The 72089-nt window shown below is 46.5% G+C and overlaps 1 protein-coding gene and 1 long non-coding RNA gene across 2 annotated transcripts; one reads left to right on the top strand and one right to left on the bottom strand.

Annotated features, from left to right (window-relative positions):
* The first annotated feature begins 16738 nt into the window (after positions 1-16738).
* Positions 16739-30483, top strand: LOC142767918 (uncharacterized). Its single transcript, XM_075870157.1, has 3 exons — positions 16739-17072; positions 25558-25793; positions 30412-30483. Exons 1-3 carry the CDS (start codon positions 16859-16861, stop codon positions 30481-30483), a joined length of 522 nt encoding a protein of 173 aa, XP_075726272.1. The 5' UTR covers positions 16739-16858.
* Positions 30484-53120: 22637 nt separating this feature from the next.
* On the bottom strand, positions 53121-54031 carry LOC119180180 (uncharacterized). Its single transcript, XR_012884766.1, has 5 exons — positions 53980-54031; positions 53618-53659; positions 53496-53555; positions 53353-53415; positions 53121-53202 (listed from the first exon to the last, which is right to left on the bottom strand). It is a non-coding gene; the product is annotated as an uncharacterized LOC119180180 (long non-coding RNA).
* Positions 54032-72089: the final 18058 nt, after the last annotated feature.

The following is a 72089-nucleotide window of genomic DNA, read 5'->3' as shown; positions in this document are numbered from 1 at the left end:
TTCCCGTTCTACCCCGATCGCTTCGGTCCGAAGTCCTCAGGGCACTTCATGACCATCCGACTGCTGGTCACCTTGGTTACCATAAAACCTACGATCGCATTCGAAGTCGGTTTTATTGGCCAGGCATTACCACTAGCGTAGCTCGGTACGTCGGGTCCTGCACTACCTGCCAATGTAGAAAACTACCAACATCTGCTCCCGCCGGTAAACTACAGCCTCTTCCGTGCCCAGCCACACCATTCGAAGTTATAGGCGTCGATCTTTATGGCCCCCTCCCAGTCAGTGCTGCTGGAAACCGGTGGATAGTAACAGCCATTGACCATTTGACGCGCTACGCCGAGACGGCATCCCTTACAACAGGTTCAGCTTCTGAGATTGCCGATTTCATTCTCCGAGCCATTATACTGCGTCATGGTGCTCCACGTGTGTTGCTCAGTGACCGTGGAAGGGCCTTTCTTTCACAACTAGTGAACGAACTTCTTCAGGCCTCCGGCACAACTCACAAGACTGCCTCTAGTTATCATCCCCAGACTAACGGCCTCACTGAGCGATTCCACCGCACTCTTGCTGACATGATCGCTGCCTATATTCAACCAGACCACAAAAACTGGGACGTTGTTCTACCATTCGTCACTTTCGCCTACAATACGGCCATTCAGCGAACAACCGGCTACTCGCCATTTTACCTAGTTTATGGACGCTCCCCTACTTCTTTCCTGGACGTCTCCTTCTTTACCTGCCAAGCGAATTCGTCTCCATCCTCTCCAGAGGAATACGTTTCACGACTCGCACAGTGCCGCCAACGAGCTCGTATAAACACTGAAGCCCGCCAGGAAGACAGAAAGCTAGTTTATGATGAATCGCATCGTGATGTATCCTTCCAACCTGGAGACGAAGTGTTGCTTTTGACGCCTGTTCGCACACCTGGTTTGTGCGACAAATTTCAGCCTCGGTTTATTGGGCCGTACACAGTTCTTGAAGAGACTTCACCAGTGAATTATCGCGTGACGCCACTTGTAGCCCCAGCAGATCGCCGTTATCGAACTACAGAGGTCGTCCATGTCTCCCGTATGAAGCCCTTCATGCGACGTTCTTTGTCCCCATGACTTGCCGCGGCCAGGCTGGCCGCTTTCACGTGGGGGGAATTGATGTGGGCATTTAGTATACGCATCCTCTTCACCGGTACATTATCATCATTATCATGTGTGGCTCATGCATCCCCATCGTTGTCGCGTAGCATCATCATCTTGGCTCATTCATCGTAGCTGTCGGCTGCCGGTTCCTCGGGCCTAATAAAAGGTAATCCAAACCAAGACTTCATAATATATATATATATATATACATATATATATATATATATATATATATATATATATATATATCCGCAGTGAAGAAGACGCACGTATGAAGGGATTTTATTGACGTTTGGGCCATGGGTCCGGCCTTCTTCAGAAACATGAGAATTCTGTTGAAGGCTGGACCCGCGGCCTTAACTTCAGTAAAACCACTTTGTACGTGCGTCTTCTTCATTGCGTATATTCTTATCCGGACCCAGCATCACTTTTTTGGTATATATATATATATATATATATATATATATATATATATATATATATATATATATATATATATATATATATATTACTTAGTTATGTTGGGTTTTGTGGCGCAAGAGCAACTAAGGCTATGCTGCGCCAGACTCATGGTGAGAATACTTACAGAAAACAGGGCTATGACAATGACTCTGAAATGTCTTAACGGCGATGACATATGAATGTGATGAGCGGTGAAGCGTGGCTCTATAAAGGCCTAAAAGGATTGACTCCGTAAACGCGTGAAGTATATATCTCTTCTAAGATTATGTGTGTGATGCTCGGGGTGGTCAATGAGTATGGTTGGTGCATGAGGTTATGTTAAACCGTAATGGCTTTTACATTGCACTAATACCATACCCGTGTCCTTATACCTAAGGGCAGGGAGGCAAGTGCCTCGTTGTAAATTCGAGCTGCAGCAGATGCCTCTCCGAAGAGGCTGTGCTTCGAGTCACATCAGTCAAGTTTTGCCATGTCTAGCGGTAGCATAGTTTATTGTAGTCATACCTTGTTCAGAAGTTGTGCTTCATTTAAAAAGCTGATCACATTAGCTATAGGTATTAGGGCGTCATCGCCCAAGAGTAGCATTGGATGAAAGGGAATATTTAACCTGTAAAACATACGGAAATGTTTTTCTCTTAATGTTTCCATATGTGGGCAAGCTATTAAAATGTGCATTACAGTTAGTTGCTCCTGACACTTATCGCATGTTGGGGCTTCTTCGCCTGCCAGTAGGTAATTATGTGTGATGTGCGTGTGACCTATTCGTAGTCTACATATAACTACTTCGATAAAACGCGCTTGATGAAGACAGGTCTTCCATTCACCAAGAACAGGTTTAATTAGGTGAAGTTTGTTGTGTTGTTGTAATTTCCATTCCTGCTGCCAGTGAAAGGTGGTGGCCCGGCGAACAGCTTGAATCCCATCTCTGGCAGGTATGTTGGTTTTTGACTCGCGCATTTCTTTTGCCATTGCAGCTAGTTGGTCTGCCCTTTCATTGCCTGGGATTCCCACATGACTCGGGACCCAACAGAGGCGTATGGTGTGGTCATCAGGTGTGTGGGATAGCATGTTTAAAATATCGCCTATGAATGGCTCATACTGAGATTTATAATTGAGACTTTTCAGCGCGCTTAACGAGTCTGTAAATATTACGGCTTTTTTATGTTTTGAGCTTATAATGTATCGTACTGCCATCCATAACGCATAGCACTCAGCGGTGTAGATGTATACAAACTGCGGTAGTCTAGTTATTTGCTCGTGTGTTGCTCCTACCACACTGCTTCCGACATAAGCAGATGTCTTCGAACCGTCAGTATAAAATTCTTCGTAAGTGTTGTACGTTTGTTGTAATGTAAGGAATTCTTGTAGTATATGTTCACGCGGGGTGTTTTGTTTTTTTATATGTGTGAGTGAAAAATCGAAGAATTTGGAGAAATCACTCCATGGGGCCAAACTGGGTGGCCTTCTGGCAATGGAGAGTGCTTCGTTAGGGATATTCAGGGCATGAAATTTTTCTTCAAATCTTAGTATTAGTGGCTTAATTGCGCTTGGTTTGTTGGCGTAGTGTTGTCGTAGGTCACAGCGTGTGACAATGCTGTGGCATATATGATCTGGTGAAGAACGAACTCTAAGGACATACGTGAGCATTAGTTTCGTTCTCCTATATTCCAAGGATGGTTCGTTACTTTCGGCGTATAAGCTCGAAATAGGTGAGGTTCAATAGGCACTTGTTGCGAGGCGTAACCCTTTGTTATGGACAGGGTCTAGGCGCTTAAGGTACGAGTCTCTTGCTGAACCGTACATTATACTACCGTAGTCTAATTTGCTGCGTACTAAAGAGCGGTAGATGAGCAGGAGGCACTTACGGTCGGAACCCCAGTGCTTTCGGGACAAGACTTTGAGGACATTGAGGGTGCTGTCGGATTTCACCTTGAGATTATTAATGTGTGAAAGAAAATTGAGCTTTTTATCAAATACGACCCCCAGAAACTTCTGTTCTTGTTTTATTGGCAATACTGTTTCATTTATTTTCAGTACGGGGTCTGGTTGTAAGCCTCGTTTTTGGGAGAACGCTACAGCAACCGTCTTTTCCTCAGAAAACCGGAAGCCATTTTTGTTAGCCCATCGTGTTAGCTTGTTTAGTGCTATTTGAATCTGTCGCTCGCACGTCCCCATGTTAGATGACCGGCACGCTATTTGGAGATCATCTACATATAGTGAGTGCATAGGAGTAGATGGTATGACCTGGTTCACAGAGTTCATTTTGACGACAAAGAGAGTTGTGCTTAAGACACAGCCCTGAGGCACACCGTTCTCTTGAGTAAAAGTTCCTGAAAGTGTGGTGCCCAAACAAACCTGAAAAGTTAGGTTCGATAGGAAGTCGGATAAGCAGTTGAGCATCCTTCCGCGAATTCCAAGATCTGCCAGGTCTCGTAAAATACCATACTTCCACGTTGTGTCATATGCCTTTTCAAGATCGAAAAATACTGCTAAGCAGTGCTGTTTGTACAGGAAAGCTTCTCGTACTGTATGGTCAAGGCGAACGAGGTGATCGGTGGTGGAACATCCTTTCTTGTAACCACATTGGTGAACATCTATCAAGTTATCGGTTTCTAGGATGTATGTTAGCCTAATATTAATAACGCTTTCGAAGGATTTCGCCATACAACTTGTAAGTGCTATGGGCCTGTAGCTTGTCGGTAATGTAGGGTTTTTTCCGGCTTTGAGAAATGGAATTATAATGGCTTTTTTCCACTCTGTTGGCATTCTGCCAGTGATCCAAATAGCGTTAAAGAAGTGCAGCAATGCCTTCACCGCTTTCTGGGACAAACGGGCGAGCATTTGGTAATGTATTTTGTCTGGGCCAGGTGCTGTTTTTTTACCTTGAGAAAGCACTCTGTTGATTTCCTGCAGGGTTAAGGGGGAGTTGTATGATCTGTCGTGATAACCTGTAATAGGAAGCTTTTGTTTTTCTGTAGATTGTTTGTGTTTTAGGAAAGCTGCCGAATAGTTTGCTGAGCTCGAAATAGCGCAAAAGTGCTGCGCTAGTAGGTCTGCCTGTTCGCCTAAAGTTGTCTGGATGCCAGGGGTTGAGAGAATGGGGATGGTATATGAACTGTAGTTGCCGTTAAACTTGTGCACCTGATCCCACATTCTTTTAGATGTGATGGAGCTGTTGATGGATGAAATGTACTTTTTCCACGAGTTTTTCAGCCTGCCTGCGAATAAATCTTGCCTTTGCTCTCGCCTTTTTAAATGCTAGGAGGTTCTCTCCTGTAGGATGTTTACGAAAAATGCCCCACTCCTTGTGTTGCATTTTTTTAGCTTGTGTGCACTCTTTTGTCCACCAGGGTTTAAGTTTTTTCTTTATAATGCCGGAGGATTGTGGTATAGTTTGTTCGGCTGCCGCAAGTATGCAGGCGGTGACTGTCTCGTTCATTTCCTCTATGCTTAGGCCATCAAGCATCTCTTTTTCTAGGGCAGCTTTTTCAGTGAACAGTGGCCAGTCTGCCAGATGTAATTTCCAACGCGGTGGTCGGGATTGAGTGGTGGGGACGGTTTGTGTTAATTTTATGAGAGCAGGCATATGGTCACTGCCGTAGACATTATCTATCACGCTCCACTTTAGTTCGCAAAAGAGCGAAGGTGAGCACAGCGCTAGATCTAAGCAGCTAGTGGCTCCTGTGCTTGGGGAGCAGTAGGTGACGCTACCAGTATTTAAAAGACATACGTCATTGTTCAGAATAAAATCTTCGAGGGTTTGTCCTCTGGTGTCAGTTGTACTGCTTCGCCAAAGCATTCCGTGCGCGTTAAAATCCCCTGCGATAACAAACGGTTCAGGCAGTTGGTCCAAAATATGCTCTATATCTTTAATTGAAAAATGCGTGTGTGGGGGGATATAAATGGAACATATGGTGATAGTTTTGTGAGGTAAAATGGTGACGGCTATGGCCTCGATGTGACTGTTGATGGTGATCTCTCTCACTGCAATTCCACTTTTGACGACAATAGCCACGCCACCGGACAACCGGCTAGCGTGGACGCGATCGCGACGTACTACGGTAAAACCTCTGAGGAAGTTGGTGTGTTTTTCTCCCAGATTGGTCTCCTGTAAGCACATAGCCATTGGGGAGAGACTACTTAGCAAATCTTTTATGTCACCTATGTTGTGAATGAGTCCTCTACAATTCCAATGGAGGAGAAAAGCCATTTTGGGCAGTGAACTTGAGCAGAAAAATGGAGTAAGAATTGATTTGTTGGCAATAAAACCTTGGTGACATGCGTGTGATACTAAAGTCAAAACAGAATGGTACCATAACCTTTCAGGTTATAGAAAACGAAACTTATTTTACAGGGCTTTTTGGAGGCCCTGTAATTTGTCTTTTATCTTTTTTTGGAGCGGTCGAGAGAAACTCGCCGCTCCTTCGGCGCTGCATGCGCCGTTTGACTGGCGGTTGTGTCCATAGCTTCATGAGAAGCGTTGGAGCGTCGCTCTGCCGAGCGATCCCTGGGCGTTGTGGGCTTCGGCTCAAGATACGAAGCCTTCAAACCCTCTACACCGGACGTCGACGGGGTTCCCGCAGTCTGCCCGTTGCCTTGGCTCGTGCCAATGCATGTCGACGCCCGTGGTGGGGCCTTGTTGAGTAAGGCCGGAGCAGCCTTGGCTGCTCCCGCAGTAGGGGCAAGCGGCGGTCGCTCCAGCACGCTGTGCGTAGCTTGGGCGGCCACCTGATGCTGTCGTGGTGCTGCCCCCTGTTGCACCACTTCAGCAAATGATTTTGTTGCATAGAAAGGGGAGACCCGATTCCTTGCTTCGCGGAAACTGATGTTGTGGGTGACTTTAATGGTAATAATTTCTTTTTCTTTTTTCCATGCTGTGCAGGATCTAGAATACGCCGCGTGTTCTCCATCGCAGTTCGCACAGTGGGGTTCGGCCTTGCAGTCATCATCTGCAGAGTGGCCTGTGATACCACACCGTGCACAGGTAAGCTGCCCACGGCAACTCTGAGAAGCATGTCCGAATCTTTGGCACTTGAAGCAGCGCCGCGGATTCGGAATGTAGGGTCTCACAGACAGTTTTAGATAGCCGGTAACTAATTCTTGCGGTAGTGTGGAGCACCCGAAGGTCACAATTATGTGCTTGGTTGGAATTTCTTTGTTTTCTCTTCTCACTACGATACGTTGTACGTGCACGACGTTTTCGTCCTTCCAGCCAGCCAGAAGCTCATCATTTGTTAGGTCTTTTAGGTCATCGTCTGACACCACGCCTTTGACAGTGTTCATCGTTCGGTGCGCAGAGACGGTTACGGGCTTGTCCCCAAATGCTACTAATTTTTCTAGTTTCTGAAACTCTGTCTTGTCTTTAACTTCCACTAGCAAGTCTCCGCTTGCCATCTTTGTAGCCTTATAGCCAGTTCCGATAGTCTCGGTGAGGCACCTGGACACGAGGAATGGGGAGATGTTGCGAGCTTTTTTGTCCGAGCTTTCGCAATGAATAACGTGGTACTTAGGAAAATGGTCTTGTTTTTCTGAAATTGGCATTACATTTGCTTCGGTGCGCCACTTTTTCAAGGGGCGATCAATGTATAAGGGGTTTCGTGATCCCATAGAAAAGTGCAGATCCTTCAGTAATGGCGCCTACCACCCACCACGGAGCCCAACAAGGGGACGTGGCAGAACATGTAAACATGTCTGCACAACGCCAGTAGTACGCCACTGCCATAACCTAATATATCTATCCAAGTTTGGATATTTACACCAGGTTAACCCTTGCCGCCAGGAAAAATTGGAAGTAAAATGAAGTGAGGAGAAGACAGGAAAGATGTAAAGTGAGAACAAAAGACGAAGATGTAGGGAGAGAGAGATAGGAAAAGGCGACTGCCGATTTCCCCTGGGTGGGACAGCCCAGGGGTGCCGTCTACGTGAAGCCGGGGCCAAAGGGGTGTGTTGCCTCTGCCGGGGGGCCTTAAAGGTCCAAGCACCCAGCGTCGGCTCAACCCCCAGGATCCCCTTTTCCCCGGACACGGCAAAGCCACGCACGGCTAGGCGTGGGAGGGAGTCAAAACTCCCCCGTTAGCTCGGGTCCATGGTGTCGCTACACACCAAACGCCTGCTTGCAGAGGCGCCCCTGCGGGGATATATATATTACTATATATATAGTACTATATATAGCACATTATATATACATACATATATATATATATATATATATATATATATATATAGATATATATAAATATATATTTATACACACACATATATATATATATATATATATATATATATATATATATATATATATATATATATATATATATATATATAGTGTACACATTCATTAAACACATCTACTATCTTTACATATATTCATCATCATGAGTGGTCGTCCTGTTCATCTGCTGTGGGGGTTTGGCTTGCCTGAGTTCTGTGCCTTGGGTGTGGTAGCTTCACCGTGTCTTCTGGGCTTAATAAAGGTTGCCTTCACCGTTACAGCACAAGTGGTGGAGTGTGCTCTACAATCTTCCGTCTTCTCTCAGCCCGATCTGCCTCCTGGAGCTCCGCGCAGGTCGTCGTTTGTGCCAGGTGTCCGGTAACATGCCTCAGGACGAGCCAATCGGCGCTTCTGCGTCTACCTCCATGGCCCCGGCTACCGTGGCCTATCCATCGTGGATTATCACCGCGCACCAGCGTGAGCCGTCCACGTTCGCCAGACTTCAAGGTGAAGATGTGGAGGATTGGTTGGACTAGTTCAATAGAGCGAGTTCCTCTAACAACTGGGATGATCCTAAAGTATAAAGTTGGGCATGTTGGTAAGACATAGTTGATCGACGTAGCGCGTTTAGACACATATAGGACAAGGGAAGGGACAGAAGGGAGCGCTTACTTCCAACAAAATCATTATTTCGAGGAGCGTACATATATATGCTCACGAAATTCGAAGACAACAGATAAACAGATGAAAAACGCTCTATTGCCATGCGCTAAAAAGTTATGCTCTCAAAAACGACAATTCTTTTTCACAAAGACCGAGAGAAGGAGTGCTGACGCAGTTCAGCCCTAATCTACAAATCTTTTCTGCTTCAATATTCTCCCTTGTCACTTTATTTCTGTTTTTTCCTATGATTATTGTACCATAAAAAAGTGGTTTGCAGCCACACGTGCTGCAATGTAGTGCCAAAAAACCATCTCGACCGTTTCTTACGTTGCACGCGTGTTCGCGGAGCCGGTCATTAACGCACCTGCCAGTTTGTCCTATGTAGTATTTGCTGCATGAAAGAGGTATCTGATAGATTACAAATTGCGCGCATGTGACATACAGTGCTAAGTGCTTTTTAGAGCATCCCAGGTTTTGCATGTGAAACAACTTTCATACACAAGTACGAGAGCTTTTTCAGGGCAGAACACACCACTTTTATATTGGCCCGCTTCCCAACCTTTTTCAAGTTGTGGGAGATTCCATGCAAATAAGGCACTACGGCAAGTTTCTGACGTCTTACTGGCTCATCATGAGGGAGAGCTTGCTGCGAGGACTGAAGCTTCTTGACCAGAATACCCGCAACGGAAACCTGTACGTGAGAGGGGTAGCCAGCGTCGAGAAGTCGTTCTACTTGTTCCCTGAAACTAGCTGCCATCAGATGTGGACAAGACCTCTGTAAGGCGTTACTAAAGCACATATTTACAATGCCTCGTTTTACGAGCTTAGTATGGGCGGAGTGGTACGGAAGCAAGGGTTTGTTACTCCTCGGCTTGTACATCCAACAAATGTGGTCTAGGTGAAAAATGAGAGCGATATCTAAAAATCTGAGAGTGTTATTAACAGGCAACTCATGGGTTAAAACAAGGGGACTAAACCGCTCCTTGATGAAGTTGAAGATATCTAGGGCACAAAAAGTGGGGTCACAGTCAAGAAGAATGAGGAAGTCGTCAACAAATCTAAAGATGCGCATGATTCGGTTGTCACTAGGGTCACCGGAAACGGTTCTGCCGAGCTTGGCTAAAAACAAATCACTTAAGATTGGAGCAATACATGACCCAATACAAATGCCCTCCTTTTGAAGGTGGGGCTTCCCGTTCCATTGAATAAAAGTAGATTTCAAATAAAAGGATAAAAGTTATAAAAAGCTACTAGACGATATACCAGCACTATTCTGAAATGTTATGCTACCAAGCTTGTCAATGCACTCTTCTACACAACTAAGAATCGATTTGTGAGGCAACGAATAATACAGATCTTTTACATCAATGGAAAAACCACACATGTGCTGATTCGAACGGGGTCGGACAAAATCAAGAACTTGATGGGAATTTTTCACAAGAAATGGGTCATCTACTGTTAATAGACCAAGCTTACTTTGTAAAAACAACGCAACATTTTTTTGCCACGTACCATTTTCTGAAACAATAAACGAAATGGTTTTTCAGGCTTATGTGTTTTTGCACTGAAGAACACCTCAAGACAATCTTTTTTGCTATTTGCTATGTCACTAACAAGTTTACTGAGGTCGAGCTTTTCACACATCTTTTTTGCCTGAGACTTGACTTTAGAAAGAACAACATTGTCGTAACTTTTGAACACAGCTGAAACAGTTTCACTTGTTTTAGAACTGAAAAGCTTGTAAGAAAGAACAGCAAACCCTCCTTCCTTGTCGGCTGGAAGTACGGCGAGGGCGTTGTTCCTAAGGTAGGCCTCCACTTTTCTCAGCGGCAATTTGTAAGAGTGTTGCTTCGAACGAAGGAGCACATCAACACCTGCTGACACACACTGGTCGTGTTCCGAGTCAGTTGCCTTTCCAGAAATTTGGCGGACAAAGGAGAGCCTTTCAGGTGCGGAAAGCTTTGGCTCTACCGCAAACTTCGGTCCTAGTGACTGGGTTTTCGACACTTTCGGGGGCAGCTGTAACGGCTCCAGCCTGTGAACGCTACTCTCGCCTTTATCATCTCGTCTTGGTGCCGATCTAGCCTGACTTCGCAGACGAGCCAGATCACAGACCCAAATGGCCTCTGTAGTTTGATGAATGGCGCGCTGAAGTTCATGAAGCTGTCTTCTTCGCTTGGCATCATCGCTGCTATTAAGAATTTGAAGCGAAAACCACTGCCATAGCAGTCGCACTTGCCTTCTGAATTCAGTCCTCAGAATCTTGCACACTCTTATGCCATGTCCGACGGAAGGGGTGAACCCACCAAAGAGTATCCGAACTTCTTCAGGGAAAATTTTCTTCCGCATACAGAACGTAAGTCTTCGTGCACGGCAAGTGGTGTGGGCTATCAACGCAGCCGTTGCAGACGGAGTAGGAGGAGAACACATAAAAGGGCCCGTTGTACTAGAAAAGTAATTGACTAAAGTATAAAGTTGGGCATGTTGGTAAGACATAGTTGATCGACGTAGCGCGTTTAGACACATATAGGACAAGGGAAGGGACAGAAGGGAGCGCTTACTTCCAACAAAATCTTTATTTCGAGGAGCGTACATATATATGCTCACGAAATTCGAAGAAAACAGATAAACACATGAAAAACCCTCTATTTCAATGCGCTAAAAACTTATGCTCTCAAAAACGACAATTCTTTTTCACAAAGACCGAGAGAAGGAGTGCTGACGCAGTTCAGCCCTAATCTACTAATCTTTTTTGCTTCAATAATCTGCCTTGTCACTTTATTTCTGTTTTCTCCTATGATTATCGTACCATGAAAAAGTGGTTTGCAGCCACACGTGCTGCAATGTAGTGCCAAAAACCTACCAAACGATCCTACCAAGCTTCGCCGTGTTTCTTTCCATATGACAGTTGTAGCGAAAATGTGGTTTTTCAATCATGAAACGGACATTTCAATCATGAAACGGACACGTTTCAAGCAACAGCTTCGCCACATTTTAGGCACCCCGGTAGTTCGTTCAGCTATCGCGAAGAAGACACTGGATGCTCGCAAGCAACAATGCGGTGAGTCCTACACATCGTAAATAGAGGATGTGCTTGCTCTCTGTCACCGTTTCAGCACGTCCATGTCTGAATCAGGGAGAGTTCGTGATTTATTGAAAGGAATCGGCACGGTCGCGTTTAATGCCTTGGTCATTGAAAACCTGACCACAGTCGCTGACGTTGTTGCCACGTGCCAATGCCTAGAGGAACTTGAGTCCCAATGGTTACCGCTGGACAGTGCTGAAAACACCACCACGACTGATGCCTCATTGCGTGCCATGATCCGGGCTTTTATACGGGAAGAGCTGCAATCTTTCGGCCTCTCCATGACACCGAGTTCACCCCCCCCCCTCCAACACTGTTTTGCGCGACGTTATCAAAGAGGAGTTGACGTCCATGACCAGGCCAGTGTATGTACACTCTCCAGTCCCTCGACTTCAGCTGACGTACGCACAAGTCGTCACTGGCTCACCACCCGTCGTACAACCGATGCCCGCACACTCGACGCCTGTCTCACTGGCTTCGTTAACTCCGAGTGTGCCTAGCCAGCCCATTCACCCACCATGGCGGCCGCCTCGTCCGATCTGTTATTACTGTGGCTATCGGGGCCACATTGCACGCGTCTGTCGGAAGCGTCAGAAGGACGAGCGTCGTGGATTCGACACCTATGGACGGGATGATGGGACAAGCTGGTACGCTTTCCAACGTCGTCCTTATGATCCACCGCTGCGTCGCTCACCGCTGCATCTGCGACATCTGAGCCAACCACTTCTTACCTCTCCACTAGACGCCACTCACCCTCAACCCTCTGCCACTCCACGTCTCCATTGCGACCTCTCTCGCAATTTACCAACCAACGCCCGGAAAACTAACCCACACAGCGTTTGAAGGAAAAGCTGCATCGAACGAAAAGACAGAAATTCCTCCCGTGCATCCATATATTACGATATCTGTTTTAATAGAAGGTGTGTACGTAGACGCTTTAATAGACACCGGTGCTTGTTTGTCTGTGATTGATCGTTCCTTGTGCTCACGTCTGCGAAAAGTCACCACCCCTTATGATGGACCTACTCTGCTCGCTGCTCAAGGGGACGCCATTAGACCTGCCGCTATGTGCACCGCTCGTGTTTTCATAGCTGGTCTTCTTAATTTTGTACAATTTTCTGTGCTGAGTTCGTATGCTCACCAGCTTATATCTGGCTGGGATTTTCTGTCTACGGCAAACGCTTCCATCTGCTGTCGAGAAAATGTTGTTCATATAATGGAAACTGACTATGCCCTGTATGCGGATGACAAGCCAGTTCGCTTGCTCGCTGCTGAAGATGCCGAGCTACCACCTGGTCATCAGCGAATAGTTACCATCACTTCTAATGTGATCGACTCTGGTGACGTGTTTATTCAATAATCTGCACGCTGTCTCGCAAGAGGTACAGCCCTTGTTCAGGTCTAGAGCGGTTCCACAATGACTCCAGACTTCTCTACGCTACAAACGAGACGTTTGAGAAAATTCTCACTCCTAAAGGCACCACAATGGCTTGCGTTACTGAATCCCAACCTGTCTCTGTTGTCCCGCTTATGCCAGCGTGTTCTGACCTTCCTTCTATTGGACGTTCATCAAGCGTTTCTGTTCTTGCTGCGACTATTAGTCCAGAACTGACCTCTTCACAAACAGATGAGTTGCTCGCCTTGCTACAAAAGCATAGGAGATTGTTTGATGCCTATTCCTCATCTCTGGGACAGACGTCCATTATTAAGCATCGTATTGCGACTGATGAAACTTCCATCGTACGCCGTCGACCATATCGCGTCTCTTCGTACGAGTGTGAGATCATTGAACAAAATGTAGCTGATATGCTGCAACGGAACATTATACGTCCCTGCGCGAGTCCTTCGTCATCCCCTGTTGTTTTAGTAAGGAAAAAAGGTGGCTCCATGCGATTTTGCGTGGACTACAGAGCACCTAATAAGATTACCCACAAGGATGTTTACCCCATGCCGCGCATAGACGATGCTTTGGATTCACTGCAAGGTGCCGAGTACTTCTCAAGCCTAGACCTGCGTTCAGGTTACTGGCAAATACCCATGCACGAGGATGACAAAGAAAACGCAGCGTTTTCAACACCAGATGGGCTGTACGAATTCAACGTCATGCCACTCGGTCTTTGCAATGCTCCAGCAACATTCGAGCTGATGATCGACACAGTTTTACGAGGCTTCAAATGGAAGACCTGCTTGTGCTATTTAGACGATATCGTTATTTTCTCGTCAACCTTCCCTCAGCACTTGCAACGACTGGACGAAGTTCTTACGTGCCTTGCGAACGCAGGCCTTCAGCTGAACACCAAAAAGTACCGTTTTGCGAGCAAGACGATTAAAGTGTTAGGCCACATCGTAAGCAAGGATGGTATTCGTCCCGATCCAGACAAGATTTTTGCTGTCCAGCACTTCCCGCGCCCTGAAAAACCAAAAATTTGCGCAGTTTCCTTGCTCTTGCTTCGTATTTTCGCCGATTCATTCGAGACTCCGCCTCAACAGCTTCACCATTGCACAAGTTGCTCGGATCAGGGGTCGCCTGTGTGTGGGTTCCTGAATGTGAAGCGGCGTTTGCCCAACTGAAGTGTGCTTTCACATCCGAACCAGTCCTCTGCAATTTCGACGAGACCGCGCCTACGCTCCTGCATACAGACGCTAGTGTTCGAGGCATTGGTGGAATTCTCCTAGAGCGAGACAAATCTTCACGTGAGAACGTCGTCGCACACGCCAGCCGTGCACTGAACCCTGCCGAAAAGAATCATATCATCACCGAACAGGAGTGCCCAGCGGTCGTATGGTCAATACAAAAATTTCGACGTTATCTCCACGGCCGCCACTTTACTGTGGTTACGGACCATCACGACTTGTGTTGGCTCTCGACAATCAAGAACTTGTCCGGCTGCCTTGGTCGCTGGATTCTTCGCTTACAAGAATACGACTTCACGATTACATACAAGTCACGAAACAAACATCAAGACGCCGACGCACTTTCGCGTTGCCTGATCTCTTCGGAGCCACTCAACAAACCGGTCACTGCCGCACTCGAGAAGCTTTCGGCCGTCTCTTCCCTACACGTTTCGTCATTAGCTACTGTGGACCCAACTATTGCAAGCGAGTGTGGTTTGTTCTTATCTCACCAACGTGCTGACCCTTACTGTCGCCGCATCATGGACCATCTTGACGGGACTTGCCAGCCCCCTAACGCCCGTCGTCGCCGAGAGCTGGCGCAACTTAAGCTCAACAACCACGTCCTGTACCGTCATATCTATCACACTGATGGTCAATGCTGGGTGCCCGTTTTACCTCGCTCTCTTCGAGCTCAAGTTCTCAAGACATATCACGACGACATGTCTGCTGGACACATGGGCTTCCAGAAAACGTATGACCGCATAAGATGTCAATACTACTGGCCGGGCTTGTCCACCTGTGTCGCGAAGTACGTTGCCTCATGCGCCCTTTGTCAGCGTCGCAAGCTACCTACATCAACTAGAAGTGGACAATTACAACCACTCCCGTGTCCCCTGCAACCATTCGAGGTAGTTGACGTTGACCTGTATGGTCCAATTCCTTTGACGGTCACGGGCAATCGATGGATAGTTACAGCTGTCGACTACTTGACCCGCTACCCCGAAACAGCTCCCGTGCCTTCTGCAGCAGCTTCGGAAGTGGCTGACTTCATCCTTCGAGCAATAATCCTTTGACACGGAGCTCCTCGTGTAATCCTGAGCGACCGTGGAAGAGTATTTCTTTCAGAACTCGTCGAAGAAAAGCTCAAGGCATCCGGCACTACACACGAAACAAGCTCCAGTTACCATCCTTAGACGAACGGCCTGACTGAGCGCTTTCATCCTACACTGTCAGATATGATAGCGATGTATATCGAACCCGACCACAAAAACTAGGACATCATTTTGCTATTTGTTACTTTTGCATATAATACCTCTGTACAGCGCTCAACCGGTTACTCGCCGTTCTACCTCGTCCACGGTCGCTTCCCCTCTTCTTTCCTCGATGTTTTGTGCGTCTCTGCGCCTGTCAAACCATGTTCATTTTCAAGTGAAGAATACGTGTCTCGTCTACTTCATTGCCGCCAGCTGGCTCGCGTCAACACTGAAGCCAAGCAACAGGATCGCAAGCTTGAATATGATGCCTTTCATTGTGCCGTGTCCTTCAACCTTGGCGACGAAGTCCTTCTTCTTACATCCATTCACACACCCGGCCTGTGCGAGAAGTTTCAATTACGTTTTATTGGCCCCTACACTGTCTTGGAGCGAACGTCTCCTGTGAATTATCGCGTGGCACCTGTTCTTCTTCCGACGGACCACCACTACAGGGCAGAAGAAATAGTCCACGTATACCGCATGAAGCCTTTCATACGGCGTTCGTCTTCGCTTTAAACTGCGGCAAAGAACTGCGGTCAAAATGACCGCTTTCACCTGGTGGGGAAGTTAGTGTAGGCATTCATTAAGCACATCTACTATCTTTACATATATTCATCATCATGAGTGGTCGCCCTCTTCATATGCTGTGGGGATTTGGCTTGCCTGAGTTCTGTGCCTTGGGTGTGGTCGCTTCACCGTGTCTTCTGGGCCTAATATGACTTCACTGTTACATCAATATATATATATATATATATATATATATAAGGGAAAGAAGTGTATACTTAAGGGCTCCTTTTTCCGTGTTTTGACACAGTATTTATGAGATCTAGCGGACAATAATGCCAAGGGAAGTATAGGGGAAGTTATTAGACCAAATTGTATTGTGATTGTGAAGAAAGAGAAGTGGGTGAAAAGATAACTTGCCGCGGGCAAGAACCGCACCTGTGACCTTCAGATAACACGTTTGATGCCCTACCACTGAGCTACCACAGCAAGTACCACTTTCTTTGGGATCTTTGTCCCTAGGATTCAGTGACGGGAAAGTTGCCGATGGTTTGCTAGAGCTTATTAAAGCTTCAAAGTGATTGAGATTGTAGAACATATTATTACTCCTAAATTTTAATTTTCTTGATTGATTTATTTATTCATTTATTTATTGTCTCTGAAGTTCTCTGCTTCATTTTCTATATTCGTTATCTCTAATGGTCGATTTCTCATATTTATTTTTTTCTCTTGATTTCTCTCATTTGTTGAAAGCACGTGAGCTAAGAAAGTTGCTGTCTTTCGTTAGAACTACCTGATTCTTGGCCAATTCCTCAGCGTGAGTGTGTGCCACAGATTCTAGGCTCTTCCTTCATTCGTTTCTTCGAAATTGTTCGCCAATCCCCCACAGTGGGTATGCTCCACAGTTAACAGGTGAACAAGGACAAGAACCATGGCCCGGCGCTTTGTGGCGGCGACATTTTCTCGCACATCGTTGTCTGAGGGAACCGACGACATCATGTCCTCGTGGCTGCGATACTTCGGTCGGCACACTACGACGGAGTCGTCGGCCAGCAGCCACTCCTGCAAGGTCAGCACGCTCACGTCGACGACGTCCTACGGCCTGCGTCACGGAACCCGCTGGCCGGCCGACATCCACAATCCCGGTGAGAAACACAGGCTTCTGATGACTTGTTACAGCAGCGTGGCAGTAGATTACGCGATAGCGTATGAGAGCGTTGCAATCACTTGCCAGGCATGCTTCGACTTCTCAGACATGCTTCGACGGAACATCATATGTCGTTCCTCTAGTCCATCGTCTTCGCCAGTTGTTTTGTTGCAAAAGCAAAGGTGGGGCAGTACGTTTTTGCATTGATTACCGGGCACTGAACAAAATAACGCGCAAAGATGTTTACCCTCTCCCACGAATCGACGACGCACTAGATTCGTTGCATGGCACAGAGTATTTTTCCAGCCTTGACCTGTGATCGGGCTACTGGAAAATACCAGTGTCCGAATCCGACAAAGAGAAGAGAGCTTTTACCACCCCAGATGGGCTATATGAATTTAACGTAATGCCTTTCGGACTTCGTAACGCGCCGGCTACATTCGATCGATAGCGCACTGCGTGGCCTGACGTAGAAAATCTGCTTATGCTACCTCGACGACATCATAGTGTTTTTGTCTACTTTTTCGCAACATCTGCAACGTCTCGAAGAAGTCTTAGGTTGCCTTGCAAAAGCTGGTTTACAGCTGAATAAAAAAATGCACCTTCGCAAGCAAGGCAATCAACGTTCTAGGTTACTTAGTCAGCAAAGACAGTATTCGACCGGATCCTGTAAATCTTGCCGCCGTCCTCGATTTTTCTCGTCCTTTGCGTTAAAATTTTCCCGTCTTTTCCCGTCTTTTCCCGTCCGTTGCGTTCCCGTCCGTTGCGTTCCCGTCCGTTGCGTTGTTTCCTCGCCTTGGGATCCTACTTTCGGCTCTCCATAGGCGATTTTGCAAGGCTTGCATCTCCACTCCATCAACTTCTCGCAAGTAAGACCGCATTAGTCTGGTACGAAGACTGTGAAAAGGCTTTCCTGGCGTTGAAGCAAGCCCTGACATCCAATACGGTATCATGTAACTTGAATCCAGGTGCACCCACCATTCTTCACACTGATGTTAGTGGTCATGGTCTCGGTGCCGTTCTACTGCAGCGTGACAACACCGCACATGAATGTGGCATCGCTTACGCCAGTCGTGCTTTGAATGCTGCCGAGAAAAATTACACAATAACCGAACAAGAGTGCCTCGCTCTTGTATGCATGGTACACAAATTTCGTTCATATCCTCCACGGCCGCAATGTCACAGTCGTCACCGACCACAACGCATTGTGCTGACTTTCGTCGCTAAAGAACTTATCGGGTCGCCTTGGCCGCTGGGCGGTTCGTTTACAAGAGCACAACTTCGATGTCGTGTACAGGTCTGGTAAAAAATACCAAGACGCTAATGCTCTCTCGCTGCCCTCCACTCAACCGTGATAGCCCACCGTCACCAATTTTCACCGCGGCATTACCAATCGCAGGTCTCAGTTGGCTAAGATCCGGCCGCCCATCTACCCGTGTGTCGCATCAACGCGTTGACCCTTACTGCCGCTCTATAATAGCACGATTAGAAGGCACATCCGCTCCTCCGAACGCCCGACTTCGTCGACAACTGAAACGAATCAAGCTTTACGATGGCAATTCGCATCGCTATATTTACCACGTTGAAGGAAACAAATGTGTTCCCGCTATAACGCGTTGTCTACAACATCAGGTTTTTGCGACATTCTACGATGATCCTGCTGCTGGGCATCTCGGCTATCGCAAAACATACGACAAAATACACAGTCGGTTCACCAGGCCTGGCCTCTCATCCGCCATTGCCAGATACGTTTCTTCGTGTGCCTTATGTCAACGGCGCAAACGACCACTACTGCTCCTTCTGGCTTTCTACAGTCTCTTGCTTGTCCCGCTTTGCCATTCGAAGTCGTCGAGATAGACTTGTACGGCCCCCTTACCGTGACTTCCAATGGGAATCGTTGGAATGTAACAGCTGTTGAGCACCTCACTCGTTATGCGAAAACAGCCTCACTGCACGCTGGTACAGCCACTGAAGTAGCCAATTTTTTCTGCGTAACATATTTTTACGCCATGGAGCTCCATGTGCTCTGCTCAATGACCATGGCAAGACTTTTCTTTCCTCTATTGTTGCTGAGGTTCTACGCGCCGCCAACACCATCCACAAGGCAACTTCTACTTATCATCCACAAACAAATGGCTTGACGGAACGCGTTCATCGTACCATCTCGGACATGATTGCCACGTACGTCAACCCTGACCACACGAACTGGAACGCCATTTTGCCATTCGTAACGTTCGCCCTCAATACGGCTACGCAACGCACCACCGGCTTTTCTCCTTATTTTCTTGTCCATGGCCGCTCTCCAAGTGTAACTCTGGACGTCTCCTTCCTTTCGGCGCCTGCTACCTCAACAGGCCTTTTATCCGCACAATTTTCGTCTCGCCTCCAGCACTGCCGTCAACTGGCCCGAATCAACACCGGCATCTCTCAGGAAGCTCGCAAATCTTGCCACGACTCAACTCACCGTGCTGTCACCTTTTCTCCAGGAGACGAAGTTCTCTCGACTCCTGTGCGTGTGCCCGGCTTATGTGAAAAATTCCTCAGTCGTTTTATAGGACCTTATATGGTCATTGAACAAACGTCCCCCGTTAAGTACCATAGCTCATGATTTAACGCTCCCTCCGACCACCGTTGCCATGGGACAGAAATTGCGCACGTTTTCGACTGAAGCTGCATACAAGACGCAATTCTTGTTATTGTCTCTCGCGCGGCCAGGAGGCCGCTATCAGCGTGACGGAGAATTAGTGTGAGATCAGTCACCGACTCTTTATCAATTGGACGTGTCATCATCATTTGTATAATTTCCTCATCTGTAGATACCATCCAGAGTGTGTGCCAGCTCGAGCTCGTCTCAAATAAAGCTCTTCCTCATAATACATATACAGAAACGGTGGATGACAGCGGTCGTCGACGTCGACGCCGACAACGGCGGTGAAATTCAACCTAGAGTGTCCATATAATTAGTATCCCCTTTTTTGTGGAGCTATTGAATCATAAAAAACCCAGATTAGACCACCAGAGAGCTGATAGAAGCGTTTCACATTAGGAAAAGTGGGAACAAATGTGCAAGCACACCCTCCATCACTTTAACAGAAAAATAGTTTTCATACCTCCTCAGCACACTGAGTATCTCATGTGAGGCACGTGTTTTATAGTTTCATTTTTGTTTTTGGATGTTTCCCCTTCCAATAATGTCTCAGAAGCGATATATATGTACCTACCTTTCTTTGGAATAAACTTTAGCTGGGAGTGGGTGCTATTGGTCTGTGTAATTTCCTCTTCTAGTTTTCGCGTTCTTGTAATGTAAAAAATTAACCAATACCAACTAGCCCAATTATCCATGCTATGCGAGTGCGGTTGGCGGCTTCGGCTTGGTTGCGCGACAAACCCTTCATTTATCGAATATGACCCGGTACTCATATATGCTGGTGGTGGTCAAGTCTGCCTCCAGGTCCTCATTGTGTAGCGCAGCTCGAACCTCCTTCTAGAAGTTGATACGGTGCAGTGTTGCACCACAATATTATCGATGACCTCTTGGAGCCTCTGTGCCGTGGTCTTCGAGTCGGCCAGTAGTGTGTCGAGCGTCGATATTACCTTGGTGATGATGGTCAGGTAAAAACCACGCTGTATTCGGAGTCGGTTCATTGTCGAAAGTCGAGGGCCAGACGACCGGGTGGGTTTCGGCACCAGAAAGAAGTGTTAGAAGCGAAGAGAAAGCCCGGACCCAAACGTCTGGGTACATCTAAGGTGTACAGAACAACTAAACGAGCCAGCGCCAGCGGCTGGTGCTCGTGCCCACCGGCCCTTCTTCTTTATTTGCAACATACATTTCGGAAGCAACCGGCACTTTCACCTCTGCGAAACCACCGATCCGACTCCAGCCAGCTTAGCTCCTTAACCAAGTGTCGGCGTCAACCCGACCCTCCAGAAATGCAAGCAAGACGAGCTCAACGCCCTGCTTTTTGCAATTCAACGACTGTTTTTTGTCGTCATTAAGAAGTGGGCAGATCCAGTCACCAAATATCCAATCATAACAGAGGGAAGTGCGATACCACTTTGTCAAAGCCCACACAAAGTTTTAGCACGAGAGCGCGAGGCTGTAAAAAAACCACTTAAAGAAATACTTAATATGTGACGACATAATTGAGTGATTCAAGAGTCCATGGGCCTCTCTTTTGGTGTTAAAGAAGGGTTAAGATGGAACACTGCGCTTCTGCGTCAACTATCGCTGCCTAAACAAGAATAAAAAGGAGGACGTGTAACCTTCCGCCTGGAAAGACGATGCTCTGGTTCGACTCGGCAACGCGAAATTATTTTCATCGACGGATCTGAACACTGGCTACAGTCAAATCAAAGTAGACGAGAGAAACGAAGAAAACACTGCATTCATAACACCATACGACCTCTTCCAATTCAAGGAAACGCCCCTTGGTCTTTGTTGGGCGCTTGCGTGTTATGGACACCGTGCTGGCTGGATTAAAGTGGCAGACTTGCCTCGTATGCTTGGATGACGTCGTCGTGTTTTCCTCGAGCTTCGAGGAGCATATCTGGTGCCCTGAAGTTGTACTCCAAACAATGAAGACCTCCAGACTCACCATGAAGCTAAAAGAGCACCGCTTCGCATGCGAGGAACTCTTGTTCTAGGCCACGTGACAAGAAAGTTCGCAGTACACCCCGACCCACAGAAGGCTACCGCCATCGCTGCATTCCAACCACCCGGCGACTAGAAAGCTGGGCGTCATTTTTTTCGGCCTGTGCGCCTAAAACAGGCGTTTTGTCAGACGTTTTGCCCGTATCACCGAGACACTTATGATCCTTGCAAGCACCGACGTCGAGTGGGAATTACCGCAGGAAGTAGCATTTCAACTAAAACGATGCCTACAAATGCCGCCGATATTTCCGCACTTCAACGAATACGCCGACACTGAAATCAGCGTAGGGCTTGAAGCCGACCTAGTGCAGAAGATAGATGGACTTGAAAGGATCATCTGTTATGCAAGCCGTTCACAATATATGGTGGAAGTCAACTTTTCTACAACAAAAAAGAAGTGTTTTTCCATCATCTGGGCGCCTCCAATCTCTACAACAGGCATTTCCAAGTTGTGGGTGATCACGACGCCTTGTGTTGGCTAGCTAACTTGAAAGGAGGCCGTTCAGGTCGCCTTGTTCGGTGGAGTCTGCGACTTTGGGAATTCAGCGTTACCACCGTTTACTAGTCTGAACCAAAACACTCAACGTCGACTGCCTGTTCTGCGCCCCGTAGAACCTCCACCACTGGACAATTATGACGGCGATTGCTTCTTGGGAACCTTACGCATCGATGATTTCACCTAACGACAGCGAGCCTATACCGAACTCAAGGGCGTTACTGAATACCTCGAGAGCAAAGCTGCCGCTGTTCCATGCTTACTGAAGGGAAGACTGGCGTCGTTTTTCTTGCGGAATGGCATCAGGGACAACAAAACTTCTCGCCGAACTACCTCATCGTAGTAGCTTCTGCGTTACGTCTAGAAGCTCTGGATGCTCTGCATGATGACCCGACAACTGGGCACCTTGGGTTTACTCGCGCGCTGACGAGGATACAAGAGAAGTATACTACTGACCCCACCTCACTGCCGAAGTAACCCACTATGGAAAAATCTGCCGAGACTGTCGGCCAAGGAAGACACCACGGCACCAATCAGGCCAGCTAGACTTCTCCAGTTCATCGAGCCACCTCGCCGGCCATTCCAACAAATTGGCATGAACCTACTGGGGCCGTTCCCGACGTCGGCTTCCGGAAATAAATGGACTGCCGTAGCTTCCGACCATTACACTCGCTACGCCGAGACAAGGACCCTGTCCAAAGAAAGTGCTGCCGAGGTAGCAAAGTGCATTGTCCAGCACATTGTCCTGCATCCTGGTACCCCAGAGGTCGTCAATTCCGGCAGAGGTACGGCCTTCACTGCGGATCTAACTCAGGCGATCCTGAGGTAGAGCTAGACGAGTCAGCACCGGACCACCAACTACCATCCAGAGACCAATATCCTCAACGAACCTCTGAAGAAGACCTCGGCGAGGTCTCGTTCAGACGCTCATGGCCGACATGGTCAACGGCGTACATGGCCAATATGCTGGCAATGTACGTAGCCGTCGAACGCAATACGTGGGACGCCATCCTTCCGATATGGCATTGGAATATAACACTGCAATGCAAGAGCCGACGCAGATGTGGCTATACAAGTTGGTGTACGAAAAGAATACGGCCACGACGCTTGACGCCATGCTGCCCCACGTCTCTGACGAAAGAAACGTCACCGTCCACCTTCAGCGCGCTGAAGAAGCTTGTCAACTTGCCCGCCTGCACGTCAAAAATTAGTAGATGACCAACAGCCACCGTTACAAACTTCGACTAAGATTTGTGGAATACCAGGCCGCGACCGTGTTTGGGTATGGACGCTAGTACGCCGATACTTCGGGCCGTCAAAGGTGCTCGGGCGTTTAGGCGCTCTTCACTACAAGGTTATTCTGGACAGAATTACCAACTCCCAAAGGCGCCATGCGTGGCCCGAGGTGGTGCATATCGTGCGCCTCATAGCGATATCATCCGCGTTAGACAGCCTGAGGACTCTACTTGTCGCTTTGTTATCAATATTTCTTGCTTGCGCTTATTGTTTGTTTTACTTTCTGGCCTAATTGTTATTTTTTGCGTGCATTTTCTCCCGTGTGCTGTTTTAGGCATCGGGAAAATGCTTTCGAAAGGAGTGCGTTTCCACGCGTGTAATTTTGATGTGCTTGATTTAAACCCGCAAATACTCTGAGCTATAATCGGCGCAGATTACGCCTCATGGTTCGAGAAGCAGTTCATTAGTAGTAGAACACTTCGTCAAGATTGTGCACGGGACGCGAACACTCAAGATTATTCCAGAGCTTGCGCGACCACCAGTGATAAGGCTGCAAAATTTCACGCGTGGTGTATAAAAGACGAAGTGTCTCAAGAATATTCAGTTTATTGACGACCAACGCACTGTGCGCAAATATCAGTGTACAGCGTGCATAGATTGCTGTAACCTGAATTTGAGTTTCACTGCTACAAGTTCGGCCAAATAAAATGTTTCACCATACAGTAATATAAACGTTTATGTAACTCTATGACTTCACCTTCAAGAAGCCTGCATACTTCTGTCTTTGTACTCGCCACGGCTAAGTTACAACATCATCCACCCTTTGACCACATGACATGAAAAACTTTTAAATTATAGCCAAGTAAGTTCATAAATGATGCTGAGCAGGCGCTGAATGTTTTTGACGATTGGTATTTACTGAACTGTTGCACAACAACGCTTCAAGAAAGAGTTTCAGCACGTGGCGCTTGAAGCCTGCCACGCATGAACAGCCAGGCAAATGGGCGCTGAAGAAATTTTGCTGCATTGAAGATGCTGCACTTATGTGGGGCTATTTACAGATTCGAGGAAAAGTAGTCCATCGTGAAGAGCAGGCCTCAGGACGTCTGCTGTTTCTTTTTGTCGTGTATACCGCTTTGTTTGCACCATGAGTGTGAAATCACTTTAGCCACACTCGCCGCAATGCATTGAGATACGATATGGCCTGTATTTATTACGAGACAGCGGAAATCGCCTGATTGAGGCAGTGCAAATCGCGAGACTTCTCCATAACTGCGTCAGCGTCCAGTCCATTAACTTTACGAAACAAGTTGTTTGTCCCGTACGCATGACCCCCCCAAGGAAATCATGTTGACATTTCATATTATTTTTTATAGAAAATCGTGCTTTGCAATCATTTTTTTGACTTGTCGTTTTTTAATTTCTGTCTCTTGGAAAGTACATTCTACTTGTAAGTCGTCATGTGATATTTTTCTAATGATAACACTGGTTGTCGGCCTAGTTGGTGCATTGGTTTCAGAAAAAAATTCCAGCCAACAAAATAACAAACACGGGAAACGAAGAAGGAGACCAGAAAGCGGCTAGACTACCAACTGTTTATTCACGTACCTATGGCTCAAGTATATGTACTCATGCGGTCACATGGTCAAGCGACAAGATCTTAACGAAAATTGCAAAATACAATAAACTGACGCACAATCACTGAATGCAATCTTCGTCATACAAATTTTTTTGCGATTTTGAGTGATTAGTACGGCGAAGATTGCATTGAGTGATTGTGCGTAACTTTATTGTATTTTGCAATTTTCGTTAAGAGCTTGTCGCTTGACCATGCGACCGCATGAGTACATATACTTGAGCCACGGGTACGTGAATAAACAGTTGGTTTTCTATAGCCGTTTTCCTGTCTCCTTCTTCGTTTTCTGTGTTGGTTATCTTATTGGCTGAAGTTTTTTTCTGAAAAGCATTTCTTTCTTCTCGCTGCCTTTTCTTGTGCTCTTATAATAGAGTAGTGAGGGAAAGGGAGAGGGGTGGGGGTGTTCTTTTTTGGTTGTTTGGACTCTTTGTGCTCCGCTTAAACAATCACAATCGGTCCCGTAGTGCGGCGGGCATCAACTGTCGCGTTCACGGATAGCAGCAGCGGGTCTTCTTCCCTCCTGACGACGTCCGTGAGCACCGACGGGAGCACGCAAGGTCCCAAAGAGGTGGCTTGGGGTGCCGCGCTCTGCTTGACGTTGACAGCCCTAGCGGCCACCCTCACCGTTGTGGCTTTCGCACTGGCCGCCACGCAGATGGTGGTCACGCGAGAAGGGCCGACTGAAGACATAGATCACCTGGTGCGCATATATAATCGGCCTCAATGAACTAACTGTATGTCTTTGTAGGAAAGAAGTTTAAACTTAAAGGCTGGTTTTCACTGTTAGAAACAATGTTTATGGGAACTAACAAACCAGAAGGCAAAAAAAGGATGCTGTTATTGGAAGTGATTGTAATCTGAATAGGAAGAAAGCAAAGTGGACGAAGAGATAACATGCTACCGGCAGGAAACAACGCGTCATTCGAAGGTCACAGGTTGGGTCCCAGCCGCGGCAAGTTATCTTTTCGTCCACGTTTCTTTGTTTACACTCTCGTTATGCAATTGCTTGTAATACCATCCCCTATAATTTTCATGGCATCCATGCGTGTTATTCTCATTATTAACGGCCCTTTTGGTATCCTTAAGTAACAACGAATTCGCCCTTATAAATAGATTGAGAAACCAAACAACGTGTAGTAGTATAGTTATGAATTATTCGGGTTAAAATGACGTAGATATTTTGTCTTTCGGACTCTTTTTCCGCGTGAAGCCGGCTAGAGTATCACTGCATGCTTGTGGGCTTATACACATTGGTTGGCACGAAGTGGGCGGCCCATGTTCGCTATTTCTTTCAATGAGTTGATGTAAGCGATGTGTCGTTAGCCATGTTTAAAAAGTAAGATTGGGCGTGCAGACAAGCACAGGAAAGAGTAGTCTAGACACCAAAAATGCCGAATAACTACTGACAAAGACGAACATTGGCGGGCAAGAAGGTAGGTAAAAAAAAAACATGGATAATTTCTATATATAGAAATCAGTGTAGCACGAAAGCGAAACATGTGTTTGCAGTAGTAGTTGAGTGTTTGCTGTGTATTGTTTCAGCAACGAAAACAAATTGCAAAGTCAAGTTAAAACGACAAGCAGCTCGAAACATGAAGCGCACGCCTCAAGGGAAAGCACGCTGACTTGTCGGCAGCCTGGCAATTGTGACAGTTTCGGACAGCACTTTCTACGGGTTTATCAAAACATGGCCACCAGTATCTGTCACGCAACTGTTGCTTCGTGCTATTGATCAGTGGGTGATTTCCCTGCGCTAATTGTTTTAACCTACTCCTGAATGCTTCTCGAACGCTAACGCGTTCCCCTCCGAAAATGATTGATATGTAGGGTTTAATGTCCCAAAACCACCATTCGGTTATGAGAGATGCCGTAGTGGAGGGTTCCGGAAATTTCGCTACAACATTTCCGCCTCCATCGGAAATGCAGCCGCCGACGCCGGGGTTTGCTCCCGCGACATGCGGATGAGCAGCCAAGTACCTTAGCCACTAGACCACCGTGGCGAGGCATGAAATTAGCATACAAAGGACGAGCGCGCACAAACGATTGTCACAGCTTGACACTCAAAGCACGCTGCCCAAATAGAAAGGAAGACGCACGTAATGAGCGCACACGTATACAAAGGGCAAGCGCGAACAGCTATCAAAATTCTTCCTGCGTCGTGTGTCAGCTGCCCGATCCTTTCGTAAATGCGGCCGCTGAAGCTTGAGAAGTGACCTTCGTTCTTTCGCGAATTGGGAGTCTGATAAGTGCGCGCGCAGGAGAGACCACGCTCTGTGGAGGCGGCGCCAGGCCTGTGACATGTCCATACAGACAATGGGGGCAGCAATTCTGAAGCGATGGAAGCGCCGTCGGGGTTCTGTAGGGAAATGTTCTTAGAAAAAAATGTATACAATGTGCATAAGTAACGAATATTACAATAAAATATGAAAATAATACATTTTGTTCAAATCTGCGTGTTATACACCTATTGATTTGATTAAGTTCTGTGAGTGAAGAGATCCTAGTGCAGAAGATTTTGTTGGCTCCAGCGATTACCATCTGTTCACCAGTCGCATCGTATACTAATCCACAAATAACCCAACATGGCTGCTTGCAATCGGCAGCTCACTGGTGGCTTATGGTGGGTAGGCCGTGCTTGTGGAGCGTTTTAAATGGTTTGTAATCGTTTTTAATACCTTCATTTTCTTGAAATGTGCTCGCTCCATGTAGTATGACGTTTGTAGATTGTCATAGTTGCGCGATCACAGAACGAGAACAGTTCACATTGCAGATACACTATAACCTTTATTGCGGCAGTATTTCCATGGTTCCGTCAGGTCCCGTTAATGCGCGCACAGTTTGCACACTCAGCAAATCACACAGACAGTGTTTGTGGACTGTACCTCAAATCACCTGTGTATGCCTGCACCTTGTTCATTTGAGTAGCACGTCAAGCAATATGCACGGGTTTCATACGAACACTGCACTGACTGTAATCGGAATGGAGGCTCTCCTGGTATTGAATTCCATGACTGCTGTTGGACCTATTTAGAAGCTTGCGCTACTAAGACATTCGCGATCGAGACACCAAATTCCGCGCTGGAGAATGGGTCATGTGACACCCGTCTGCATGCGCAAACGGTCATAGTATGCACATACGTTCTGACAAGGGTATATCAACAAAGATCTTCTAACAGATTGAATGCGTCGACTACATATACATTGTACGATATATAGTTAGTCATATTTGCATCATGAAGGCACAGATGGATTAGCGAAAGTGTTCCAAAAAGTTTTCACACAACGAGACGAGACCTGCGTCGATTGATAGTGCATGTATAACATAACAGCAATAAAGTGCGGGTCGCAGTCACATAGCAAAAGCAAAAAGTGGCCGTGTCATTATCGTATACTTGTTTTACATATATTTTACGTTTGAATGTACACTGTACAGACAATAAGCAACAAACATGGGCACACATGGGTAAGCTAGTTCAACACGCTTTTCAAAATTGTAAATGTAGAGCAGAGCACCATTTGGCACAATTTGCACCAGCCCGATGTAATACAATGTATGTAATAAGCTTTGCAAGGATTTAGACAGGCCCCGCCACGGTGGTCTAGTGGCTAAGGCACTCGGCTGCTGACCCGCAGGGCGCGGGTTTGAATCCCGGCTGCGGCGGCTGCATTTCCAATGGAGGCGGAAATGTTGTAGGCCCGTGTGCTCAGATTTGGGTGCACGTTAAAGAACCCCAGGTGGTCTAAATTTCCGGAGCCCTCCACTACGGCGTCTCTCATAATCATAAAGTGGTTTTGGGACGTTAAACCCCACATATAAATCAATCAATCAAATCAAGGATTTAGACAGATGAGATACACTGTATAGTTTAGAGTTAGACTGCGTAAGTTACAAAAACACGTCAGAAAAGTGCCTAAATAATAGAGTGACAACAATGCAGTGTTGATCACTTCATCAGGAGTAGTCATGTCGTCTATAGCGTAGACCAAGAGCACAGCTTCTGTATACACCCTTTCATTTTTTGTCTGGCACAGATGTATGCAACCACTCATGAGGCAGTTTCACAGACATTTCGATATGTATGTGCACGTATAAAGAAGTGGTAATTTGAAAGAAAAAAGAAAAATAAGATACCACAGTGGCACAGTGGTTACAGTGGTGAGCTACTGACCCGAAAGACGCATGTTTTGCAGCTGCAATGGTTGCATTTCGATCGAGGTTAAATAAATGCTGGCATTGCATGTACAGGTGATGTCAGTGCGCATTGAAGAACACCAGATGGCAAAAATTACATGAAGCCCCTCAGTACAGATTCACGTATTGAAATATTTGCGATTTTGAATCTAACGTCAGTTATTTAATTTGTAAGTTTGTGGGGTTTTTTTGGAGCAGTACTTTTCCTGGACTTGGTTCTATGTTTTTTGTTAACAAATGTGAAGTACCTATAGAGCCTCTTGCTACAAAACATGTGTAGGAATTCAGTGTTGCAGACAGGAGAACAAAAAAGATTGGGCCTCTTCGGCATGTCCTGGATAAGCTGCTTGCATACGTTTGTGAAATGTACATTGTAAGAAGTTTCCCGCGTTAAGTGGCTGTCCAATTGCTTGATGCAATTTACACACTCTTCAGTGTGTAGGAATTCAGTGTTGCAGACAGGGGAACAAAAAAGATTGGGCCTCTTTGGCACGCCCTGGATTAGCTTGATGCAATTTACACACTCTTCAGTGGCCGCTGATGTGGCACTGAACAGGTGGTCTCAAACACAATCTTCCTTGAGCAATGCAAAAACTCATTTTTTCCAGAGAAAACTTCATCATCTTTGTCCAATAACGTGCTGTTGCATGTACAGTCAGTGGCCCTCAGGCCAAGGAAGTCATTTACAAGAGTTCCAGTGACATATGACATTTTCATGTATCATACCAATGTGTTCTGGTAAAGGTGTCTGCCGATCATCACAATGTCACGCAGTGTACTCTGGCAAACAGCAGGTGTGGTGCTTAGTGACGCAAATCCAGAAGCGTCCTCGATGTTGGTGAGAAATGCATTTGTTGCCACTTCACAGCTTCCCTGTGCAGATAGCCAGAAAAGATTTCCAATACAAATATGTTTTAGGGCTGCTGTGAATTGGTACACAAAGGGTGCCTCATCGCAGCCATGCTTTTAGCGAATGGTGGAAACGAAGTTCTACAATGGGTCCTGTTGTAAACGACACGTTAGGAGGTTTGAGAAGCCAAATTCTGTTTGTAGATCTTGTAAGCAAAAGCAGGGCTTTGATTGTGATTTGCCATCCTTTCATAATGTGTGGCTACTTGTCTTGAAGACCAGCAAAGTGCAAGCCAGCAATCCAAGTTATCCACTGCTCAAGGAAGGTGTGGTGTACAGAGCCATGTGACATGGCATACCTCAATTTGTCGTCTTGTTTTTTTTTTCACTGCTGAACTGTTGAGACTGTCAAAAAGCTTGTCCATTCTCTCTATGAATTCTGCTGTAGCTTTTGCATCTATGGGAAGCTCTCCAATGACCATAAGAGTGAGTAATGCAACAGCAACAGATTCACTGAAAACCGGAGTTGCAAACTTCACTCTTATGTCAGGGAAGGGCATCCTGTAGATGTGTTGATCCCCGAGTTTTTTTGCCAATCTACTCTTCAAATGTTCCTCAGGTTTGATGGATGTCGGATCTGTGTGACGCGTTTTTTGTACAGGAATTTAATGTGGTCCCAGACCACAACCTGTGAGCCAATTGTAAGTTTTTGTCTCCTCAAATTGTTCCGTGTGCATTTGATGAGGTGTGGATTGCCAAACATGAAACATACTTTCCTGTTAACCTCAAAAAAGGCTCATTCAAACAATGAACGAGCATTTTTGACAAACTCACATTGTTTGAGTGCTGATCACACATTACTGCTTTTACCGAGGGACCTTTCGTTTCAAGCTGTTGAATTAGGTCTAGCAAAAGCCATCGCATCACAAGGGCTTCAGTTGCATTGTGAGAGACCACGAAAGTGACTGGCTGCATCGAACTTCTTGATATGCCAGACACAGCCACAAGAAGGGCTGTGTTTTCCACACGAAAAGACCTGCTATGTCCGTCATCTGAAAAGTCAATTACAATATCCTTTGACTGGTCATACATGATATTTTGTTTTAGAGCTATTTCATCAAATAGCAGACGGCCTGCTTTGTCTTTATTTATTACTTATTTATATACACATACTGCTGTCTCGATTTCGATACATAGAAGGAGTGGGTACATAATTTAGTACAAACAACAAAAGAAATAACCCCAAAATTATACAAACAGATGAAGATATGATGTGCTTACATAGCTGTACAACAAAATCTTTCATCATGTGCGAGTACAGATGTCGATGGAAATACAGAAAAAAGACAACCGCTAAGGAAATGCAAACAGATTAAAACAAGATAGGTATTTGTAGTTTCTCAACGAACTCATTATGAGACAATGCGCGAAGCGAACCATCCAAGTTGTTCCAGGTTTCAATAGCGAAAATTTAGAACAGTTAACATGTGTCCTAAAAGGAATAATGTTCAGTCTGTGGGTTTTTCTAGTGACATGTGCATTGGCGCGTACAAAAAAGAAAGGTGCCTGAACACCGGATGGGGTGTGGACGATCTTGTGCAGCCGAATGACGCGTTCGCGTTCGCGCCTATACTCCAAAGTCTGCAACAATAGGATGTGAGCATGTGATGAAGGTGAGAAGCTGTGATCATAACAACCGTAGATGAATCTGATAGTTTATTTTCTGGGTTGATTCTAGCTGCATTATATCGCACGTGAGGTGAGGAGACCTTACAGTTGAAGCGTAAACTAGTATCGGATGAACTAGTGATTTGTAGGCAGTCAGCTTACAGTCCAACGTTGCATTTTTTAAAGTTCGCTTTATGTAACCAAGTTTTTGAAGCGCTTTGGCAGATATATGGTTGATATGGGCATGCCATTTTAGGTTATGTGAAAAAATGACACCCAGATACTTGAAATCACTAACTTGGGACAAGTAACTACTATTGGCATTGTAAGAGTATTTCAGCGGCTTTTTTTTGTTACCGAAAGTCGTGGAAACTGTTTTGGTAAAATTTATTTTCATTTGCCACCTATCACTTCATTCGCAGATCATTGAAAATACCTTGTTTAATTCTTGATGATCACTAGCATCAGTAACAGTGCGGTAGAGGACACAGTCATCTGCATATAGGCGCAACTTGACGTTAGTGTTATTAATAACACTTACTACATCATTCATTTATTTGTGGTGTTTAACGTCCCAAAACCACCATATGATTATGAGAGACGCCGTAGTGGAGGGCTCCGGAAATTTCAACCACCTGGGGTTCTTTAACGTGCACCCAAATATGAGCACACGGGCCTACAACATTTCCGCCTCCATTGGAAATGCAGCCGCCGCAGCCGGGATTCAATCCCGTGACCTGCGGGTCAGCAGCCGAGTACCTTAGCCACTAGACCACCGCGGCGGGGCAACACTTACTACATCATTAATTACAATGACAAATAAGAGGGTTCCGAGCACTGAACCCTGAGACACTCCAGATGTGACTGTTACCGATGAAGAATGCGTGCGAATAAAAGTAACGAACTGGGATCTTAAGTGTAGATAGTCAGTGATCCAGTCTATTATTTTAGACCATTTTAATATTGCTCGCAGTTTACATAGAAGCTTTCCGTGGCAGACCATGTCAAAAGCTTTCGAATAATCAATGAAAATGGCGTCTAGTTGTTCGTCACCATTGAGTGCAGAAGCTATGTCGTGTGTAAACTCAATGAGTTGCTGACGGTGGAGAAACTAGAGCGAAAGCCATGCTGGCTTTTTGAGAGAAGATTGTGGAAAGGTAAATACTGTATAATATGCTTGTGAATATTGTGCTGAAGAAGCTTACAGCAAGTCGAAATAAGAGATATTGGTTTATAATTCACTATAAGCTGTTTGTCGCCATATTTGAATACCGGAACGACGCTGGCAAGTTTACAATCTTTGAGAACAGTTGGAATGTCCAGAGATTTATTGAAGATCACTGTAAGATAATGAGCATTCCATTCTGAGTATCTCTTCAAAAACATGTTGGGTATGGCATCAGGTCCAGCGCTTTTAGTCGTGTCAATTTTTAGCAACAGGTTAAGAACCCCAGCGTGAGTTACCTCGAGACCCCGCAACGCATGTTCTGAGTTATGCATAAAAGAAGGACGAGAACCATCATCTTAGCTGAAAACAGAATGAAAGTATCTATTGAACCCTTAATAAATGGTAACAGGATCGGTGCAAATTTGATCGTTAATAATGAATGATGTAGAGTTATGAGAAGAGGGCAGTATTGTTTTCCAAAATTTTGATGGGTTATTCTTCATGAATGTTGTTAACGTCGTGTTGTAATAAAAGTTTTTCGCTTCTGTCATTTTTGTCTTTAGCTCAGACTTTAGCGAAAGAAGAAATGCATCGAGGTGGTTTCGCTTGCGTATGCGCTTAATGCGTCGTATAAGATGGATTATGTCACGTGTGTACCAAGGATGCTTCGGGTTATGTTTTACACATTTATGAGGGACGAACTGCGTCACACTGCGCACCAAATTATAAAACTGCTCTTACAATGAGTCAACGCTGCATGGTTCACTGCTTGCCACAAAACTACCCGAAGAGCATTCCAACAATTCTACAATTGCACTATCGTTAGCATGCGCGAAATCAGTAACAGTGCTGAATCTCGGGTTACAAGGTACATGACTCACGTTAAGTTGCAATAACACACCCTTGTGATCAGATAAACCATCTATTACATCCCACTCAAAGCCATGTTGCAGAAGTTTTTCGTTGATGAACTTAAGATCCAGCAGAGAGTTATCTCTGATTGGGCGTTCAACCACTTGCGCTAAGTCAAAAAAATAGCCATGTTAATCAGGGAGTCGGATATTGTATTTTCACGACCTGTTGAAGTTAGCGAGTCCCAATCAATACAAGGAGCAGTGAAATCGCCTATGATGATCATTTTGTAACTATTAATTTGGTTGCGGGCTATATATTCTGTAATCTGAAAAAATACAACTTCAGAACTGGGTGGACGATAAACAGCACCAATTGCCGTCACAAAACCAGAAAGTTTTATACGACACTAAACAGACTCAGTACTCGGAAGTTCAGGTAGTATTGAATATCCGATGGCTTTCCTAATAAAGACAGCAACACCGCCACCTTTCTAAACTGTGTGTCATTTCTTAGGACCGAATAGGCTGGCGGCAAAAATTCAGAATCCGATATTGCGCTGTTCAGCCATGTCTCCGTAACACAAATAACTGATGGGTGGTGACAGTCTACTAGCCAGTTGAGACCTTGAACAGTGTTAAGCAGGCTGCGAGCATTTATGCTCAAAAGGGTTAGTTTGCGCTCACTGCTGAATCACTCTGTGTCCCTGGAAACGGTGGCATGAGGAGCCTTAACAATTGTTTTGCGAACACTCTCCCACGTGTACCGAATACTGTCTACTATCAAGGAATCATATTGTAATCTATATTTAGATGCCTGTTTACGGATATCAACTAAATGATCCCACAAGTTTTTGCGGATTTGCCGTACGCGTGTAGAAAAATCTTCGTTAATGTATATGTTGGTTCCTTTCAGCTTTCTGGCATTCTGAAGAATTTCAAGTTTGGTTGTGAGATCCAGCAACTCAAAGATTACTGGGCGATTCTTTTCACTTCCTTGCGTGCCGAGTCTGTGGCAGCGTACGATGTCATCGCATTGAATTCCAATCCTAGAAGACAGCAATTTCGTCACAGAAACCAGCAATGTTTCGGAAGTTTCATCCGTTGGTTCATTCAGGCCATATATAATCAAGTTATTCCTGCGGGATCGAATTTCAAGGTCATCGTTTCTGCGATCAAGTTTGTCAATTGCATCTTTGAGCTTTACAACCGTTACTTCTAGTTTGTGAGTGCGTTGAAGGGCATCATTTACAGTCGAAGACAACGTCTCGATGTTTTTTAGACGCTGTTTAAAAGAAGTCATTCTTGAACTGAGCGAAGAAAGCTCATCACCAATTCGCTTGTGTCCGGCTATCAGTTCTGTGAACATATTTTCTACCTTTTTGTCTGGGCCGGGGTTTAACTCAACATCGCCAGAGAGTTGCAACAAGATTCTCAGGGAATGCAGGAGACATGAAAAAAACACACACAATGTGCTGAGGGTGTGGCAGCAGCAACAAGAAACGATCATCGCTCCGATAGCATTTAGAAAGATATATCTGGCCTACCTGCAATAAGAAACGCACGTGTTTGCTAGAACCGTCTGCCATGCCGCTGCCAGACCACCTGAAGAGGATTGACCGTAGCGTCGGCTTTATATAATGTCGTGTTCATGTGGATGACGTTCCAGAGCTGTGCCATGCGCAGTCCGATAGAGCAAAACCGGCGTCAGTCAAAAGAGCGGTCACATTGCCACCTGCTGGATAGCAAGATTTACTGAAGGGAGGGCCATCAAAAGCAGAACGGTTGAGAGGGAAACTTGAAGATGAAACGTATCTCAGAAAGTACGGGTCAGCGATGCTCGCGGTAATCTGCAATAAGAAGCACACGTGTTTGCAAGAACCGTCTGCCATGCTGCGGCCAGACCCAATTGGCCAATCCTTAGTTATATATTGAGTTATGTCCATGGCACAAGGTATGATGCCAGGTGTCATGGGGATGTCTGCCAGCCAGCGTCCTAATTTTCTCACGTGCGGCAAGTGGAGCACCTCCCTCAAGAAGCGATAGGCTTTCGGTGACTGGAATAATAGGTTTAGTCCAAATTGTTCCATTTCCTTTGACCAATGCTTTTTAGATTTTGGAAAGGAACAAAACTTATTTTGAGCTTTCACCAATTCGAAAAGGTCTCTTGGTAAATGTGGCTCAATCCTGTTCTGTGCTCAAGTCGTGTTATATTTATAACTTGGTGTTTCCGTCTAATTCTTGCAAAAGCCTTGCAGTGCTTGTTTTTTTTATTCACAAGGTCATCCATACGTTTTTTGGTTCTAGGAGTGTACACAGAAGCGTTGTTTCTACGGGCTGGTTTTGGTGTGCTTTGAAAACCTGTGGAACTCGCTGCTGTCAGTGGAGTTCGTGAAAGCCCAGAGAGGCCACTGGAACTAGCAGAAGCTAGAAAAAAAGTTTAATCATGTTATTACTGTGATATAATGCATCTTGCAGTATGAAAATAAAATAAATCACATAACTTATTACCTGAAGGTCAACAATCGAATTCGGTATGCTTTTAAACAAGACTTCTTCATTTGCAAGACAGGCTGAAGTTCAAAGGAAGGTGAAAACTAGAAGGAAATGAAAAAAAAATTCATGAACACGGCGTGTCGCTGTAGCCAATGTTTCCACAATTATAGATATTTTTTTTTCAAGGCTGCTTGTTGAATCATACGCTCCAGCGACACCCAGTAGTAATTTTCCACCTCTTTGTTTTATACAAAAGTATCTTTTAGGTATTAATGAAAAACAATTGTGCTTTGCTACCCTTACTACTCTTACATGTGCTGCTCTGCACCTTTTGAAATGAAGCAACCATCACTGAAGCTCTTTAGGAGGTGGATCAGTTACACTTTGCTCTAACTGTTGCACCACACTCTGCGGGACTGTTTGGGTGTACTACATCGCCTCTATTTATCATGGAACTATAGGGGCTTCGAAATCTATCGCGTGGCAGATATATTGCCTAATGATAATGTTACATTCAAATGCCAAACTATTCTATCAGTAGGCGTAAAACATGGTTCGTGATATCGTTATACCTTACATGTTATGCCTGCCTAGCTGCATCGAGGAATGACAGAGCTAAATCTGCAATACTTTTGTGAAACAACATGTAATTCAGTGAACGGATGTACACCCATCTGGAGCACTGTCTGTCTTTGATGGGGGGGGGGGGTGTCAAATTGTGTGGCCGGGGTTGGTTTGGGTGATGACAAAGCTGCCGCGGCTGTTGATCAGGGCGTTGTGGCTTCTGGGTGGGAGTCATCGGCAGGAAATTAAAAATAAATATTGAATGAGACATACAAAGGCGAGAGGTATACATCACAACAATGCGTGCATCTGAAATCAAGTTTCCAAACCAGCTTTATATGCTGGTGCTCTGAATAGGTGCTACTCTAGCAAACAGCTTAACTCTTTTTCTTAACTCTTTTCTTTTCTATTCCCCCATTTTACCCTTTCCTTTGTGTAGAGTAGTAGGATTGCGTACATTAGCTCAGGCTGACCCGTTTGCCTTCCCATAATTTTCTCGCTCTCTCTTTCTTTCTGCTTGTGTTCACTAGTACATGACAACATGTCAACATGCTGTTTTGCCCTCCAGCATGGTAATGAAGTCACAAGCAAAACATTGATATTAAGTAAATCAGTGCAGCTGAGATGTCATGCATAAGAAGGCGCCTCTAGCCATATAATAGAGCAAATGGAATCCTTCCAGATGAGCACAAGTAGTGTTTTAGCACAGTTGCAGGGCTGATGGCAACCCACCAAGGAAAACTAAGTTTACAGTACATATTACCAGTAAAGTTGAAACTGTAGCATCACTATGAAAAACAAACTACACTCTCAAATGCACAAGTGATTGACAAGTGGCTTGCTTTAATAAGAATATGGTGAAAAAACATGTGAAGTTGCACTTGTAAAGAATCTGTCTCTCATGTAGTGGTACAGTAGTAGGATTCATAGGTCGGCGAAAACGGTGGAGCTCACTTACGCTCACTTATGAAGGATATTTCAGACTTAGGAGTCACTCATACTCGTACCCACCAACCATCACCCGAGCTGGACTCGCTTGGACTCACGCTCATGAAAATTTTCTTTAACCGGACTCAGAGTCGCCAAAATATTGCTCACCGGAACTCACTCAGACTTGCGGCTTGATCGAAGTCTGAGTGAGTCAGCTCATTAACGAGTTTGCCGACTTATCATTATCATGCAGCGTTTTCTAGTAAAGCTGGCGTGATGCAGCATTAACATGGCTACCTTGAATTGCATAAACCTTGCTCCAGTTAGGTGCCGCGCACATGTACTTATCTTGTCCTCACGCTTCCTGCGCGGCACTATACAAGGGAAGCTTGTTCGTGGTATTAGCAACATTGACATTCATTTCTTCTGTTTTCTGTTCTCTCAGCTAAGGTTTTATGTAGATTTTATTTCTTCTTGCTTTGCCAGCACACTTGTAAATTCTTCGCATGGCTGACATTATTTTTTCATCTGGAAATGATCACGTATATAGAGATTGTTCTTACAATGAATAATGTGTTTACCATATACCTTGCACATGTTGAAATAATCCTTGTGTGAAATTAGGAGTTCTTTTCAGCATGGCAAGAAGACGCAGCTTTTTCCCATTCACATTAAAAGTGCAGATTTTTTACCTCCTGGACTGCCGTCTTCTGCTTCTGCCACGGTTGATGCTCGGCAGTAGTCTGCAGTGACAAAATACTATAAATACGTCGGAAATCGGCTTAGAAGACGATGAGCGAGTACATTTACATTGCATACATTGTAAGCGCTTACCATGTTCAAACATAGGGCATTTTGGGAGCATATCTTTAACAAAAAATTATCTACCGCATAGTGCATATGTGCATCACACAGACCAATTTTAGCCTTAAAAACAATGCTGAAGCAAATATTTCACCTTTACATTGCAGATTTTCCTCTTAGTCTTATTGTCACGTGATTACAAAAAGACCACAACGTCTGTTCACAGGAGCAGCAGCACTGGACGTCGAGCCGAACCGAACGTTAGACCACGAGCACAACCAGCAGTCCTCTTCGTTTTTACAAAATGGCAAATACTCGCATTGGCGTGGCTCAACCTCGTTGCATGCCTGTGGAATTACCCCCCCCCCCCTTCCAAAAAAGTACTGCCCTGATGCTCAATGCTGATTAAAAGTTGAATTAATCGCGTACACGCACAAGGACGTATGATGAAGCAGTGTCAGGTGGCTCGTGGGTAGTGTGGCTTCATCCGTGACACATGAACTATGTCCGCCTGCTGGGAACATCGAGATCGCCGAGCTGTCTCTTCAAGCAGGATTTTGTAATTGAAATCTGTGAGGTGCCGTAGTACTCTAGAGGGACCGAAGTAGCGGTGAAGTGACTTTCCCGAGTGGCCCCTTTGGCGAACGGGAATCCACAGCCACACCAGATCATTGGGTTGGTAAATAACATGGCGATGACGGGAGTTGTACCTCTGCAAGTCGATGCGTTGTTGTTTTCGGATCCGCTCAAGTGCAAGCTGGTGGGCCACGTCGGTGAGCCGGATAAAGTCGTTCGCATCAGTAGGAATAACGGTCATGTCAGACAAGAGCATGGCGTCCAGCATCGTAATTGCTTCTCGGCCGTGAAGCAACCGGAAAGGAGTGAAACCCGTAGTCTCTTGAACTGCAGTGTTGTAAGCGAACGTTACGTATGGTAAAATTTCATCCCAGTTATTGTGATCGTGGTCGACGTACATAGATAGCATGTCAGCAAGCATCTTGTTTAATCTCTCCGTCAGACCATTGGTTTGTGGAAGGTATGCGGTCGTCTTGCGATGAGCTGTTCCTTTAAGTCTCATTACGTCTTGCACCTATTGGGCTGTAAAAGCTGTTCCACGGTCATTAATAAGAACTGTTGGCGCTCCATGGCGGAAGACAATGTTCCTAATGAAAAAATACGCAATCTTATTGGCGTTACCTCGTTGTAAGGCTTCCGTTTCGCAGTACTTTGTATAATAGTCAGTAGCGACTACGATCCAGCGGTTGCCATCATGTGACTTCGGGAATGACCCATGCAAGTCCATGCCAATTCGTTCAAACGGTTGTGATGGGGGTGCAACAGGCTGCAATAAACCAGCAGGGCGCACAGGTGGGGATTTATGGCGCTGGCAATGATTGCACGTTTTACCGTAATGCTTGACATCCTGCGTGAGCTTTGGCCAGTAGTAGCGAGTCCGAATCCGGGCAAGGGTACGTGCGAATCCTAGGTGGCTGGAGGAAGGCTTGTCGTGGCAGGCTGATAAAATGTCAGCACGTAGGTGCAACGACGAGGAGGTATTCAGTCGCATAAGGTTCGAAGTTCTTTTTGTAGACGATGGTGCCGATGCCGATGGTGGACTCGAGCTGTGATTTTGAAGGTATTTGATAAGTTGTCGGATCTCTGAATCATTCCACTGTTGTTGGGCCAAGTCAGATTTGCTTACTGCACAAAGAAAATGGCCAGCGGTATCATCATCGCTCGATGTCGTCACGAGGGGAGCGCGCGAAAGGCAATCAGCATCAGTGTGCCAGCGGCCCGACTTGTAGACGACTGTAACCTCAAATTCTTGAAGGTGCAAACTCCACCTCGCGAGGCGCCCTGAAGGGTCCTTGAGATTGGCCAGCCAACAAAGCGCATGATGGTCCGTAACTACTCTGAATTGACGGCGATACAGATACGGTCGGAACTTTGATATCGCCCAAATAACAGCAAGGCATTCCTTCTCTGTGGTCGAGCACTTACTTTCCGCAGATGACAGAAGGCTACTAGCATAAGCGATGGGACGTTCGGCGCCGTCTTGCCACTGGACGAGCACTGCACCAAGGTCGATCTTGCTTGCGTTAGTGTGAAGTTCAGTGGTGGCATCTTCATCAAAGTGCCCTAGTAAAGGTTTACTATGAAGGCGCTGTTGAAGCTTGGAAAAAGCGGCTCTCTGCTCTGGATCCCATACAAAAGGATTATCCTCCTTCGTTAACCGGGTTAGGGGTTCAGCGATGTTAGCAAAGCTCTGCACAAAGCGCCTGTAGTAGGTGCAGAGACCCCAAAATCGGCGCAAATCCCGTTTGTTCGAAGGTGAAGGAAAAGCAGCAAAGGTCATGGCATTTTAGGGTCTGGTCGAATGCCATCGTGACTGACAAGATGACCGAAGAACATTAAATCTTCGTAGCAGAAATGACACTTCTCCAGTTTTAACGATAGGCCTGCGGATCGAATAGCGACGAAGACAGACTGAAGTGTTTGTAAATGTTGCTCAAATGTTTTGAAAAAACAATGACGTCGTCTAAATAGAAGAGGCAGCATTCCCACTTCAGACCGGACAGGACGGTGCCCATCATCCTTCGGAACGTTGCTGCTGCAGAGCACAATTTAAACGGTAACACTGAATTAGTAGAGGCCATCGGGAGTTATAAACGCTGTTACCTCAATCGGCCAGTAGCCGCTGCGTAAATCCATTAATAAAAAATGTCGGGCATGCTGAAGTCGATCCAGTGAGTCATCTACGCGTGGGAGAGGGTACACTTCTCTCTTCCTCACTTTGTTGAGCTTCCGGCAATCAACGCAAAATCAAAAAGTGCCGTCTTTTTTAACAAGTACGACGGGTGACACTTATGGACTGTTCGAGGGTTGGATGACGTCGTCGTCGAGTATCTGTTTTACCTGAAAACGTCCTGCCTCTTGTTCTTTTTGCGACACGCGGTAGGCGTGCTGTCGCACAGGCCGTTCGGTAGGGTTCGTTATAATGTGGTGCTTCACGGTTGGGGTCTGCTTAATTTTGGAGGGGGACGCAAAGCAGTCACTATACGTTCGTAAAATTATGCGTATCTGCTGCTGCTGTGCAGAGGATAGCTGACAATTCACGTCAACTGTACTGGCTAATGTAGTGTCACCTTCGGCAGCAGTGGAAGTCGGAGCGATAGTGGAACATTCTTCGTCATCAATGGCTTGAAAGCTCGCGATCGCTGCTCACTTTGCCAAGTGCTAGTAGTGGCCGTCGAAATTCGTGATCAGAAGCTGAGTCCTCCGATGTTTCAGTTGGATGATAGCGCGCGCGACACAAATCTGCCGAGCCAAGAGCACCGAGAGGTTAGTTTCTGCGATTCCACTACTCTTGTTGTCACAGTCACTCTCCACAGTTACCAACATACTGGCTCGCGGCGGAAGTGCGATGGTGTCGTCAGCAAGTCGAAGTGTTGTGGTCTGCACAACTGCATCCTTTTGTCTGGCTGAATGGTCGTTAGAGAACGTTATCAGCAGATCGCAAAGGTCAACAGCGGCTCCATGCTCGCGGAGGAAAGGTGACCTTCCGCCGTCCGAAGTTTGGTTCCATGTCCCCAAGATGCCGTTTCCTTTCTTATTTGTGCAGCGAGGTCAGCGCTTATAACGGAATAATCGGCACCCGTATCTACCATAGCGGTTATCGGGTGGTTGTCGACAAGGACAGAGATGCGAGAAGAGACACGTTTGTCATCGATGGCACACGTCGGTGAAAGGATGTTGTCGGATGTCGATAGGAAGTTCGGGGGAGGGTCTTGGAACGGTCGATCAACAGCGGCCTCACCCCCAGAGGTCGCTGTTCTTAGTTTCCCCGGCGCGGGCTCGTGTATCTAGGTGACCTTCCTGCTAGGACGTCCATAAAGGTCGATTGTTGGCCAGGTGACGTGAAACGCCGTGGAGACGGTGACCGGGATTGGCGATGCGGAAGGGTTGGGGACTTCTCGCTTGCCAAGTAGTGGCAGATAGCACGATGCCGCTCACCATCTCTGGGTCGACGAGCATCTGGACGGAAGCCAGGAAGACCCATGTGCCTGTATGGGAACTCACGGTAGATGTGACCTGGTTCACCACAGTGATAACAGAGAGGCCGGTTGTCGGGAGCACGCCATACACTGAATTTCCGTGTAAGGGTTGGGTTGCCGTACTGCGGTGGTCTTGAGTAGAATGACGGCGCTGTCTGCAGGGTGGACGGACGGGACGGATAGCCAAGAGCCGGTGTAGGAGTACGTAATGGTTCCGCGTACGTTAATAGCGGAGATCCGGCTGGACGCGGGGCAGTCATGGGTTGGACCTCGGCCGGACGCAGAGTCGTCATGGGGTGCCCCAGCTGCCGGACCTCTTCGCGGACGACATCCGTTAGAGCAGCGACATGGGGCTGGGAAGACACCGCATGCAGCTTTTGCAGCTCCTCGCGCACAATACTGCGCATGAGTTCCGTTATGTTTCTTATTATAATATGTACTTTCATAGTCATGACGTCCAGTGTTGGCGGGGCCGATGACACTGACGAAAGACTGCCAAGACGCTCATACTGATACGAATGCTGCCTTAGTATTCTCTCCATCACTATAGTTTCGAGGAGGAAATCACATACAATGCTGGGAGGGTTGCGCACTACTATTTCACTCCTCGCATCAGGAGGCGCACCTTCTTCTCTTCCGTCATGGAGGAGTCAGTTCGCCTAAACAGCCGCGACATGTCTTCACCGAGCATGGCAACACTCCAGTTCGGACGCTGATTTCGGGAATTGATGAGCCATTTCGCTTGCTCCTTTCTGTCAGAGCTTCGGAAGGTATTCCGCAACTGGTTGCAAAACTCTGGCCAGGCTGTCTTAGCGGCTTCATGGTTTTCGAACCAAGTGCGCGCAGAGTCCTCGAGGTAAAAAAGTAGACATACCGAAGCTTTCACTGCTCGTTCCACTCGTTGACGCTGGCGCAACGGTTGTAGTCGTCAAGCCAGTCGTCGACGTCCTCGTAAGGGTCACCGTGGAACGGCTTCGGGGTTTACGGAGCGTTGCAGAACCATAGAGGAGGCAGTATCGATGTCTCTTGGGTTTGCATTCCCGCACTAGCTATAGTATTTCCGAGTTGTGGAAGCAGTCCGAATTCAGGTTGTAGTCCTAGTTGTCGCCTGCTACGCCGTAGGTCAGCTGGTTCTTCCAAGTCGCGACTAGCGTCGGGATTGCTGCTGATTGCAGTGCATACAACACTACCCAGCGCCTCCACCAGAAAATGTCACGTGATTACAGAAAGACCACAGCGCCTGTTCACAGGAGCAGCAGCACTGGACGTCGAGCCGAACCGAACGTTAGATCACGAGCACAACAAACAGTCGTCTTCTTTTTCACAAAATGGCACATACTCACATTGGCATGGCTCAACCTCGTTCCATGCCTGTGGCAATATGTACTTTCCAAGCAATGCCTCAATAACAGCATCAATATCTCTTTTTGTGTGGCTTACCATGCTCGTTCATCTCTTCAAAAATCTGCAATATAAAACGTGATATGTTAGGTGCAATTACAAACTCAAACGAATTGGAGACATTTATGTAGATGTTATTAAAAAGCAACAGCAATGCTTGATCAGTGCCAACTTCTATTCACCTGGGTGCACCAAGGGCCTTAGCATAGGCTCTTCCACTTTATCATGGGGGACTGCTCCCCGGGCTAGCCTTTTGCTAGCATTGTTGGTGAAGCAGGCCCTTGTGAAGTGCTTCGAGCACAGCATATACGTCGCCTGAACTTTCATTTTCGGTATCTCCTTCAGGTCTGACCGGTTGGCATAATGAAGCCACACTTCAAATCTGAAATTTAGGAGACTGTACTCAAGTTGAACCTCTCATATATGTGTACATATATATGTATAAAATGTATGTGTGTGTGTGTGTGTGTGTGTGTTTCCCACTGAAAATGAAATGTATGTGTGCGTGTGCAAATCTCCAAAAACGTTTTCAGCGTTGCTAGTGTACGTATTCATGCACCCATACAAATACATGCAAGAACATAAATAAAGTATGCTCGAACCCCCTCCCCCACCCCCACCCCGAAAAAGATTTCTGGCTACGCTCCTCGTGTTTGTGAGAGAGAGCCATTGTGTATGACACATCAAGACGTGAAAAAACATGGAAGAGTTTCAGTTCTTTCGCCAGGGAGATGCACACGAAGGATTTGATTTCGGGGAAACATCGCGGCCGGGATAGCGGGGGGGGGGGGGGAGAGGTTGTAATGTATAAATAGGAAAAATGCAAGTGATTACTGAACTCAGCTCACGAAGGAAATTATGAGCAGGGATTATAAGTGCTAGAGAGAGAGGCGAAGTTTGATATGAAAGAAAAAGACTGGAAGACGGTCAAATGAGTTCGAGGGCGGCGGGCAGGTCGGTGAGAGCTCCACGCAAGCACCGGAAGGTCGCGGACGATGCAACCATTAGGAGCGCATGTGCGAATGGACCCCGCCCCCCCCCCCCCGGGGATCGTGTTTAGTCTGTTTCTGTCAATTCGCGATACCACAACCTCACCGCTCCTAAAATCGACAATTCCTATAGTTCGTACATACCTATTTTGCGTCGCATAAATCCTCAGACTACCGCGAAATTCCTGCAGCGTTCAGTAAGAAGATTTGGAGAGAATCGCGACCTCGTTATATACATACCTATAGATACGCTGAAGCTAATAATGTAACTACGCCCATGTTGCCTACGCTTCTCACGCCTGGCGTTAATTTCAGCTATTCTATCACTACGCTCACTGTAAAGAGCGCGGTAGCGAATATATTGACCAACCAAGGTATTGCGCAGTAGATTCTTTTCGCGAGCAATCAAATGCTTCTTGTAATTTTTTTATTTCTCATGAACTGTGCTGACAAAGATTGAAGAAAACTTGCATATTGGTGTCGCTGATAACGATAAAACTTATTTTTCACCGATTCACGTTAGGGTTTCTTTGCTGAATGACGCCGCGCATTGTTGCTCGCCCGCAACTTGTCAGCGGCATTAATACTTTAATGAACGTACCTGTTGTATAGGAACCCTGAAGAAGTGGTTCACACCATTCTTTTTGGAGCTGCTTCACTATTGTGCGCAGCAATATGCGTGATAATTTGATGCCATCAAGAACTGATGCAGCTTGCTGCGACTGCACCGGCTGATTCTCCTGCATACGAGAGGTCTGCTACTGTCGTCTGCATGCTGCTGCCCTAGCAACTCCCGTTTCGCAAACAATTATTTAAACATTTCAACTGGCTTGTATTATCTTTGCATGAAAACTAACAAGAAAGTTTGTTTTATGCTTAATGTTCATTTGTTTTACAAAAAGCGTTCTCCCACAGAAAGGGTGTGCTGTTGTCGTTCGGTGGTGGCGACGCTTTGCGGCGTGGCCGCGAAGCTCGCAACACGCCACTGGCTTGGCGGCATTTCGTGGAGCGAAGACACTTAGAGCGCGCCCAATGCTAAAGTCCCTGAAAAATAAACTAAAGTAGCGCCAACCGCACCCCTTCGCCTCTACCTCCTCTCCCAGCAGCCACAGCAGCGCCTCTAGAGTGTCCACCAGGAAACTACGAATGCGAAAGCACGCGGGCGCACTGGATGTGCCAGACACTTGGGCAGTTCGGGCACTGCTGCGCCGTGCGTTTTTCATCGAGCGGCCGTGCCTCGGGTATGCTTAAAGGGTACACCGGTGGCGTCTGTTCGGGGAGCGCGCGCTCGCTTCACAGAAGCAAAGTCTACGGCGGCCATCGTTCCGAGATTCTTCATCGCTGCCCCAGCGTGTGTGCGGCGTTGCCAGTATTTCGTATTCGTTACACTTCTTTTGCATTTCATTCGTCGCTGAACAGTTCTTTGTATCGTTGGTGTGGTGACATTACTCGTTCATTCGTTGGTCAATTCGAAGGAATAGAAAGCTAGCTACCCCTCGCAAAACAGTCAATAGATCGTTCTACGTTTTCACAGCAAGCGTTTTGTTCGAAGAAGCCAACCTTTCTACTGTAGAAAAAACTAAGAAAGCAACTATGACTTTGGCACGCTCTTCTTGGACCGTCGGTACCGAAAGCTTTAAAAGGTCGCCGCAGCAATATTTAATACAGCGCCGTGCGCAGCCGAAGGAAAGACTCAAGATATACGTTGTCGGCGCGGGGCCGACCAGTTCGAGTTCACCGTCAATTGCATGAAGCGAATGCGTGGGCGAGCTAGGCCATGTGATACTACTGGCAAGTGCTGACAAAATCAGGTCACGTGGTCATGCTGATTTTTTCTTCGGTCTGTGAGGTTATATGCTGCTCGCATTATTTGATGTACAGTAATTTAAACAACTACTGCACATCGTGCGCGTATATTGACAGACATGGCTTGTTACAGTCCGCATAGAAGGTATATTGATATGTAAACTAGTGTAAAACTGGGTGAGTTCGCTCATATTGAAAAAAAAAAGAAAGCGCAGCTGAGGAGGCAATAGAGCCCATAGAAGTATTACGTAAAACAGGCGGTAAACAAACGAAGCACTATCTGAAGAATACAAAAAAAAGGTAGCGTTCGCGCATGCATAGTGCTTTTTAGCATCTCTCTCTAGCAGCTGAATGCGCAACCCAACAAATAAAACATATATGAAGACTGAACTTTGTCCTTTTTCCCTGCATTTCTCTTCTATCTGCCAGCGTGTTTGAGAGTTTAACCTCCTCGACAGGACCTAAAAATCTGCATACAAGGGGTGCATGCAGCCCGACCATACTAACATTTGCGATTGCTGTAAAACATATTCCAATTGGAGACTTGCAGTTTTAGTCCAGCATGTGCCCAATGAAATTTTCTACCTATGTTCTCGTCCATGCCTTTATTCTTTTAATAGGTGTGTTAAAATACAATCAATAAAAATGAGTAAGCATAGCTTGCTCCATAAAGAATAACGCATCTCAAGCTACTTGGTTATTATTATAAGGTACGAACAGCTCGCATTTCACAAGGACAGAGGTTGGGGTAGTGCGATAATGTGCATAATGTTTCTCCTCTGTGTTCTGGTGAGGTCCATACCGTTTGTGTCCAGTGTTATATGAAGTTCCTTCTTTGCACATATTATTGTCCCCATTGTTTAAGCAGAATACATCTCTCTTAGAATAATGTTTTACACTTACATACCGGCTCTAGGCCACTCAACATCCATCACACCTCGGTCTTCCCTGGCATGAATACATAAGAATGACTGCGTCTGGGAAGGCAGCATTGAGTACACACGTATACTTGGGATGTTCATGGCATGACATGTTTATGCATATGCCATCATAATAGCGTGCAATATGTCGAGCGAACAAAAGAGCCTGGTATTCATTAGGAAACCCCATTCCATAATGTCACTTTATTGATAAACACCAAAGTTCAAGTACAGTTGATTCTATGCAAAAACTGAATGAAGGGCACAAAACATGGCATTTATTCAACATTTCATGAAAATGCAGGACTGCCTCAATCATACATGATAATTATGCAGTGTACACAATAAATGACATGAAATATGTGTTAACGGTGACTTGTTGCTATACGTGCACATCACAATGACAAGAGTAAAGAAAAGCGATGGCATTCGTGGTGCACTCACAACTATCGACAAGTGGACGCAATTTGTGCCAAACACCTTTATCAAGATTAACACTCCAAATGTGGAATTTAGCGAATGAAATGAAGTACACATATTGAACTTTTGAATGCACAGGAATAGGAAATAGACATGGAAAGCCCCTACTGGGGATATGCAAAACATATTATGCAGATATGTAGGCATGAAACAGGACATACACGTAAAAGACATAATAAAACAGATGTAATAGGCACAGCAAAACCACGGACCTAATCGTAGACTAGTGAGGGTAACAACAGCTCTATCTGAAGAGAAGAAGAGCGAAATTAGCTACTAAAATAGAGGCCAACCCAGATGTAGCTGGAATAAAAACACACGAGCTTATAATTGCCCTCAACAACAAGTGCAGAGCTGTAAAATCATGGGGCAACAATAGCTTCAGCCTCAAGACAACAAGAGGAAAATCAGCCACAGGCCAACCTAGCAGAAGTCAAAATAAAAATACTTGAGCTTAGAATTGCGTTTGGCAAGAAATGCAAAGCAAAGAGAGGAAAAACCAGAAAACAGACACAGAAGCAATGAACAAAACCATTACTACACTGACATCTGAAGCAGAAATTTAACGCGGTAAACGACCAAGGCAGAAAGTAAGCGATATTTCTTCAGTGACGAGAAACATAATAAAAAACAGGGACACTTGACACAGAATATTAAAAATAGGCTTAGCTAAGTTAACAAAGCTTCTCATCAAGAACTCTAGTCATACAGAATTACAACATAAATGAGATCGAGACACCACCCAAGCTACTTAAAGGGAACTGCTCATAAAGGACCAAAATGTACACACTGAACAAACAGGGCAAACGTGTTAGAAATTTCAATGACATTATGATGGCAACTGAAAACATCTGCTCTGAACTGTACGGATCAAAGATAAGTAATTACTGTTGAAATGAAATCACAATAGGACAAAACACTGCAGTTCCTCATGTACGGTACTTGGGGATTCAAAAGCAACATAATTTTTTGGGGATAACTGGTATGCACACCTGCTCGAAATAACCACGTCATGTCTTGATAAATATAGTCTCTAAGAATAATTTCGGCTCTGATATACACGTTCTAGTCGAAAGTGCGCCAATATGACCCGAACTTAACGCAGTGTCAACAAAAGTATGTGCGTTACTGAGACCATAATTCCTGCATTTTAATCCGTGAGTACTGTACCTATAGACTAGGTTAAGAGGCCATACCACATATGCATCATAAAAAAACGGAAGGAAAACACAAAAGAAATGAGGCATACACACTATTTTACATTGGTTGTAGCAGCCTACTTTCTAATGCTACGACTACCAGTTTTTGCATCTTTAGCTTCATCAGCTGCCAAACGAATATTCTCTTGCCGCAGAAGAATGTTGATTCTGGTTTTAAAAAATGCTCTCCTGAATGCTGCCTGAATGTTGTGGCAAGGTGGAAAATAATTGACAGCTTGCACACTGTCATTAGTGGTGGCCACAAGTTGACCAATCGTAACTTCATTGCAGCAAGCACAGGACCGGGTTAACTGGCGGAACATGGGAGAGGCCTTTGTCCTGCAGTGGACGTAGTCAGGCTGATGATGATGATGATGATGATGATGATGATGAACTTCATTGCACAGAAGCTTGTTGCTATTCACTCTAAACATATTCTCAGCTGTTTCGAGCAAATGAAGTACTGCTGGCCCTGGTGATACGAGCTTGCTGTCATCAGTGTAGGATTTCAACTTTGTGAGCACACTAGCTTCGTTCGACACTGGGGCAGTTTTGCACTGCTCACAAATCCCTGTGTGCTTTGCAACACTCTTTACCACAAACCCAGCAAGATAAATAAAAGACTCATGCTCCATCATGCTTATGTCGAGAAGATCACTGGGATATTCAACAGCTTCTGTATCATTGCTGTTAGGAGCTCTTGCGTGGCAATTTTCGATGCCAACTAGGGAAGGAGCATCGTCGACAGCATAGCTTCCACTTCTACTGGGCCGAAAGAACTGTGCCGAAGTAGCAGCTCGAATAGCACTACGAAATTGAAGAGCTTTTGGTACCGCATTCTTCGCCCTCAGAGTGGAGAACAAATTCGCAAGAGCATCTTGGGCAAATCGGCTGGGCAAAACAAAAAAAGAAGCCCTTCTCATTAAGATAATAATTCTGCTGTTCCAATGCAACTTTACACACCAAAATTATGCCCGTCTGCACATGGTTCCACACGTGTTTCGATGGAGAGCCAACTTCAGATCTGTAAAAAGAGTTACCATATAATTTAAAAAATCAGTGAGTCCTCATATTTCTGATCATTTAACTTGCTGACGCCAAGCTTCGTTGTACGTGATGTCAGTACTTTGAACCACCTATAAATGGTTTCTATGAACCATGCTGTTGCCAACGCTTCTTGGGGCAAATCTCCCCTTTGGACCAGGAAACGTAGTGCAGCTGCAGTATCGTGATTTAGCAACGAAAATGCAGGCCCCACTTTCATTTTCTCATAGTGTCCTGGGTCCAAGAAGGATGGTTTCAAGCGCGGTGCTATGTTTAATTGCAGTTCAGAGTCTATTTCTACCAGCTTCTGAATCGGCACAAGGTTAACCACATTCGAAGGCAGCTTGTGCATTTCTACCACATTTTCGGGAAGGAAAATCGATTGACCACGTGTGAGGTGGTTCCTCAAGTTCTTTAGCAAATGTGCGGTGTCTGCCATAAAATAAAGCTTGCGATTTTGGTCAACAGGTTGACAACAAGAAACTCTTGACACAGGATGCTTTCTCACAACTATGCCAAATTATCTCCAGAGCGCCATATTCCCACCAACCATGTCGCTAACGACTGCATCTATACAAACCCCGATTGTTTCACATTCCTGAATAATTTCAATCAACTGTTCTTGAACTGCAGCACTGCTGAACGAGTTTCCAGTAAGATGATAAGCAACTGTCTGCTTCCATCTTTGTGTAACCCCACCCAGCATGCAAACAAGTCCATGCGTTGCCACTGCAGCATGTGGCAGAGAACCGTCGGCCAAAGGTAAAGTTGGCCTTCCAATAACAGTGCCAGTCGTTTGGTCAAACGCAAGCCCTGAGCTCAACTGAATTTCATCGAGCATCAGAACTGCATGCCTCTCATGCTCCTTCATGGTGGTTATCTGAAATATGCAACATGCATTAGGCAACAAAGGCTTTAATAAAGACATTTAAAATACAACACTTTTCAAGAATAAACAGGCAGTGCACAGTGCAAGCTGTATTTCGATGTTTGCATGCAAGAAGATTATCACGTATTGAAATTTATGTGGAATTGTGCCTAGTTAGAGGACCTGAAGTCATAAGTGAATGAAAGGTGAGAGTATGTTGTGGAAACTTTATGAATGACCGCTAAAACGTGCACGACAAAGAGCGCAGTGACAGGCACTAACACTGGCACTAGCAACACATGAAAGGTTAATAAATATTAGGGTTTATGTGCGAAAACCATGATACGGTCATGAGACATGCCATAGTGGAAGGCTCTGGAAAAGGTTTCACCTTTTGCTCAAGGTGTACTGCTGAAAGAGATGCTCACGAGAATAAATGTAACAAATATATTCAGCTACACCATCCTTTCACCTTTAAAGCAAGGGACTTCAGAACCTCATGTAGAATTCCTGGTAAGAACTTGTAGTTTTCAACACGACGTTGTAAAGTTCTTTCACTCGGAAGGGGTACAGCAAGCTCCCTGACCGCATTTTAGCCTCTGGATCCGCATGCCAAACGGAGCTTGAGGCCTTTCTGTATAGTCTCTGTAGACCATTGCTTCCCTCAGATACTGAAAGTCCACATGCCTTGCAGTTGATCTGGTGACAGGTACTTCTTGATGTTTCGCGTGAGTTAATGGTTTCTTCGGTTCGCTCTGCTTTTCTGTTGTTGCAGTGTAGCAACTTTCCGCTTCATGTTGTTCAAGCACTCTTCCAATGTAGCTATTGTTTTGTGAAGGGCAGCTACTACTGCTTGATCAGCATCCCAACTACTTGAACTGGAGCCTGCAAAGCACAGATTGAGCAGGAAGTGACAAGAGTTTGAAAATTTCACTATTTAACCCAGACTAGCATGTGAGGGAGAACCATAAGGATTTAAAGAAACAAAAAAATCAGTGCCACTCTATATTATTCAGCAGAAAAGTGTAAGCGTAACTTTTTGAGAACACAACAGTGGTTTTAACAAAGAGCATAAGCTGACACTGTTGCTCAATGAAGAGGGACCGATGGAGCTGCGCAGAACCCGCAATGCATGCAGCTGAACTATTTTTTTGGTGGGGGCGTGTCCTTGATACGAAATAGGGGCAGAACAGTCGAGTGTGGTCACGTCTCACTTTGTACTCTGTATGTAAAGGCAGAAAGACATTTTGGGAGCAGCAAGTGTCCGGTGTACCACCTCCTAGCTATGCCAATAGTTAGTAATGAGTAAAGACATGAATATATGGCACGTACTCTCGGTTATGACGTAGGGTTATCAATGGCGGTGGCTATTTCAAACAAAGTGGGGAGAGTGCCATGGTTCCACTGTTGTAGGGTTTTTTGACAGAGTTGCTACAAGACGGCAGCTGATTGCGTGTCACAAGTGATAGTGTGATTATGTTGCGCAGTGTGTAGCAGTGTGCTATGCATTACTGTACACAAAATACAGCTTACATGTTCCTCCAATAAACTTACGTTGTGTGCGACTACTCTCGCTTTACAAGAATGAGCATACCAGCAAAAGAAACAAAACAGGGCACCAGTACTTGGAGCGCATCCGCACTATTAAATGCACCAATATATCAATCTGTTATTAGCGTGCACGTAATTTCCTGTAGGTGGCGATGTGTCACACTCAAGTGTATATTGCATAGTGTGTGAGAACAGTAGCACTGAACACCGGTGACATCAGCTGTGCCCTCAGCCGACAGAAATCCTCCACAGGCAGCACAAAAGTTCTGCTGAGCTGTAAATGACGGATAATCTTATTAGTAGTACTGAGGACCGGTACAGTCACCAAAGCTTTAAATTAGCACAGTTGCAGCACAGGCAATGAGGGATGGCCAGTGACTAAAATTAAAAAATGTATATGATACTGAACAGAAATTTCACTCACACTCAACAGGCACCGTCAAAGCTTGAAATGGCTGGCAGCTCGATTCATGGGTGGTTTCCACACCTGCGCACATATGATAGTTGGAACCAACAAAACCATCTGGCAGAAGCATGCCTATACAAATCATGAAAAGTAGCACTCACCTGCTGAACAAGCTGTTGAACAAGCTGGCAGTGCGTCACATTCGGAACTTGAAGGTGCATCTGCAACATGAGATCAACAATAAATTAAGTGAAATTTCAAAGCAACATGTCACTGCCATTACCTTCTGGAAAATCCGATGGTGCTGAATCAGTGGCAGTGTGACCTAAAAAACATAAAGACAAATTGAAGAAGACCATCAACTCTGTTACATCGCATTTTGGCAAACAAGCATCAACATTACTTGAAGCATTTACAATACGCACAGGTGCATTACAATTTTTCAGTAATAAGAATGCAGCCAAAACCCAAGCGACAATGCTTTCAACGCTTGCAATGTGCTGAACACCGTACTGCGGAGCAAAATTTTGTGGATCTGCAGCACACCCCTACAGACATGATTGTAAAATATATAAACCAATGGATACAAGTTACAAGCCGTTGCAATGCTTCGACTACATGCAGCACATGTGTAAGCTACGTTACCTTGTGAAGAACCTAACCCTGCTTGAGTGGCATCACTGTTGGCTCCATGGCCTGCAAATGATAAAACATCAATGAAGGCATAAAGCACGTTTGTAATTACGGTCAGTAATAAATGCAGTAAGAACTCACCATCAACAGCAGCTGGTGTCAGAAGCAGATTCGTAGCTGATGGGCAGTGTGTCTCTTTGGCTTCTGCATAATCCAAACATGTATTAATGATAACGAAGACGGAAAAGGCGTGAGATGTGCTTAACCGTCCACTCACCATCAACAAGAGCAGCTGCTGTTAGTAGTAGATTAAGGCCACACGATGAGCGGGCTGAATCATTGCATTCTGGAGAATGAAAAAAATGCATTAACTATACCAAAGAAAAGCCATTAGCTCTACACAAACAGTGCACCATACCTATATGCAAGACGACATGTTTCGGGTTAGTGAAAGGCTGAGAAGTAATTATGGGTGATGCAGAAAACAATGAAGACGGACTAAACATTCTCCAGTTTTTTAATGCGATTGGCTTACCTGACGTTTGCAAATGCTCTTGACTGAAGATCGTAGGCGCCGCGTCTCTCTTCAACTCTTTAGTACCAAACTTGCGCAGCAGTATCGGCTCGAATTGGTCCGCAGTGAAGTTGTCCTAGGTAAGGAAATATTCGCGGCTACTGTTACACAATGAAACAGCACGCTCTAAAAGAAACTAAAATAACCTTTAGTGTCAACACGTACATGACTACGCACTGTTTGCCACATTTTCTTCCCACCAGACTAGCACACGGTGCGTACAGTATGTAGAAATACGAACCATTTAGCCTTGCGTGTCCTTATTTCAACTACAGAGCTTCTGAATACTGAGCGCGCTGGAGCACATGCCTAAACGAAATGATTCGACATTCAGGTCACTGCCCACGCCTTTATACATAAAGTCCTTACACCCATACACACATACACGCGGGAGTCATTTAACTATACGTCGGCCAATAAACAAAGTTTAGTTTAGCACTTGAATGTCTCCATTACATTTACTTTGTAACATAGTCGACGATTATTTCTGGATCAAACGAGTAATAATAATAATATCTGGCGTTTAACGTTCCAAAACCACAATTTGATTATGAGGGACGCCCTTTTGGAGGGCTACGGAAATTTTGACCACCTGGTATTCAATAACGTGCATATAATGCTAAGTACACAGGCCCCAGCATTTCCGCCTCAATTGAAAATGCAGCCGCCGCGGTCGGCATGGATCAAGCCAGAGACGCAACGTTTACACGGCACTAAACGCGGCACGCGTTTCAACTGGCATGCACGTTTACCATCGACGCGGTTACTCTCTTTGTGTGATGCTGGAGCTTGACAGTGCCGTAACACGGTAAACACGAATACAAGCGAAACGATAGAGTTTAGCTCGCCGGTACTCACCTCACAAAGCCGCGACGATACAGGGTCCAAGTCACTCCTTCCGATACGCTGGAGCCACACTTCTTGCCGAGCGGCATTGTCTTTTCCTCGCGGAAGCGAAAATAGCTTCTTTCCTCTGCTGTACCTGCTTTTGCAACCGCTGGCACAGCAGGTCGGAATCCCGAAACGTGCAGGATTACCATGCACACACTCACGCGCGGTCGAACTCTGGCTACACAACAATACCAAGCGCGCACGCCTAGCCACAAACAAACACCGCGAAAGTGGACAAACAAAATGGCGTTTGCGATACCTTCACAAAGGCTAGTGCGTCATGCTGCAGATTCTTAGCACCGCTGAGTTTATTACACGAACAGCAGTGGCCCTGCCATCGAGAGCGTCACCGCTAAGCGCGTCTGCATGCAAACGGTGGGCGATCGCGTTGAGTATTGCGTGCTTGCAGTGATGTCTTTTGTCACTGCATGCCACTTGCTTATATACACGTCACATTGTCGTATTTAACGTTACCTTTTATATTTTTTTACTTTCTCAATCACTCTTTCGGTGCATCGCCTAGAACCGCAGCGCCCAGATGCGCTTTAACGGAAACATGAGCACAAGCTCACCTTTGCGGCCTGGAGCCATACAGCCCCTCAACTAGCGTCGTTTACTATCTGCAATGCACGCGAGGGGAGAGGAGTCTGCACACTGACACGAATGGCGCTACTTTAGTTTACTTTTCAGGGACTTTAGCCCAATGCAAGCCCGTTGCGCCATCTGGCCACTGAAAGTGAAAACGCGCTAAAGTTCAGAAGCTCTGACGACTGCCAAACGGTGTATGGTGTATACAAATGGCCTGCCTTGAGCACTGCACATAACGTACGCGCCGTGACGTAGAGAATAGCGTTGCGCGTCTTAGAACCGATTCCGCCCAACAAATGCTGTTTGATTCCTTACGATGAATGCTTGCTTCCGCTACTTTTTTCAATGTCATAATGCTATATATTTTTCAACGTTACTTCCATGATCGAAGTACGTCAGCGGAGCCGAAGTGGGCCCCGGCATAAAACACTATTTGGTTAAAAATTATCGGGTCATGCCCATAAGCGAGACGCAAATACCTATCAATTCGGCACGCGTGGAGGTCTACGTTAGAGCTTGAGAGGTCAAGGTATGTACATGCATCCGCTGCCACCATTCTCAGTATGCCAGGGTCTTAAACATTAAGGCGTTTATTCTTTCCGGGGCCTGTACCAAACCGCGCAGTGACCGACTTCTGCGTGCATTTAAAATCTTGGCAATATGGATAAATAATTAACAAGGGGAGCCTCCAGTTAGCAATCCCCTATGATCCAATAATATTTGTTTATTATAGCGACCCACCTGTCCTGCGTAGAAGTTGCCGCAGCTAAACGGCATTCTACATATCCCACCGGTAAGCCAATGAGTAGATTTGTTTGTATAAGTTTTCAAACGTAAGTTTGCTTCTCCTCTATCACCCACTCATATTTTCTCGGCACAGTGGTGTATATTGTGGGAATTAAGGCTAGCCCACCGCCTCTTTTTCCGTTCTCATGTCCCGACAAGACTCCCCTCCTCCATGGCCTGCCGCGCTAGGAGAGCGGAAGGGGACGTTCAAACCATCTCACCCGATAGCAGATGTCGACTGCGGCGCCGCGCGCAGGGTCTTCCGAGAGGTTTCGCGCGCACGCGTCGGGGAGTTAGAGAGAGACTTCTCCGGGGATGAGAGGTCTCTAATTAAGCACGCATCATTGGGGTAAGCACGCATTCGACAGCTCTCTTTGTTTGGGGCTCGTTCGGACTTCGCCAACAGCGCCTTGCGCCTGCGGCGAACGCTTAATTTATGTCGCCCCCTTCTGAAAGCTAGGTCAAAGAGCGATGCAGTGTCCTAGTAAGTTGCCAGACTACGCCGACCCGCATCTCTCCGAAGCCAACGCGAGCGCCTTTGCCCTCGCTCGAGCAACCGGGCCTTTGTCCCGGTGTTACCGTGAATCACTTTTACCATAGAGACGTTCTGCGAGCACCCCTGTGTAGTATTTCTCGCCCGTGGCGTGAATAAGCTCGTTGCTTTCCCGCAGCGCCTTTGCAACGGGCTCTGTATTGAGTTTTTGGTTCTTCCGCAGACAATAAAGTGTTGCGGCCTTGAGCAGTATCGTGTTCTCGCCACGGCGATGGTTAACGCGTGCCCTGCGGCTCGGTGAGACCGAACGCACGCTAGTGACCGTAATCCTTCGGGATACGAGTACACTACATTGGCGCCCAACGTGGTATCAAAAGCTCCAAGATTTTGACTGCTCTTAGCGAGTCAGTTCGCCTGCGCGATTTGGGCTCGTAGCAACATGCCTGCTTCGTGGCATGCCGCGTTCGACGGCCACCCTTCGGCGGTCACCCTTTGGCACACGTCCATGTCGTCACGCCCTTTTTTTAGTGAACACAGAACCAACGTGGTAGCTGACGCGCTATCTATCGCCTGCCCCCTGTTGTCTTCCGAGAACCTGGATTTTGATGCGACGGTCGCTCACGGTGCCTTAACACATGCAAGTGCCGGGGGCGAAACAGCGAAGAAAAGGAGGAGTCTCCATGAGGACGACCTTGGCTGCTATCCAGGTAGGAGGCGCTACGAGCGCGCCACGAGAGTGGACGCGCGTCACATCGGCTCCCCCTCTATTCGTGAGGACCGGTAAAACCCTGCTTCACACTTCGTCAAGATTGCTCTTATCTTCTTCGTAACAATGTTCTGCACTATGAGACACCTCTTTGATTCACGTGGGCCAATGTCGGGGCATTTTATGTCCACTTGTTGACCTGACCTCGCGGGAGCTATGCTCGCCTGACCGAGCGTTGCACCGAACGCTGACGGCGTCGGAACTTCTCCGCTGCCACAGCCACAGATGGCGGCCACCGCTCTCCGTGGATATAATCCCACAACGTTGGCGTGGAAAGAAATGTCTACCCCAGTACCCGAAAACTGCGTTCCACCAACGTATATTGTAGAAAAGGGACTGTTCACCGTGGTGGCCCTTCGCAATCGTCGCCAGCAATCTAAAGCTACCAAGGGCTCGGCTGCCAATAAGGCCGCGTCCACGAACATACCACCCGAGAAGACATCCCGAGTATCGTGGCGGCCTACTGCTATGCGCCGCTATGCTGCAGAAGACTTCACCATCGTGCTGAATCCTCGTGTCACAGTAGATCTAAAAGATACTTTTTAACCAGGTGAACTAGGCGCCAAGCTTACCTCATACGTGAATGCTACTTCGAGTGACTCTATCAGTGTGTGGCCCATGTGGGAGGAAAATATCATTGTTGGCGCAACCAAAGACATCAACTCTGCGAACCTTCTCTCTCAAAAATTCTCACTCGAAACATCACAAGGTCCCCTACCAATGATCGGCCACACCAAGATCAGTGGGGAAGTGTGCCGCGGCGTCATTAAGGTGCACGAGCAGGAGACCTCCGCCTTTTTGAAAGAAAAGATCCATTGGCGTGGTGGAAGCATCGCTTTGATCAGAAAGCTTGGCAAGACTTCGGTGGCCCTTATAACTTTCGAGGGCCGCCACGTGCCACGTTTCGTGCACTAAAAACAGCGTTGTGACACCATTAAGCGAATATAAACGGACCATTCCAGCCTGCTACCACTGTGGCGCGGTGGGCCACCGGGTGGAGCTGTGTAACCACCCGAACGACCAACGCTGCGGCCATTGTGGTCAAGTTGTGGATGCTTCTGAGGAAGCACCCACAACTGCCTTCTCCTCCTCCGTTTGCTCTTCCTTCCGCAGCTGCCACAGCTGCCTCCTCCTCCTCCTTTTCATTTCATTTCATTTCATTTATTGCATCCTTAAAGGCCCAAGGGCATTACATAAGGGGGGGGGGCAAAAAATACGCTGTGAGTGTGTATAATTCAAGTTGAACAAAATATTATAAACAGTACAGTTCTAATATGATAGTTTGGTCAAAAATGACAACAAAAATGAATCAAATAACACACAAAAGAAACGCTTTGGCTGGGAATTAGAGTACAAACAACTAGGCACAGCAAATTATACATACAGTACGTTGGTAGAATATATTTACAGCCACGGGTTAATGGGTGAAATCAAAGTGGGATTCCAATTTAGCGCGGAATGATGTGTGGTCAGGTGTGGCAACAATGGTGTCGGGAAGGCGATTCCAAAGTGTTATTGCTTGGGGGAAAAAGGAGTCGTTCATTGCGGATGTACGGCCGTTGATTCGTGCAATGGGGTTTGAATGGTTAATGCGGGAAGAAGTTCTGTTTGGGGGCTGTAAAAGTTCGTGTCTTGATTGGGGTCGGAAAAAGAAACTGTGGAGGAGGCATAGGCGCGAGATGAGGCGGCGCTACGCGAGTGATGGCAGTTCAATTGATTGTTTTAGGGCGGTAACGCTGATTTCTCTGGAGAACTGTGAGGTTATAAAGCGGGCAGCGCGGTTTTGAACTGCTTCTAGTTCGCTAACGAGGTATGCCTGGGATGGATTCCAAATGGACGATGCGTATTCGAGCTTTGGCCGTACGTATGTTAAGTATGCTAGTTTTTTAACGTCAGGAGATGCTGATTTGAGGTTACGGCGCAGAAAACCAAGCGTACGCAGAGCGTCTGAGCAGATGGACTGTACGTGCGGTGCAAATGAAAGAGATGGGTACATGTGCACTCCGAGATACTTGTATGACGAAGCCGAATCGAAAGGAAGCGAATTGATAAAGTAGGTATGATGAACAGTGGTGCATTTACGGGAAAATGACATCGATTTGCATTTGGTTAGATTTAACGGCATTGATGAGCCTTGGCACCATAGCGCAACAGTGTCGAGGTCTTGCTGTAGTTTAGTACTGTTTTCAAAGTTGTGAATGGGGGAGTATATGACACAATCATCTGCAAATAGTCGAAGTTTTGTTTGAATGTTTGTTGGCAGGTCGTTTATGAATATTAAAAATAGAAGAGGTGATAAGCCCGCACCTTGAGGGACGCCTGATGATACGTGAGTTTTAGAGGAGTTATGATTATTAGCAGAGGTGAATTGTTTACGGTTGGAGAGGAAGTTCTGTGCATTGCCAAGGGAATTAATTTTGCTAAGTAATAAGTTGTGTGGTACGCGATCAAAAGCTTTGGAAAAGTCTGGGAATATGGCATCAATCTGCAGGTTATCATCCATGCTTTTTAGTAGGTCGTGGGTTAACTCGGCTAATTAGGTCTCGCATGAGAAGTGCCTTCGAAAACCGTGCTGGTGATTATAGAAGAAATTTATTGATTCAAGGTGAGTCGCGATGTGAGAAGATATAATGTGTTCTAGTAATTTAGAGGGAATGATTGTCAGGGAAATAGGGCGGTAGTTTGCTGGATTCGTTCGCTCTCCTGTTTTGAAGACGGCTACTATTCGGCCTATTATCCAATCGTCTGGAATTTCGCTTGTTTCAAGGCACTGCATGAAGATGAGGCAAAGAATCTGACTAACCGCTGTGATGGTGTTAACTCAAAGTTTGGGGGTTTTTTGGTCAGAACCTGGCGCTGAAGATATCTCAAGACCGGTGATTAGTTTAACGATTCCTTCAGGGTTAAATGCTATTTCGGGGGATACAGCGCCGGGGGAACGGGTAGGTATTCGTGTTGACTGTGTAATGTTAGGGGTAGAAAATACTGATGAAAAGTAATCATTTAAAGCGGAGGCAACGTGTTTTGCGTCTATTGGTTCCCCGTCTGGGTCTAGAAGATCTATGTTGGTACTTTGATTTTTGTGAGAGAGCATGCGCCAGAATTTAGTGGGATTTGAGCGGAGGATAGATAGTAGGTCACATGAAAAATATTTATCTTTGGCTTTTTGTAGTTCGGTAAGATACTTTTTGGCACACAGGTGATATTTTTGTCATGTTAAAGGGTTATAGCATTGACTGGCGGTCCTATAAAGACGTTTCTTTTATTTAAAAGACTTTTCAGTTGTTTGTTGAACCAATGATTTGTGGAATCTGATTTTACGCGAATGGTTAGAATATACTGTTTTTCTAAGTTAGGTATCGTGTTTTTGAATATCTGCCAGTTGGCGTTAACTGAGTGGGTTTGATATGATCCGCGAAAGCTGTCAAGAAAAGAACCAAGTTTGTCGTTGATAGCGTCATAAGTTCCTCGTTTGTAATCAGTTATGAATTTTTCAGTCGGCGACCTTCTGATTAGAGGTAGAGATATGCAGTTGTGGATAAGGTTATGGTCGCTAAACCCGGGGAGTACTATTGTGCGCTCTATGTCATCCGGGCTTGATGTTAGAAGAAGATCTAAAGTATTATCACCTCTTGTGGGGCATGTTATAGCTTGGTGTAGGTTAAAATCTAGCGTCAGATCAAGGAATTGCTTTGATTCGTTGGACGGGGATGCACTAGGGGCTGAGAGTAAAGGCCAGTTTATTTGAGGGAAATCAAAATCACCGAAATGAAAAATAGGGGCGTCCGAGAACTTGTCTTTAATCCGGGTGAGTGAATTTGAAAGGAGGATGGAAAAGCCAGGTTCAGAATCAGGCGGCCGGTAACAGATGCCAAAAATCGCCTTTTGGGCAACGTTTGACACTCGCACCCAGGTTAGTTCTAATGTGTCGTCATGAGTGATAAGAGAAGATGTTAGATTGTTTTTAATAGCTATTAGCACGCCTCCACCCCGGCGATTAGTGCGATCATGGCGATATAAAGTGTAGTCCATGTTAGATGGGAAGATTTCGTTCTCGAGTACGCCTTCGTGTAACCATGTTTCTGCTAGCACGACAATGTCGGCTTCTACATCTTGGATAAAACTGTAGTCTGTCTAGTTTAGGCAGTATGCTTCGTATATTAGTGAAGGCAACATTTAGATTTAGCGTTGATGATCGGCTTGGTCGAGGGTTAGAGGTACAGTAGACAGAGGGGCGTCATTCGGTGGTTTTGCTGCTCATACCTAATGACTCACCAGCTATGGCACGCACAGTCTGTTTTTTGCTCATTTCTACAATTTTGTCGGAAGTCTGGTCATACATGTAGCACTTTTTGTCCACGTGAAGTCTGTCGAGACTCAGTTTAAATGCGCATTTTCGGGGGCGAATGAACTGCAACAGCTTTGACCGCGCAATGCGGGTGGCAGCTGCGAAGTCCTCCCTAATGGCGAAGTCTGTGTCTTTAAGCATGCGACCGCAGTTCAGAATGCGTTCCTTCGTTTTGTAGTGGGCTAGTATAACAATGATGGGTCGAGTTTTGTTTTCTGAAAAGGTCCCGATTCGGTGTGCGCGTTCCATCGCACCCTGTTCCAGAGTAAGTTTAAGCTTGTCGGCACAATACGTGAATATCTTTTGCTCCGACTCTTCTCATGTTTCCTTTATGTTGTCTTTTATGCCAAGGAAGAGAAGGTTGTTCCGTCGTAGGCGGTTGCTGGCGTCAATAGTTGTGGCTTTGAGCACAGAAATTTCGTGGCTTATCTGAGATGAATCGTTGTTATCGCTAGGGTTGCTGGTTTGGGGCTTTATTTTTTCTAGAATTTCGAGTCGGTTGCTAATTGAGGAAATTTGTTTTTCCTGGGTTGCTTGGGCAGTTTTAAGGCCGTCTATCTCTAATCGAATCGTTTTTAGATTGTCCTCGACGCGTTTGATAGAATCCAAGATTGCGGCTATATCACTGCTTTTTGTTGGGCCGGGATTCAGTTCCACGTCGCCAGAAAGCAGCAGTATTAATTGAGAACATAAACCAAAAGCAATCGCGTCAACGCACAAGTCCAATATACTGCGCAATTTAAAGTCGTTGGGGCACGACACAGCAATAAGAAAGCGATTACTGCTTCTACACGATTTACAATTGTTTAGATAACTAACCTGCAAAGTCAGAAGCGGGTCGATCATGGTGTGGCTTGCGGTGTCGTGCCCCAAACTGACGGCATCGGCAGAGTGGTTTTGTAGCGGTGACACCGGCCATGTGACCAGTGATGTCATCGATGGGCTTGGTTGCCAGCTGTTTCATCTTGCTCTTCCTTCCGCACCTCCTCCCTCGAATTCTTCGAGCTCAAACAAGAGCTTGCTGCGCTGCGGGCACAGAACGCGCAGCTTCAATCCAAAATTGCCGCCTTGGAGACAGGTAGTCTGCTAGTCCTGGCAGCGTCACTCCCCACCAATAATACCATTCCCGCTCCAGAACCGATGCCCATGTGTACCATTCCTTCTGTCTCGAAGCCTTCTAACTTTGAAGAGCGATTTCAAGCTATTGAAAGTAATATGAGCGCTTTAATGGCACAACTCACCGCCTTAAGGAAAAGTCTGGAAACTCTTTTGAACACTGTTACCCAACAGGTGACGAGTAACAATAAAACTTGGCTTCATGACTTAAAACCTCGAAGCCAAAGGGGTAATCCTCTGAAGGACGTTAATCATCCCTATAAGTTTTAACACGCCATCAGGGTCGCGGAAACCTCCGAGGACTCCGAGCTTTTACTTGCACAGGGCGGCGAAGTAGGAGTAGAGTCCCTCCCAGCCATCCCGAATTCTCAATATGGCAACTCATATTAATTGCTGCACATCGCCACACCGAAAACCTCGTTACTCTCTTTAACTCAATGGAACTGTAGAGGCTTCAAAGATAGGGCCAAACGGGCCCATTTCCACATCTATCTTGAAACATTTGAGCACCTGTGCGCCGTCATTGCCCTTCAAAAGCCCGGCAATGCAGTGCGCCTCTTAGGTTATAACACTTTTCAACGGGACCCATTGATTGATTGATTGATATGTGGGGTTTAACGTCCCAAAACCAGCATATGATTATGAGAGACGCCGTAGTGGAGGCTCCGGAAATTTCGACCACCTGGGGTTCTTTAACGTGCACCCAAATCTGAGCACACGGGCCTACAACATTTCCGCCTTCATCTAAAATGCAGCCGCCGCAGCTGGGATTTGAACCCGCGCCCTGCAGGTCAGCAGCCGAGTACCTTAGCCACTAGACCAATGCAGCGGGGCAACGGGACCCATGGACCTTCCTTCTTGTAGATAAAAGCTCAACTACGCAAGAGGTCGACCTCGAAATTTCAACACTGTACTCGTACACTATGGTCACGGTTTTTCCCCTGCGCAGAACCAACCCCCCACTGCACATCCTCAGTATTTATTGCAAACCTAAACTCAAAAACATCACACTCACTGACATCTTCAGCAGGGCACTGAAGCTCACCGGGCATGACCTCCAATTAATAGTGGGTGACTTGAACGCAGGCTTTGGGGCTATCGAAAGAAAGAGGTGCGTGGAAGGAAACATGTGGAGCTAACTTCCACGCTGGGCACGACTCTTGAAACAGACCCCGCACAACGAACTCGTGTAAATAACTCTGTCAGCCGGGACACCTGACCCTACCTAACATTCACAAAAAACATCAGACACGCAGACTGGTTCAATACCAAGGAAACCCTCTGTAGTGACGACGGCATTCTCAACACTACATTTTCTACACGACTCCTACAACGCCCCATCACACAGGCTCACCTACCAAACTGGAAAGCCTTCCGGCAGTCCTTCCTTGACTCTGCCATCCTGTAGATCGGTTATTCCCAGTGGGCTCGCTGTGTGCTCGAAACACTAAAAAAACAGAAGACCAAAATACAACTCACGAATAGTCATCCGGATGTAGATACCCATCTCCTTCATTTTTGGGAGGCCCGTCACATCCTCACAAAGAGATGGCACTGACAAAAACGCAACCGCAAGCTCCGCATGCGGATACTGGATCTCACCCAGAAGGGGGCCGAGTACGTTGCCCAGCTCGCCAACTCAAATTGCGTAGATCGCTGTAACACGGCCAGCTGGCAAATATCCAGTCACAGTACATGGAAACTCTTCCGCAGTCTGATAGATCCCACTCAAACGCGACGTGAAATGCAAAAACAACTGCACCGAGCCTTTTACAATTTTCACGACTCCACAACACAACTAGCCTTATCATTACGGGACCGACATCTTTGCATTCAGCAGGACACGCGAGGCTCCGCTTATCACGATGCAGGCAGAGAGAACTCGGCACTCGATGCTCCTTTCCAGTTACACGACCTTCGCGCCCCCTAGCCAAAATGGGGTGAGGTACAGCTTCCGGACGAGACAAAAGTACCGTTAAAATGCTTGGTAATCTACCCGATGCAGCGCACCATTCGCTTCTTGACTATAATAATGCGATCTGATTCGGAAAACCGCCCCTCCCACTATACTGGAAAATGTCTCTAGTAACCTTTATTCCAAAACCAGGAAAACCGATCTAGACTGAGAATCTCAGACTTATTTCTCTTACTAAGCGGGGAAGCTACTAGAAACTATGGTTGGGGATCGTGTCTCTCCATTCTTGGAAGAGCGCCACATTTTCGCCAAATTTATGTATGGCTTGAGGCCCAAGACATCTTCGCAGGAGATACTCCTACAACTACACCATGAAGTACTTAATCCCGTAAAACACCCGACGATGACAAGATCATTCTAGCGCTCCACCTTAAAGGAGCCTTCGATAACGTCAAGCACGAAGTCATCTTAGCTCACCTAAGTGCCACCAACTGTGACGAGCGCATCTTCAACTACATCCGAAACTTTCTTACTGACAGAGCTGCGTACATTCGCATCCAAGATCAGGAATACGGCCCCTATCACCTCGGCAAGCCAGGCACACCACACGGCGCTGTGCTCTGTGCCTCAGCTGTTCAACTTAGCTATGGCACAGCTCCCGGCCCACTTGGCTGCTGCTGACGGGCTAAAGCGTGTGGTTTATGCCGACGACATCACTCCGTGGGCCACAAAGGGATGCTTGGGCAGCATGAAGGGCATTCTACAAACCGCAGCCCATATAGCGGACGAATATGCGGCATACTGTGGCCTCCAGTGTTCCCCACAGAAGTCTGAATTCGAGCACCTTCGGCCGTCGGTGAAGTGCACTTCGTCCATGAACCTTTCTCTGCATAGTAGACCTATTAATGAGGCACAGGACATCCGTGTGCTTGGACTCCACATTCACAAACACCGCATGGTCGAGACAACACTTCACAAACTGCGTAAGTTTGGAGAACAGGTGGGCTGCATGGTCTGCCGAGGCTTCAACAAGCGGGGAGGTCTCAAAAGCAAGGATGCGCTTCGTCTCGGATATGCTTTTGTCGCTAGTAGCACAACAGAAGCACGATGAAGATTCCTTGAAGGTCACCCTTCGCAAAATTGTCAAGAGAGCCCTAGATCGCCCGATCACTACTTCCAATGCAAAACCTCTTTCGTTCGGAGTGGTAAACACCTCTCCGGAGCTCCGGGAGGTTCACCTAACAAATGAATACACGCGTCTGGCGCAGACCCCATTAGGCAGACAACTCCTAGATCGCCTACACATTCGGCATGACTTCCACACAAAAGAGCGGGTACGAGTGCTCGAGCATTGGAAATACGCGATTCCTCCCCACCAATATGTCACGTGAGTCGCACGCTGGACGTCGAGAGGCGCAGGATCTTGCTCTCCAGCGCCAATTCGGCTCTAAACAAAACGTATCTTACACAGACATCACCGGCCTTTACCGCGGGGGTTGGTATATGGCCGCCGTGGTCCACCAAGACAGGTGGGTGGATGGTCTGTCCTTCCGCGCAACCAACGCTACCCATGCTGAAGAGGTGGCCATAGTTGTGGCTATATCACACGATAGTTCTCAAATTATATTATCAGACTCAAAAGGAGCTTGTCGATATTTCAACTGGGATGGATCACACCCCTAGCTGCCAAAATTCTAAAATCTTGTCCGCGAGTATGTTATCCCTCTCCGCGTTCAATAATCTCCACACTTGGCCATCAGGGCCTCGCAGACAATGAGGTGGCGCACGCTGCCACCCGCGTACTCAATGCCCGGGCCACTGCCTCACCCCCCGAAGACCCCTGTGTTCCAGAAGAAAACTCTCCTCTCCTAACTCATAGAGAGATACTTACCCATTACCGCACTGCTGTTCTTTTCACCGTTATAGAAAATTGCCCCTATGATGTAATTCTAGGTATAAATTTTCTAACCGCTTGCTTGGCCTTAATAAATTGTTCAGCAGGCTGTCTTGACCTTGAGATGCCTCTACTTTCCGATACGACAAAGCGACCCCAAAGCCGTCCTTTCTGCATTGATTTCGTACGCCTTCCACCTAACTGTGTTACATACATCGACCTCTTCTCTGCGTCACCTGTACCTGACGGCGATTACATGGTGGCACCAACTCATGCCGTGATGCTTACGCATGACTTCGCTGCTCCGCAGACTATTTTGAAAATTGCTGAAAAACCACACATGCCTTCCTATTGTATATTTTGCCCTCACTGCCCAAATTCTTCCCCAAGGCCGAAATTACTGCCCTACAACACCATAGGGTTGAGCCCTTCAGAGTGGATGATTGCTGCACTTCAGACCATGACCCAACCCTATCACCTTCATCTGGCGTCGACGTTGCCCACATAGTGCCATCAGACCTCCCTCCTGATCAAGTGCAAGATTCTCCGTCACGTCATTGAGTCTTATAGTGACATTTTCGACTTCGCCAGCACGGCCTTCAGCCGAATGAGTGTTGTTACTATTCGAATCAATACTGGTGACGCGAGTCCCATTCACCACCGTCCATATCGTATTTCAGCATCCGAGCGTACAGTCATACAACAGGAAGTCGAAAAGATGCTTGCAAACGATATAATTGAGCCCTCGTGTAGCCCCTGGGCGTCTGTTGTCATTCTGATCAGAAAGAAGGATGGAACATGGCGCTTTTGTGTAGATAATCGGCATCTCAAGAAAATAACGAAGAAAGATGTTTATCCATCGCCTAGAATCGACGATGCCTTAGACTGCCTTTACGGTGCTACGTATTTTTAAACTATCGACCTTCGATCTGGCTATTGGCAGGTCGCTGTAGACAAGATAGACCATGAGAAGATCGCATTCGTCACTCCTGACTGTCTTTATCACTTCAAAGTCATGCCCTTCGGTCTCTGTAATGTGCCGGCCACATTCTAAAGAATGATTGACTCATTGCTTCAAGGATATAAATGGTCCACGTGCTTATGTTATTTAGACGACGTTATCGTTTTCTCGCCCACGTTCGACTCCCATCTCGATCATTTATTGGCGGTTCTTAAAGTTTTTCGTCGAGCCGGACTTAAATTGACTCTACGAAATGCCACTTCACTCGTCGTCAAATAACTGTACTTGGCCACCTCGTCGATGCCGCAGGAGATCGCCCGGATCATGAGAAAATTCGCGCAACCACGAACTTTCCTGTTCCTAAGTCAACAAAGGACGTTCGCAGTTTTGTGGGCTTGTGCTCCTACTTTCGACGCTTTGTTAAGGACTTCCGGATCATTGCACGCCCACTTACAAACCTCCCGAAGAAGGGCGCCTCGTTTTTGTGAGGCGCTGATCAAGCCTGATCTTTTTCCCAGCTCACGACCCTCCTTACAACACCGCCGATTTTAGCTCATTTCGATACACCCGCTTCAACCGAGGTTCGCACTGACGCTAGTGGGCACGGCATAGGAGCAATGCTATTGCAACACCAACGTGGACATGACCGTGTTATAGCATATGCTAGCCGACTGCTATCTACCGCCAAGCGCCACTATTCAATCACGGAGCGTGAGTGTCTCGCTCTTGTGTGGGAAGTCACTAAGTTTCGCCCATACTTATAAGGGCGTCCATTCCGAGTAGTCACCGATCACCACGCGCTCTGCTGGCTGGCTTTACTCAAGAATCCCACAGCACGCCTCGCTCGTTGGTCCCTACGTTTACAAGAATACACGTTCACCGTAACGTACAAAACAGGGCGGTTTGCATCAGGATGCTGATTGTTTATCACGCTACCCTGTGGGAGAAGCTGCCCATACAAACAACTTTCCAGACCTTCTGTCTGTGACGCAGCTACTGAACCTTGGCCACGAACAACGCCGGGATGCTTCCCTGCGAACCATCATTGACAAGCTTGAGTTAATGCCTCGTGACGCATCTCTACAAATGTTCTTGGTCAAAGACGGGATCCTGTATCGCCGTAACCTCGATCCATATGGCCATGACTTGCTCCCCGTCATACCAGCACATCTTCGTGTGACTGTCCTCAACCAACTTCATGACGCTCCTTTGACGGGCCAGTTGGGCGTCTCTCGCACATACAACCGTGTGCGTCGTCGTTTTTTTTCTGGCCTGGTCTTGCCCGTTTTGTTCGATGCTACGTCGCCGTTTGTGAGCCCTGCCACAAGCGGCGAAAAACCATCCTCCCTACCAGCTGGATTCCTTCAGCCGATCGACATTTCCACTAAACCTTTTTTTCGAGTTGGCATCGACCTGCTTGGCCCATTCGCAATCTCCAGCTCAGAGAACAAATGAATTGCTGTCGCCACTGACTATGCAACACGGTACGCGATCACACGAGCACTTCCGACGAGTTGCGCAACCGATGTGGCGGACTTTCCGGTATATGATAATATTTTAGTACACGGAGCTCCACGCCAACGTCTCACTTACCGGGGCCGGACCTTCCTATCAGCGGTTGTTGATGAAATCCTGCGCTCTTGCTCTGCCAAGCACAAGTTTGCCACTTCGTACCATCCGCAAACGAACGGACTCACGGAGTGCCTCAACCACACCATAGCCGACATGCTTTCTAAATACGTAGTGGCTGACCACCAGGACTGCAACGTTCATTTGCCATTTGTGACGTCCGTATATAATTATCCACGCCACGACACTGCCGGCTATTCGCCATGTAATGATGAATGTAGTGGGTCATGCAAATCTCGGCAAACACATTGTCAGTGCTAAGCACGAGACGCTCGGCCCGGACTGTCGCTGATTTCGCTAGCTAGGCCTGCGCTCCTACCTGGTCTCGGATAACAGTTTTGACTGTCCCCGTTCTTTATTATAGCCATTCTATCTTCTATACGGCCGAGAACCCGCCCTACCCTTTGACACCTCGCTGCCCTCGGTCACTGAGTATGCCGGCGAAGCCATCGCGCGAGCCGACCACGCACGCCAACTCGCCCGCAGCCGTCTGAAGGCTTCACAGGAGCACCAAAGACAGCTATACGATTCCCGTCATCGAAACGTGCACTTTTCACCGGGTCCCTTGTCCTTCTTTGGTCCCCCACTCGGCGTGTAGGTCTTTCTGAAAAACTGCTGCGACGTTACACTGGACCATACCGCGTCATTCGCCAGGTGACTGGCGTTACATACAAGGTAGTTCCAGCCGATCCAGCGTCACCATCGCCAGCTTCGAGCGACATCGTGCACATAGCTCGACTCAAGCCTTATCACCCTCCTTCTACCGCATCCGAGTAGCTGAACTCGACGGTGCTTCTACCGCCGGGGGGATTATGATACACAACAGCCGGCACAGCCTTGCTGCATGAAAGAGACGACGTTGCTTGCGGGTTGTTGATGAACTGTCGCCATCTTGTTCGCCGAGCACGGTCCATCGTATATAATTTAATAAATAAGTTCCTCGTAACAATCTGTATCCATTATATACAAGTTCCGCCATCCAGGGGGCATTCTGAGGACCGCCCTCTCGGGTATGTGCCACCGGTGGTTACAGACGACCACGGGACAGACAAGCGAGGCCATAAGAAGCTTGAGCCCTAAAATAATGATATTTGTGATGTAACGTCGCAAAATATATAATTATGAGAGGCGCCGTAGTGGAGGACTCCCGAAATTTCAACCACCTGTTGTTTCTCAGCGTGCTCTGACATCGCACAGTACACGGACCTTTATCATTTAGCCTGCATCAAAATGTGACCGCCGCGGCCGAGACCGAACCCGCGACCTTTGGGTCAGCAGGTTAGCAACGTAAATAAGTGCGTATGCAAAGAACAGTTTGCTTCTATTCTGAATATGTTCATCGCAACCGCCCTTTTTTCGAAAGTATTAACATTCTGGCAGTGTCGGTACCACTTAGCGACGTCGTTTAGAGAGTTGTTAACGGTGACCTGATTGCCAATGTCATTCATTTCACTGTAAATGATGTCATCTGCAAGCAAACTAGTTTTATAGCTTAATATGTTTAAACAAAACGAGAACAGGAGCGCAGCGCGAATAGATATCTGCGGAATGGCCAAAACAATCCTAACAGTGTCAAAACTATGCCCACTGAAGTAGGAAAACTGGTACCGGTCTGAAAGGCAAACACTAATCTAGTGGGGACCACCAGGTGGCGCCGTTTTGTTTGGCTGGGTGCATACAGTGCTCTGCTTTCACGTGTTCTTGGCCCGTTACCGGGCCCCGTTTGGGTCTGGACAAGCTCACTATTCCTTTTAGAATACTTCCGGGACACGCCGACCCCATCTGGGCCCCGGTCCGACCCCAAACGGCCGTCCAGGCCCTTTCAAATGTACGAAGCGGCGCGGTGCCGCGCTAACCCTACCACGCCGTGCCTGCACCTCCGCGATGTAGCGTCCCGCCCAGCCCTCGACACCAACGACAACTGACTCACTGTCGGTAAGCCTAGCCTCCTCCGGTCGTACCGCTGATACAGCCGTGTCTCCGCTGCCAACATCTGGCAATGTCACCAGCTCCGCGCCGACAACAATACAGCGACAGGCAGCATTCCTCAACAGCGCGCACGGTCCAGCGACGTGCAACGCTGGTAGCGTCTCTGCTACTCCGAGCTTGATAACCACGCAAGCGCCCGATGCTGAAAGCCATAATGCAGCGTTGACGTTGC

Source organism: Rhipicephalus microplus, chromosome 7, assembly GCF_043290135.1.
Source record: "Rhipicephalus microplus isolate Deutch F79 chromosome 7, USDA_Rmic, whole genome shotgun sequence".
NCBI lineage: Eukaryota > Metazoa > Arthropoda > Arachnida > Ixodida > Ixodidae > Rhipicephalus > Rhipicephalus microplus.
The sequence above is the reverse complement of the archived record's forward strand: the minus strand, read 5'-3'. Positions and strand labels throughout refer to the sequence as shown.

What these genes read in the sequence shown, in the direction of transcription:
- LOC142767918 (XM_075870157.1), top strand. Translation starts at nt 16,859, where the DNA reads ATGGCCCGGCGCTTTGTGGCGGCGACATTTTCTCGCACATCGTTGTCT. An exon ending in GGCCGACATCCACAATCCCG is followed by an intron (nt 17,073 to 25,557) that starts GTGAGAAACACA and finishes TCGGTCCCGTAG; the next exon opens with TGCGGCGGGCATCAACTGTC. An exon ending in CTGAAGACATAGATCACCTG is followed by an intron (nt 25,794 to 30,411) that starts GTGCGCATATAT and finishes CTTGTCTTGAAG; the next exon opens with ACCAGCAAAGTGCAAGCCAG.